Genomic DNA, 72,089 nt, shown 5'->3' with positions numbered 1-72,089 from the left:
ATTATATCTGCCCTTGAGACCAGAGAGCAAATTAGGGGTAGGATATCTCAGTGAAAGCTTATGCAATCTTGAGAATTGGTTGAATGCAAATTGACTGCATTTGAATGTGAGACTGAGACCGTGTGGATCAGTAAAGACGGGCCAAACATACTGGACTTTCTTCCGTTACCTGTCTACTGAAAGCTCTCCGTTTATTCTCAGTTTAAGAATCTGGGCATATTATTCAATAATACATTATCCATGGTATAATACATTTGCAAGACTTGCCACACGTTTTATGAGGCCGTGCCTTATAAGACAAGCTTGTTCATTTTTTACCACTGACCAACTGAGAAGAGCAATTGTGCAATTGCTTTTATCTATGTGCTTAGACTATTGTAACAGCCTTCTCAAAGGTAACCCTATAAAGTATTTACATGACCGTCAACTGGTACAAAATTCTTCAGCCAGAATTTCTGTGGCCCAAGTTTGTCTTTGCTCCCAGGTGTTAAAGGAAGTCATTCCTCCCAAAAATGCCAAGTATACAGGGGCCTGGTTTTTCCTACAAAGCAAACAGCTTGTTCTTCCAAAATCTTCTTCACACTGGATCAAGACCTGACTTCACCACTCAGGGAGTGTCACCACTCTTCTTTTGTCTAGCAGTAAATTAACTGAATACTTGTGTTAACTCTTTGGGTTACAGATACAGCCTTAATCCCAGAGATTCAAATGACCCACAGGTAATATCTCACCTCTGTTTGTAGATGAGTAACCCAAATTATAGCTACACCATGCAAGGTGTAGCTATAATATGTTGATAATACGTTGAAACCTTCTGCTCAGTGTGCAGCAACAGCCAAGAAAGCAAACAGAATACTAAGCATTATTAGGAAAGGAATGGAGAATAAAACAGAGAATATCATAATGCCTTGTTATCGATCCATGGTGCAACTTCATCTTGAGTACTGTGTGCAGTTCTGGTCACCACATCTCAAAAAAGATACTGCAGAATTAGAAAAGGTATAAAGAAGGGCAACCAAAGTGATAAAGGGGATGGAATGATTCTGCTATGAGGAAAGGTTAGGAGTCTTCAGCTTGGAGAAGAGATAGCTGAAGGGAGATATGATAGAGGTCTTAAAATAATGGAGTAGAATAAATAAACATGAATCTGTTGTTTACTTTTCTAAAAATTACAAAGACTAGGGAATACACAATTAAGTTACAAAGTTATATATTTTAAAACTAATAAGAGAAAATATTTTTTTACTCACCGCATAATTAGATTCTGGAATTTGTTGCCAGAGGATGTGGTGAAAGCTGTTAGTGTAGCTGCATTTAAAAAAAGGTTTGGACAAGTTCCTAGAGAAAAAGTTCATAAACAATTATTAAGGTGGAATTACACAAATCCACTACATATCCCTGGGTGTGCAGCATGGAATCTATCTATCCCTTGGGATCCTGCCAGGTGCTTGTGACCTGGAATGGCCATGGCCATTGTTAGAAACCAGATACTGGGCTTGATTGGTCTTTAATATGACCCAGGATGGCAATCTGATGTTCTTATGATTCGAAGCTTTAAAGTTTTACTGATCCTGATAGAAAGGATTGCATACAGCTTTCCAGGAACTCTGGGCTGGTTTTACTAGAAAATTGATATATACATCATTAAAAGAATCTCTCTTACTCAGCTCTGTGTAGGCAGCTACCCTTTCACACTGCTTCACACTCCAAACTCCAGCTTCACACCCTCTAAATAGAATGCACGCCGTCTGAAATATATGCACAGCATTTCTGTGGGATACTACCACAAGGGCTCAAAACGCAGGGTTTATTCTGTCTTGGCTATAACATAAAGCACAGGTACTACATAAGGAGGACATTTTCAACAGGATTTACACACTTAAAATTGGGTTTTGCAAGTGTAAATGCATTTTACCTGTGTAAGTGGACTTTTGAAAAATTGCTACAAAACATATGCCTTTGAATTGTCAATAGGTGACAATGTTCTCCAAATTGTTTTAAATGTTCTACTTGTGTTGCGTGTCCCGGCCACGGCAGGCCCACGACCAGCCCTACTCACACCCAACGCCCGGGTCCCAGACCTGTTCCTTCCTCTTTGGCAGTGTAAATGGATTTTGAAAATTGCTATGACAGCATGTCACATTTACATGTGCAACTCTTTCGAAAATTACTCTCCTATGGACCAAATTTTAAAAGCCCATATACGTGAATATCTGGGCAGTGCGTGAGAGATACATATTTTAAAAGCTGGAAATTAGGCATGCATATACTCTTGCCCGAGTAAAACAAAATAAAAAAGAGGCAGAGTTGGGGGCAGGGCATGGACATTAGAGGTTGTGGCCGACAGTAACGCACATCATTCTGTATTTTGAAACTGGAGGCTGCAGTACGCTATGACAGCATGTCACATTTACATGTGCAACTCTTTCGAAAATTACTCTCCTATGGACCAAATTTTAAAAGCCCATATACGTGAATATCTGGGCAGTGCGTGAGAGACACATATTTTAAAAGCTGGAAATTAGGCATGCATATACTCTTGCCCGAGTAAAACAAAAAAAAAAGAGGCAGAGTTGGGGGCAGGGCATGAACATTAGAGGTTGTGGCCGACAGTAACGCACATCATTCTGTATTTTGAAACTGGAGGCTGCAGTACGCGGCGGCTTGTTACCCTGATGAGGAGCGAGTCTGAAGAAATTGCGTATTAGGGCTTACATGGCAGGGAGAAGGGTCCGGATCAACTGGATGGGCGTGCAGGATGAAGAACCAGAGGGGTCTGGATGATCTCCAGATTGGCTGGGCAAACTGGTAGACTAATTAGAAAAACTGGGACTGCCCCTCAGGTGAGCATGTTTTAAAATCAACTTGAGAGTAAATTGGTGTCTCCATGGCATTTGCGGTTTTTGCCACACACTAACAGAGCGTTTTTTACCCATCCAAGCACAATGTAGTGCTATAATATTTCCTATTTGGAAGACATGGAGGTGGTTTTGTTCTAAACTTTGCCTCAGCTGGAGGATTTCTCATTATTTACCCATATGGGGAAACAGGGATTTTTGCCCCGGGGTTCCAGAGTACTGAATTTAGAGACTGGAGTGCTAAAGGCATTCGAATTTTAGCACATTTATTGAATGATGACGCTGATTTTTTTCCTTTCAGCAACTTAAAAATAATTATGAGTTAGATAATAAGCATTTTTTTTGCTTATCCGTGGGCTGCGTGCATAAGCTCTCTGGATTTTATAATCGGCGTGCACATGTGCGGGCGGCTCGCACGGGGTGGGAGGGCTAATTTTGTAAAAGTATGCATGGTGACACAATTGGGCCTCCCCGAGTTCCCTACCCCCTACCTAAATTCCCTCCCTCTTCCCCTCTCTTCCCCATCCTCTAAACCCTACCTTTTATTTTTTTTCTTTGTTTTACAACTTACTTCAGGTCCCCAGGGGGCCGGCCTGTGTGCAAATCTTCAGGACAGGGACCTCTGGTGCTGTCCCGGCCTGCCCAGTCCCCGACCCCCAACTCACCCCTTTGAAGAGGCTTGGCAGTTGTGCGTGTACCGGGGTTTACACGCATGGCCGGGCCTCTTTGAAAATTTGCCCGGCGCATGCACAGCCACGCGCGTAAACCCCGGGATTTATGCACGCGGGCCTTTTAAAATCTACCCTTAAATGATGACATTAGATCTACAGGATCTTATGGGTGAGAAACATGAGGAGTTATTTGAGGTTTTCGATTGGGAAGATGCCTTTGGGCATAAGATTTCTTATTTTTAAAAGACTTTATTGAAAAAAAGAGTATGGTGACATAGTGCATGGGTGGAACTAAGAATTAACATTTTCTTGTGGTGATTATGCAAACATTTTTCCTAAAGTTATCTCGCTTACAACTAATGTAGAGGCTTCATGAAATTCAATGTAAGTTTTCGATGCGAGTGCATATATCGGTCACCCGTGCGTATATGATGAAAATTTCCCAATCTGGCATCTCCTTTAAGTACCATACAGCTAGAGGTACTTTGGAGGCATTTATTTAGGTTATGTCCTCACATACAGGCATTCTGGGGTGCAGCTCAGAGATATGTTCAGGAGGTGACAGGGACTACAGTCCCATTAGAAGCGAAAGTCTTTCTGTTTGATGAAATGCAAAATCTCACTTTTGTAAATTTATATATTAAAATATGGGTGCGGAAGACACTATCATTAGCAAGCAAAGCTAATTTACTATGGTTAATGACAGAAGTTCCTACACGTACTCAGCTGAGAACAGCTTTACACCATCTACGAGCTAAGGAATGCCATGTTGAAAGAAGTGATATGACTATTAAGCATAAGTCTTTTCTGAAAATCGGGTACTGAAGTTACAGAAATTGCCTCATAAAGCCCGCAGTCTCTTTTTTGAATGCTCTTCCATGAAAACCTTTGCTTCCCCTGGATTACTTGGATACAGGACATGTTGTAATTGTTTTTTCTGATCACCTATATTTAATTTGAGGGGGGAGTGGAGGTTTTTTTTAGTTGCTGTTAATGCGGCTGAATTTTTGTTGATAATATGGAGCATAATATATAAGTGCTTGGAGGTGAGCAGATACACCACTTTTGACCACGTCCTTTGTTATTGTACATCATGTTTAAATTTTAATTGATAACGAGATTTGAAATATAAAATCTGCTTACATTCAGCATGTGCATTAAAACCAACAATTTCTTAAGGAAAATATGCAAAGTACGTTTGCTCGAGCAAAGGCTTAAAATGAGAAGCACACATACGTGCGCTAGGCATATTTTAAAGTTTACAGGTGTAAATGCACGCACGATTTAAAATTCCAGCATATCTTCACTCGCACGCCCATCTCTGTGTGTATGGGTGCCCACGTGCTTATTTTAAAATTAGCCTGTATGTGCACCCTAGTGAAACATTTGATTTAGTTCAGAGGGAAATCAATGGTTAAAATTAATGAATTACATTACCATAATTTAATATACAGACCTCTATCACAAACAGAGGAAATGGACAGAGATTTAATTGAGGATATAAAAACATAAGAGTTGCCATACTGGGCAGACTGAGAGTCCATCAGGCCGAGCATCCTGATTCCAACAGTGGGCAATCCAAGTCACAAGTATCTGGCAAGTACCCAAACATTAAATAGATCCCATGCTACTAATACCGGTACGTAGTGGTATTCCCTAAATTAACTTGATTATTAGTAGTTTATAGAATTCTCCTCCAGGAACTTGTCCAAATCTTTTTTAAACCCAGCCACACTAATTGCTTTAACCACATTCACTGGCAAAGAATTCCAAAGCTTAATTGTGCAGTGAGTGAAAAAAAATGTTCTCCAAATTGTTTTAAATGTTCTACTTGTGTTGCGTGTCCCGGCCACGGCAGGCCCACGACCAGCCCTACTCACACCCAACGCCCGGGTCCCAGACCTGTTCCTTCCTCTTTGGCAGTGGTAGGCAGTTGCCTACACACTCATGCTCCTACCATATTTCCCGGTACCTCTGGCAGCTCCGCAGCCTCCTCCAGTCCTGTCGAGTCTCCCCACATGCGCGGAGGGGAGACTCGACAGACTGCCACCACGTAGTTCTAGTAATTCTGCCTTATGCGCGCATACGGGTGCGCCTTCCCCAACTTTAGAGGGGCCGTGGCAGGAAACCTTCCCGTGGCCCCGGATGATGATGTCGCTGGGCCCTGATACTTAAGGCAAGCCCTGCCATCCAGTCTTTCCCTTGGCAACAGGTCTCCACGCTTCCTGTCATGTGCTTATTTGCTACTCCTTCATGTTCCTGTTCCTGTGCTTGTTCTGTTCCAGTCCTACGTTCCTGTTCCAGTTCCTGTTCTAGTTTCCTGTTCCTGACCTTTGCTTGTTCCTGACCACACTTTGGACGGATTCCTGGCTTATACCCTCGCTTGTTCCTGTCAATGCTTTGGACAGATTCCTGGCTTCACCCTCGCTTGTTTCTGACCATGCCTTGGATGGATTCTCTGGCTCTGACCCTTCCTTGCACCTGACCTTGTCTTCAGCCGCCTGCCCTGATTCCAGCTTGAACCTGACTGCCTCCAGTGGACTACTTGGACTTGGCCTTTCTTAGGCTCTTGCCTACTTACAAGACCAGAATTTATCTGTTCTTGTTCTCTAGCCTGCTTCAGCCTGTCCAGGCTTCTGGATGCAGGCCCTGTTTTGAGCTCTGCTCCTTTGGACCCTCTGTCTCTGTTGCTTCCTGGCTTCCTACCTTGAACATCCTTCACGGGATCAACCATGCGGAGGCCCGCCTAAGACCAGCCGGCCCCGGTACCCAAGGGTTCAACCTGCGGGGAACAAGGGCTGGTATTGGCGAAGTTCCAGTCAGCCTCCGCTTCCCATTCTGCTCTGCCTCCTGATGGTGGAGATCCATGGGGGCTTCCCCATGGGTAGCGTGAATTCCACCTCATGCCAAGGGTCCACCTCTGCAACAGATTGCCAATGCCATGGACTCTTCAGAGCCATCCGCTCTCCAGGCCATTCTGGGTCTGGCCTTGAAAATCCAGGAACAGCAGCGGTTCTTGGAGGCATTGGCTACCTCCATTGAATGCCTCAATGCCCGTTTGGACTCTCATGCTGGTCCCATGGCTTCTATGACCGCACCACTCAGTTCTCAGGCACTGGCTACTCCAGCCAGAGCTCTGCTCACCCTGCCCATTCCACCTCGTTTCAAAGGGGACCCAAAGCTCTGAAGAGGCTTCATCAATCAATGCTACATGCAGTTTTCTCTGCAGCCCTCCGTCATCCAGGACAACCTTACGAGAGTAACTTTTATCCTTTCATGCCTAGAGGGCAAGGCATTAGCATGGGCATCTCCTTTGTGTAGCATGCAGACTCTCTTCTCCAGGAACTATCATGCTTTGTGACTACCTTTTGTCACACCTTTGATGATCCAGGGAGGCAGGCTATGGCTAGTTCGAATCTTCTACATTTACAGCAAGGTCATCGAGCACTCAATGAATATACCATACAATTACGGACTATCGCTATGGAGTTAGGTTGGCAGGACTGCCTCCGAGCCATTTACTTAGATGGCCTGTCACCTCAACTCAAAGATGAACTTACAGCCCGTGAACTACCCTCCTCTCTCGAGGACCTCATCGACCTTGCGGGTCCCAAAGACCATCGCCTCCAGGAGCACCACCAGGAGGTCCGGGTACCCTGGCGCCCCACTGCCGAATCTTCTCGTTCTCCACCTGCTGCGAGTCCCGCATACAGCGGAGTTCCGTCATCCACCAAGTTGGAAGAACCCATGCAGCGGGGGCATGGATGCCGTACCCCTGAGGAGTGCCTTAAGCAGAGGCATTCGAGTCTGTGCTTGTATTGTGGAGCTGCAGGACACCGCCTGTCATTTTGTCCCATCCATCCGGGAAACTCTCTGGCCTAAGTTCAGTAGGAGTCTTGAACTTGGGCGCTACTACCCCGGCCCCTCTGTTAATGTTACCAGTTACCTTGACCTGGAATTCCTGTTCCTTCCCCACCTTGGCTTTGGTTGATTCAGGAGCCAGCGAGAACTTCCTTGTGTTATGACTTTGTGAATCCTTGATGGTCAACAGTCTTACATTAGGCCACAAGGAACGATTCAGGGTAGTAGGTAAAGGTGGTGTCCGCAGTGGCGAGCTAGTGTAAGCAGGGTAGGTCCAAGTCCGGTCCGGGTCGAGGCAGATAGCAAGGCAAAGCTAATCAAAGTCTGGTCCGGGTCCAGGCAGGTAGCAAGGCAAAGGTAATCCAAGTCTGGTCCGGGTTGAGGCAGATAGCAAGGCAAAGGTAATCCAAGTCCGGTCCGGGTCGAGGCAGGTAGCAAGGCAAAGGTAATCCAAGTCCGGTCCGGGTTGTGGCAGGTAGCAAGGCAAGGGCAAATCCAAATCTGGTCTGGGTCGTGGCAGGTAGCAAGGCAACGAATACAGAGGAAAACCAGGTCAGGCAGGAAGGCAACAGAATCCGAGCAGAGCACCAGCAGAAGCGAGCCTGTAGCTGAGGCAAAGCTGTGCTGGACTCAATTTTTTAAATAGTGAAAGTTTTCCCGCATGATTTGCAGGACTTCCAGGAGTGACGCGCTTAAATGGGGCGGAGCTTAAGCCCAAAGCGCATAGAGTGATGCCGCTGTCTGCCACCGGCGCTGCGCGATGGATAAGCCGAGAACCCGGAACCCTGCCGACCCCGAACGGTAACACCTTGTGAAGGATTTGGTCCAACTCCTAGGCATTTCTATCCATCCCATTAAGAATCCACTACTCATAGCCCCCATCCACGGTGACCCTCTACCAGGAAGAATCTCCCAAGTCACTCTTCCTGTCCAACTCCTCACTGGAATTACGCATGAGGAGGAGGTAGAATTCTTCATCCTGGATAAATCCATCCATCCAGTAGTGTTAGGGTTACCATGGCTTCAGTGCCACTCACCCCACTTCGATTGGGAGACCCTACAACTCGCTGAATGGAGCCCTGCCTGTCATCGCACTTGCCTCAAGAGAGTAGAACCGCATTCAGTGATCTCGCTAGCGGTTACTGTCTCAGGTCTTCCTGCGCCATCTGCTGACTTTGTGGATGTGTTTTCGAAATAGAAGGCTGATATTCTTCTGCCTCATCGTGAGTATGACTGCCCCATTGATCTACTACCGGGTATTACAACCCGTAGGGGCAGAACCTACCCTTTGTCTGTACCAAAGACCTGAGCTATGTCGGACTACATCTGTGAAAACTTGGCTAAAGGTTTAATCCGTCCCTCCCCTCGCTTGCTGGTGCAGGCTTCTTCTATGTCACCCACAAGGATAAGTACCATCTGCCCTTGATTAATGAATTGTTTGATCACCTCCAAGGGGGCAACCATCTTTACTAAGCTGGACTTGCAAGATGCCTACAACCTGGTTCGTATCCATCCCGAGGATTTCTGGCAGACTGCGTTTAATACCAAGGATGGACATTACGAATACCTTGTCATACCATTTTGGCCTTTGCAATCCCCCTGTGGTGTTCCAACGCATGACCAACGAAATCTTTCACGACCTCCTCTATGTGAAGGTTGTCGCCTACCTAGACAACATCCTTATTTTTTCAAAGGATCTTGCCACTCATCATTAGGATGTCCGTACAGTGCTGCAGTGCCTGCAGGAGAATCACTTATTTGCCAAGCTCGACAAGTGCTTGTTTGAGAAGCAGAGCTTATCCTTCCTGGGCTACATCGTTTCCCAACATGGCTTCTCCATGGATCCCAGTAAGCTATGGAGTATCCAACACTGGCCCCAACCCACAGGCCTCTGAGCACTCCAGCTGTTCCTTGGTTTTACCAACTACTACAGCCACTTCATAGCTAATTATTCCCTGGTTGCCACACCTCTCATGGCTCTTACCTGTTAGGGTAGCGACATGAAGAATTGGATTCCAGAGGCAATTACTGCCTTCCAAGTGCTGAAAGATGCCTTCTTGTTGGGGCCCTGCCTACGTCACCCGGAGCTGAATCGCCCCCTTCATTGTGGAAGTGGACGCCTCTGCCATTGGAGCTGGGGCAGTGCTGAGTTAGCACTCCCAAAAGAGGTTCTGCGTCCTTGCTCCTTCTACTCTCACAAGTTCTCCCCCACAGAGTGAAATTATAGCAACAGTGATCGAGAACTCCTTGAAATTAAGCTTGCTCTTGAAGAATGATGCCCTTGACTAAAGGGTGCCCAACATCGGTTTACAATCTTCACCGACCACAGGAACCTTGAGCATCTCCGGCATGCCCAGTGTTTAATGTTCTCCAGGCCCGCTGGGTGCTATTCTTCACTCGATTTGACTTCAACCTTCGATACCGTCCTGTCAAAAAGAACCTCTGGGCTGATGCCCTGTCTCGTTCATTCGAACCCAAAGACTCCCAAGAAGAGCCTCATCACATAATCAATCCTGCCTGTATTTCTCTGTCCGCCACCATGACTGTACCTGCAGAGAAAACGGTGGTGCCCCGCAGCCTTCATGAAAAGGTGCTACAGTGGGTACATGATTCCAGAGTAGCTGGTCATCCTGGATGTGCTTGGACTTTGTCCCTCTTACAGCGCTACTATTGGTGGCCCACCATGTCCTCTGGTACGCGTGCGTACTTAGACTCCTGTCCTATGTGTGCCCAATAAAAGCCTTCAGTGGGTCAACAGTGGGGCCTGCTACAACCTCTAGCTGCTCCTGAAGAACCCTGGACTCACTTGTCCACCAATTTTGTGGTGGACCTTCTGGTGTCAAACGGGAACACAGTCATCTGGGTGATCATGGACAAGTTCTCCAAGATGGCTCACTTTGTTCCACTTCCCTCCTTACCTTCAATGCCTGAACTTGCACTTCTGTTCTTCCTCCATGTCTTCTGCCTCTATGGATTACCCGTAGACATTGCCTTCGATAGGGGGCCTCAGTTTGTTGCCCACTACTGGAGCTCTTTGTGCAGGAAATTTGGCATTTCCATCAGCCTGACCACTGCTTATCATCCCCAGGCTAACAGCCAAGCTGAGTGAATGAACTGCTCCCTCAAGTGCTTTCTCCATGCTTACTCCAATGACCAGCAAGACAACTGGGCTCAACTACTCGCATGGGCCGAATTTTCTCATAATTCGCAAATCGCTGCAGCCACAGAAGTCTCCCCTTTCACTCTGGTGTATGGCAGGCAGCCTGCTTTGCCAATTCCTCTCTCAGTGCCTTCTGAATCTCCAGCAGCTCAGGCAACTGCAGATGCCCTTCAGGCCTTATGGATCAAGGGGTTAAAGGGGCACTTAGAGAAGATAAGGCCATCACGGAAAGATTAAATGATTTCTTTGCTTCGGTGTTTACTGAAGAGGATGTTGGGGAGGTACCCGTAATGGAGAGGGTTTTCATGGGTAATGATTCAGATGGACTGAATCAAATCACGGTGAACCTAGAAGATGTGGTAGGCCTGATTGACAAACTGAAGAGTAGTAAATCACCCGGACCGGATGGTATACACCCCAGAGTTCTGAAGGAACTAAAAAATGAAATTTCAGACCTATTAGTAAAAATTTGAAACTTATCATTAAAATCATCCATTGTACCTGAAGACTGGAGGATAGCAAATGTAACCCTAATATTTAAAAAGGGCGCCAGGGGCGATCCGGTAAACTACAGACCGGTTAGCCTGACTTCAGTGCCAGGAAAAATAGTGGAAAGTGTTCTAAACATCAAAATCACAGAACATATAGAAAGATATGGTTTAATGGAACAAAGTCAGCATGGCTTTACCCAAGGCAAGTCTTGCCTCACAAATCTGCTTCACTTTTTTGAAGGAGTTAATAAACATGTGGATAAAGGTGAACCGGTAGATATAGTATACTTGGATTTTCAGAAGGCGTTTGACAAAGTTCCTCATGAGAGGCTTCTAGGAAAAGTAAAAAGTCATGGGATAGGTGGCGATATCCTTTCGTGGATTGCAAACTGGCTAAAAGACAGGAAACAGAGAGTAGGATTAAATGGACAATTTTCTCAGTGGAAAGGAATGGACAGTGGAGTGCCTCAGGGATCTGTATTGGGACCCTTACTATTCAATATAATTTATAAATGATCTGGAAAGAAATACGACGAGTGAGATAATCAAATTTGCAGATGACACAAAATTGTTCAGAGTAGTTAAATCACAAGCAGATTGTGATAAATTGCAGGAAGACCTTGTGAGACTGGAAAATTGGGCATCCAAATGGCAGATGAAATTTAATGTGGATAAGTGCAAGGTGATGCATATAGGGAAAAATAACCCATGCTATAATTACACAATGTTGGGTTCCATATTAGGTGCTACAACCCAAGAAAGAGATCTAGGTGTCATAGTGGATAACACATTGAAATCGTCGGTTCAGTGTGCTGCGGCAGTCAAAAAAGCAAACAGAATGTTGGGAATTATTAGAAAGGGAATGGTGAATAAAACGGAAAATGTCATAATGCCTCTGAATTGCTCCATGGTGAGACCGCACCTTGAATACTGTGTACAATTTTGGTTGCCGCATCTCAAAAAAGATATAATTGCGATGGAGAAGGTACAGAGAAGGGCTACCAAATAGAGATGTGGTTCGTTTTTCGCCCGACTTAGGAAATTCAACGAAATTTCCTAACTCGTGGTTTCGGAGGCCCCAAAACCCGAAAAGAATTTTCCCCGACTTTCGGGGAAATTTCGTTTTTCGGGTTTGCATGGGGAGAGGGACACTTTTTTTTTTTTTAATTAAAACCCACCCCAAACATTTAAATAAACTATAATACAACACCCCCCCCCCCATCCCGATCCCTCCCCAAGACTTACTAAGTACATCCCTGGTGATCCAGCGGGGTCCCGGGTTCCATTTGCCCTCCGTGCCCATGCTACTTGCAAGCCGTGCTCTTTAAAATGGTGCCGAATAGCCTCTGAACTACCATGTCACAGGGGCTACCGGCGCCAATGGTCAGCCCCTGTCACATGGCCGTCGGCGCCATCTTGTGCTCCTGTCATGTGATTGGAGCTGACCAATGGCGCCGAAAGCCCCTGTGACATAGTATGGGCAAAGGCTATCGGCGCCATTTTGATTACTGGCAGCCGACAACGAAATCGCTTTCGGACCCCCGCTGGACCCCCAGGGATTATTGGCAAGCCTTGGGGGGGGTCAGGAGGGGACTCTTGACCTTCCCAAGGCTTGCCAATAATCCCTGGGGGTCCAGCGGGGGTCCGAAAGTGATTTCGTTGTCGGCTGCCAGTAATCAAAATGGCACCGATAGCCTTTGCCCATACTATGTCACAGAGGCTTTCGGCGCCGTTGGTCAGCTCCAGTCACATGACAGGAGCACAAGATGGCGCCGATGGCCATGTGACAGGGGCTGACCAATGGCGCCGGTAGCCCCTGTGACATGGTATTTCAGAGGCTATTCGGCACCATTTTAAAGAGCACGGCTTGCAAGTAGCACGGGCACGGAGGGCAAATGGAACCCAGGACCTCGCTGGATCACCAGGGATGTACTTAGTAAGTCTTGGGGAGGGATCGGGATGGGGGGGGGTGGTTTGTAAACTTTGTATTTATGTAGAAAACTGATTTTAAATGCTTGGGGTGGGTTTTCTTTAAGCTTCCTTTGCCGTTTCGTTTTTTGGCCCGGTTTCGGGTTTCCTCGTTTCGTTTTTCAAAAAAACGAAATGAGAAAACCTGAAATTTACCACGAGGTATCCGAGTCAAAAAACGACCCGGCAGAAAAAAACGAAGCACATCTCTACTACCAAAATGATAAGGGGAATGGAACAACTCCCCTATGAGGAAAGACTAAAGAGGTTAGGACTTATCAGCTTGGAAAAGAGACGACTGAGGGGGGATATGATAGAGGTGTTTAAAATCATGAGAGGTCTAGAACGGGTAGATGTGAATCGGTTATTTACTCTTTCAGATAGTAGAAAGACTAGGGGGCACTCCATGAAGTTAGCATGGGGCACATTTAAAACTAATCGGAGAAAGTTCTTTTTTACTCAACGCACAATTAAACTCTGGAATTTGTTGCCAGAGGATGTGGTTAGTGCAGTTACTATAGCTGTGTTTAAAAAAGGATTGGATAAGTTCTTGGAGGAGAAGTCTATTACCTGCTATTAAGTTCACTTAGGGGTAGATTTTCAAAAAGCGCGATTTGGCGTACTTTTGTTGGCGCATCAGGCGCCAACAAAAGTACGCTGGATTTTAGTAGATACGCGCGTAGCCACGCGTATCCACTAAAATCCTGGATCGGCGCACGCAAGGCTACCGATTCCGTATAGCCGGCGCATGCCGAGCCGAGCAGCCAACCTCCGTTCCCTCCGAGGTCGCTCCGAAATCGGAGCGGCCTCGGAGGGAACTTTCTTTTGCCCTCCCCTCACCTTCCCCTCCCTTCCCCTACCTAACCCACCCCCCCGGCCCTGTCTAAACCCCCCCTTACCTTTGTCGGGGGATTTACGCCTCCCGGAGGGAGACGTAAATCCCCGCACGCCAGCGGGCCGCTAGCGCGCCGGGACGCGACCTGGGGCGTGGCCATGCCCCCGGACCGCCCCAGGCCGTAACCACGCCCCTGGGCCCGTCCCCGAAACGCTACGTCCCGCCCTGAAAACACTGCGCGGATCGGGCCCGCCCCCCTACACGCCCCCCTCGGAAAACCCCGGGACTTACGTGAGTCCCGGGGCTCTGCGCGCGCCGGTAGGCCTATGTAAAATAGGCGCACCGGCGCGCAGGGCCCTGCTCGCGTAAATGCGGGCGGATTTACGCGAGCAGGGCTCTTAAAATCCGCCCCTTAGAGAATAGCCACTGCCATTAGCAATGGTAACATGGACTAGACTTAGTTTTTCGGTACTTGCCAGGTTCTTATGGCCTGGATTCGCCACTGTTGGAAACAGGATGCTGGGCTTGATGGATCCTTGGTCTGACCCAGTATGGCATTTTCTTATGTTCTTATGATGCACACTAACCAACGTTTGCGCCAAGCGGCCGCACGTGCCAAGAAATCCTCAGTTGCCCTTGGCAGACCTGACCCAGAATTTCAATCTGGTGACAAGGTATGGCTGAGCACCTGCCATATTCGATTGAAGCTTTCCTCCCAGCAGTTCACTCCCAGGTATAACGGGCCTTTACCGATCACTCGACGAATTGGCCCAGTGACCTACGCTGCCACCTATGCTGGGAGTACACAGCTCCTTCCACATCTCGCTACTCAAGCCTCTAGTGCTCTCTTGGCCTTCTCACAAGGCTCCTGAACTTTCTCAAGTCATCTCGGAGACTGACACAAAATACCGAGTTCAAGATGTTCTAGACATCCAGAGGAGAGGCCGCCGTTGGGAATACCTCCCCTCTTGGGAGGGGTACAGTCCCGAAGAAAATTCCTGGGAACCAGTTTGTAACATCTTGGATCAAGGGCTTCTTCAGCAGTTCCACCAAGCCCATCCGGGCAAACCCAGACCTTCAAGAGGGGAGTGCAAAAGGGGGGGGGGGGTGTTACTGTTGCATGTCTCGGCTGTGGCAGGCCCGCAACTGGCCCTATTCACCCCTGACACCTGGGTCCCAGACCTGGCCCTTCCTCTTTGGCAGCAGTAGGCAGTTGCCTACGTGCTCGTGCTCCTACCATATTCCCCGGCAGCTCTGCAGTCTCCTCCAGTCCCAGTCGGGTCTCCCAAGTGCGCGGAGGGGAGGCCTCCATGTAGTTCCAGACACTCTGCCTTAGGCGCATGTACGCCTTCCCCAACTTTAAAGGAGCCACGGCGAGAAACCTTCCCGCAGCCCCGGATGATGATGTCGCTGGGCCCTGCTACTTAAGGCAGCCCCACCATTCAGTCTTTGCCTTGGCAACAGGTCTCCACACTTCCTGTCATGTGCTAGTTCTTACTCTTTCATGTCCCTGTTCCTGCTACTGTGCTTTTCTGTTCCAGTCCTGCGTTCCTGTTCCAGTTCCTGAGTTCCAGTTCCAGTTTCCTGTTCCTGACCTTCGCTTGTTCCTGACCACACTTTGGATGGATTCCTGGCTTTGACCCTCACTTTTTTCAGGCCATGCCTTAGACATATTCTCTGGCTCTGACCCTTGCTTGCACCTGACCTTGTATTCAGCCACCTGCCCTGACTTCAGTTGGCACCTGACCTTGTCTACAGCCGCCTGCCCTGATTCCAGCTTGAACCTGACTTTGCCACCAGTGGACTACTTGGACTTTGCCTTTCTTTGGCTCTTGCCTACTTATAAGCCCAGACTTAATCTGTTCCTGTTCTCTAGCCTGCTTCAGCCTCTCTGGGCTTCGGGATCCGGGCCCTGTCTTGAGCTCCGCTCCTTTGGACCCTGTGTCTCCATTGCTTCCTGGCTCCCTGCCTTGAACATCCTTCACAGGATCAACCACGTGAAGGTCCGACTAAGACCAGCCAGCCCTGGTACCCAAGGGCTCAGCCTGTAGGGAATGAGGGCTGGTATTGGCGAAGCTCCAGTCGGTCTCCTCTTTCCATTCTGTTCCGCTTCCTGATGGTGGGGACCCATGGGGGCTTCCCCATGGGTAGCGTCAACTCCACCTCGGGCCAAGGGTCCACCTCCGCAGCAACTTGCTAATTTTGTGGAATGCTTCCTAATCCTTGTATTATCGGAATGAGTAAATAACTGATTCACAGTTACCAGTTCAAGTCCTTTCATGATTTTATAGACCTGTATCATGTTCACCTTCAGCCATTTTTTCTTCAAGTTGAACAGCTCAAATATCTTTAGCCTTTCTTCATCGAGGAACTATTCCATTCCCTTTACCATTTTGTTCGACCTTCTCTGCATCATCTCCAATACAACTATATCTATTTTGAGATGTGGTGGCCAGAATGGCACACAGTACTCAACATAGAGAGAAAGAGAGACATTATGACATTTTCCATTTTATTCACCATTCCCATCCTAATAATTCCTAACATTCTTTTGCTTTTTTGACCATGGCAGCACATGAAAGGGCCAATGCAATATTTATGCGCAGAAAGCAGGCACTGAACAGTCAGCACCCACTTTCCTATCGCGCCCACAGGTGCCCCTCCTGGGTGTGCCATGCAATATTTACATTAGGGATCGCATTAGCAAGGAGGCGCTACGGTCACTTGCTGGCATGGTTAAAATATGAAGTGAAACAGGCCATTTTAGGCAAAAAAAACATCCTTCAAAAATTGGAAGAAAGATCCATTTGAAAAAAATAGGAAAAAGCATAAGCATTGTCAAGTTAAGGGTACAACATTGATAAGGCACGCTAAGAGAGAATATGAAAAGAAGTTGGCCATGGAGGCAAAAACTACTAATAAAATATTTTAAAAATATATCCAAAGCAAGAAACCTGTGAGGGAGTCGGTTGGACTAATAGATGACTGAGGGGTTAAAGGGGCTCTTAGGGAAGATAAGGCCATTGCAGAATGACTAAATGAATTCTTTGCTTCTGTGTTTACTAATTAATTAATTAATTAAATTTATTTTTTATACCGACGTTCATGGCACAAGTCATATCGCATCGGTTTACATCAAACGAAGGTTTACATCGAACGGGATAGATTACATCAAACAGAGATGGATTAACCAAAAACTAATCAGTTAATGAAGAGGAACGAAGAACGAGGAGGTTATAACTAGGAATTAGAAATACAGAAATTGAGAAACATATCAACACGGTACATTAGCATTCGTTATAGTGTCTGCCGAGTAACATAACATAACATGGTAGAGTAACAATTGACATATGCGGGGTATCGAATTAGCTATGATTAGGTTGGGTATCTAAATATTTTTGTGATGTTAGGGAAAGGCTCAAGTGAACAGTCAGGTCTTAAGTTTTTTCTTGAAGGACAGTGGGCAGCTTTCCTGGCGGAAGTCAGGGGGCATGTCATTCCAATGGGCTGGTCCAGCTATGGAGAAGGCCCGTTTGTTAGTGTGGGAGTGCATGGGGGATTTGGTGGGGGGGGGGGGGGTGAGGAGGGTTTCTTTATAGGCCTTTCTAACCGATCTATTTGAGGTGTGGAATCGGAGAGAGAATTTTAGTGTGAGTGATGCAAAGTTGGAGAGATATTGGTTCCGGAGAAAGTTTGCAAGGGTGATGATTCAGATGAACTGAACCAAATCAAACTGAACTTGGAAGATGTAGTAGGTCAGATTGACAAACTAAAGAGTAGCAAATCACCTGGACCTGATGGCATGCACCCCAGGGTTCTGAAGGAACTAAAAAATGAAATTTCAAATCCATTATTTAAAAGTTTTAACCTATCACAGAAAAGGACCAAATGGTCCATCCAGTCTGCCCAGAAAGCTTATGGTAGCATCTGCTGAGCCATACAAGTCACTCCCTTCCTTAGTTTCCCAAATTGTCAAAGTCAGTTTGAGAAACTAATCATTAAAATTGTTCATTGTCCCTGGAGACTGTAGGGTGGCCAATGTACACCCAATATTTATAAAGGGCTCTAGGGGTGATCCAGGAAACTATAGGCCAGTGAGCCTGACTTGAGTGCTGGTAAAAATAGTAGAAACTATTCTGAAGATCAAAATCACAGAGCAAATAAAAAGACATGGTTTAATGGAACACAGTCAGCATGGATTTACCCAAGTGAAGTCTTTCCTCACAAATCTGCTTCATTTTTTGAAGAGGTAAATAAACCTGTGGATAAAGGTGAACTGGTAGATGTAATGTATTTGGATTTTCAGAAGGTGTTTGACAAAGTCCTTCATGAGATGCTTCTATGGAAACTAAACAGTCAAGGGATAGGAGGTGGTGTCCTTTCATGGATTACAAACTGGTTAAAAGACAGGGAACAGAGAGTAGAATTAAATGGTTACTTTTCTCAGTGGAGTGCCTCAGGGATCTGTGCTTGGATCAGTGCTTTTCAATCTAACTAGATAAACGACGCTTGACCGACGTGCCGCAAATGCGCAGTAGAGAGCAGCTCTACTGCGCATGTGCGGGCGAGCACGTCGGTCTTAGGCAGCGTAAAAAAAAAAAAAAAACGTGGCGGCAGCATGGTAGCAGTGGCAGCGGGGCGGGCGGGTATTTAGCGGGCGGCAGCGGAGGCGGTTGTTCGGGCCGGTAGAGGATGAAGTGAGCGGGCGGAGGGAGGGAGGAGATTAGGGAGGCAGGGGCGGCACGGTAGCGGGCGGAAGCGGAGAGAGGTTTAGCGTAGGAGGTTAGCCAGCGGCAGCGGGCTGGGGGTAGGCGGTGGGGGGGGATGAAGCAGACGGCGGTAGCGGCAGCGGCCGGCGGCGGTGGTCTTAGCGGCCAGTAGCGAGGGAGGGAGGAGAGTAGAGAGAGAGAGAGAGAAGGAGAGGGAGGGAGGGATTGGAATTAGGGGGAGGGACGGGAGAGAGGAGGAGTGGGGGGGAGTGGACTGAGTGAAGAGTGAAGGGGGATGGGATTGAGTGAGGGGAGGGAGTGAGGGGGAGGGGATGAGTGAGGGGGAGGGACTGAGTGCGAGGGGAGTGAGTGGGACTGAGGGAGAGGGAGGGAGGGAGTGGGACTGAGGGAGAGTGAGTGGGACTGAGTGTGAGTGAGAGGGAGGGAGAGAGGGGGAGAGAGTGAGTGAGACTGAGTGGGAGGGAGGGTGAGACTGAGTGGGAGGGAGGGAGGGACTGAGTGAGAGGAGAGGGAGGGTGGGGAGGAGTGGGTGAGTGGGTGGGAGGGAGGTAGGGGGTGGTGAAGAGTGAGGGGAGAGAGAATGAGGGGGAGGTGAGAGACAGAGGGATGTAGCCCGTTTTAACGGGCTTAACGGCTTGTATATTTATAAATGATCTGGAAAGGAATATGATGAGTGAGGTAATCAAATTTGCAAATGATTCAAAAGTATTCAGAGTAGTTAAGATAAATTGCAGGAGGACCTTACAAAACTGGAAGATTGGGCATCCAAATGGCAGATGAAATTTAATGTGGAGAAGTGCAAGGTGATGCATGTTATAATCTGTTATGTTTGTAGACCCTGGATCGGGGTAAAAGCTGACTCCACCCACAGGGAGGAGCCCTGTTGGGACTCACCCCAATAGGCGTGGCCTCAGTGAGTCGGACACAACAGCAAAGAGACTTTATAGTACTGGAATGTAGAAAAACCCACCAAGTGGGAAGACAGAGGCACAGTCCAGAGGAATGGGTAGCTCAATTATAATATCTCCGGTAGTGGTCCGTGGAGCGGGGTACGCCAGGGAATCCCTCCTTAGATGGAACTTCTTTGTATTGATCCGGTAGTGGCCCACAGCGCGGGGTACACCGAGAATCACTGGAGAATGTTAAGAGTCAGCTGAAGGTAGCGAAGTCACAAGGCTGAACCAGACAAAGCCCAGAGTAGATGAAGAGAGACTCCAGGCAGGCCCTCCAAGGAGTAGATAGCCAGAACGTGACAAGGCCCCCGAGGAGCGGGTATCTAAAGCGTTCGAGTCTCTGGGTCAGGAAAGAGTTCAGCGTAGCGAAGTAAAGCATCTCCGAAGGAGTGGAATTTAGCAGGAAGGAAGTCCTTGCTAACTCGTAGATAGCTCAGACCGGCTGACTCAAATACACGCAGACAGATGACATCATACAGAGGGAATGCCCCCGAGGTTCCCGCCATGACGTATATAAGATGGGGCCTGGCATGCGCGCATGCTTTAGGTAATCCCCGATTCAAGATGGCAGACGGGATTGCCCACGCCGTCCCAGGAACGCTGAGGAAAGCGGCATGCAGAGGTCGCCAATTGTCCGAGAATTACTGGTGCAGGAAAAATGTAGGTGAGCAACAGAGGTCGCAGCCATCTGTGACCGATGGGTGCAACAGCACCCCCCTTCTTAGGGTCCCTCCCAGGGGGTTTCGGCTTCCTTGGATGAGTTAGATTAAATTGATGAATCAAATCTTTGTTGAGGATATTTTTAGCAGGCTCCCAGGTATTTTCTTCTGGCCCATATCCTTCCTAGGATATGAGGTACTCCCAGTGCTTCCCATGTTTGCGACTATGTCCTCCACTTGGTATGTGATGTCCTCTTTGGCATCAAGAGGTTGAGGATACGGAGTCTTGGTAGAAAACTCAGAGAGGATGAGCAGCTTCAAGAGAGATATGTAGAAGGCATTATGTATTTTCATGGAAGTGGGTAACTGCAGGCTGTAAGTTACTGGTCCCAGACAGCGTAATATGGAGTAAGGCCCAATATAGCGTGGAGCGAATCGACAAAAAATAATCCTGCACCAGCAGGTGACTTGGAAGGTCTGATGAATCCTTTTTGCAAGTTTACTTGGATATAGGCTGACATGGCCTCAATCTCTGATAGAGAAAGTGGGTATACCCTTCCTCTAGGGGATTCCGAGCCTGGTTTTATATTAATAGCACAGTCGAAAGACCGTGTGGTGGAAATACATCAGCTGCTTTCTTTGAAAACACATCGTGAAAGGACGCGTATTGTGGCGGCAAACCTGGGAGAGAAACGGTGGTAGACATGCAGGGTATAGGTATTACACTCTTCAGGCACTTGTCGTGACAAGCTGTACCCCATTGCAAAAGTTCCATGGTGCTCCAGTCAAACTGGGGTGTGTGATCTTGCAGCCATGGGAGGCGAAGTACTATAGGATGAATGGCCTTGTCAAGAACCAAAAATGAGATGGTCTCAGTATGAAGGGCACCAGTGCACAGGCAAATTGGTTGTGTGGTCTGGGATACCTCTCCTGGTAATGGTTCACTGTGTATAGAAGAGAAGAGCAGCAAAGTGGGTGTCAGAATGGTAGGAATCCTTAGATGTTCTACCAGTCTTTTGAGTATAAAATTGCCACTGGCTCCGGAATCGACAATCGCAAGAGTCTGGAATTCAAGGGTTCTGGAGATGATCGAGACTGGGAGTGTTAGTGGAGGAGATGGTGTAGTAAGACCTAGGAAGAGTCCTCTAGTGGATCCTAAGTCTGCATGTTTCCCGGACAGATGGGACATGATTGAACCACATGGCCGGGTTGACTGCAGTACATACAAAGACCCATTCTCTTACAGTAGCACCTCTCCTTGGCGGTTAGATGGCTGCGGCCTAATTGCATGGGTTCATTTTCTTCAGGGATCAGTGTAGGCTGGGTCTGTCCTGCAGGTGTGGCTCGTGGACGTATACTCACTGAGAGGTGTCTTTTAAGACTCTTAACCTCTTGTGATCATTCCCGGGGTGACGATCAATTCTCCCAGCAAGATCAATAAGTGAGTCCAAGGTGGCAGATAATTCACATGCTGCCAATTCATCCTTGATATGGGAGTTAAGGCCTTCTAGGAAAATCACACGTAAACATTCTAGGTCCCAGTGAAGCTCTGAAGATAGGGTCTTAAATTCAATCACATAGACCGGGAGTGGCTTGGCTCCTTGTTGGAGATGTAATAGAGTGGATCCAGCAACTGTCTTGCATGCAGGGTCATCAAATACTGACTTAAAGAGAGCAAGAAAACCTAGCAAGTCGCTAAGGATCGGGTCATTGCGTTCCCAGAGAGGCGAAGCCCAAGCCAGGGCTTTTCCATCTAAAAGAGACAGGATATACGTAATCTTGGATACTGCAGTAGGAAAGTATGTTGGTTGTAATGAAAAGTGCATACAGCACTGATTGAGGAAGCCTCTACATAACAGGGAATCTCCTGAGAAGCGAGTAGGGGCTGGTAGTGGTACTGCAGTTCATCCTGAAACCACAGATGATGAGGCATCTTTGTCAGATGTAGTTGGAGTTTTCAGTCATGAATTCAACTGATTAAATGCATTAGCCAAAGTCTCTAAAGTCCTCTGTTGTTCAGCAATACGTTGGGCCAGGCTAGGAATGGCCTGAAGGACTGATACCTGAGCCGGGTCAATGGAGTTAGCAATCTGTTATAATCTGTTATGTTTGTAGACCCTGGATCGGGGTAAGAGCTGACTCCACCCACAGGGAGGAGCCCTGTGGGGACTCACCTCGATAGGTGTGGCTTCAGCTGAGATGGACATAACAGCAAAGAGACTTTATTGTACTGGAATGTAGAAAAACCCACCAAGTGGGAAGAGAGAGGCACAGTCCAGAGGAATGGGTAGCTCAATGATGATATCCCCGGTAGTGGTCCGCGGAGCGGAGTACACCGGGGAATCCCTCCTTAGATGAAACATCTCTGTATTGATCCGGTAGTAACCCGCAGCGTGGGGTACACCGAGAATCACAGGAGAATGTTGAGAGTAGAGCAGGAGGTCAGCAGAGCTGAATAGCAGATGGAACTCAATCTGAAGTGTGCAAGGAAGGTCGCTGAGATGAACACGGTAGTGGCCCGAGGCATGGGTACACCGGAGGTTCCGTCAGCTGAATGTAGCAAAGTCACAAGGCTGAACCAGACAAAGCCCAGAGTAGATGAAGAAAAACTCCAGGCAGGAAGGCCCTCCGAGTAGTGGATAGCAGCCAGAACATGACAAGGCCCCCGAGGAGCAGGTACCTAAAGCGTTCGAGTCTCTGGGTCAGGAACGAGTTCAACGTAGCGAAGTAAAGCATCTCCAAAGGAGTGGAATTCAGCAGGAAGGAAGTCCTTGCTAAATCGTAGGTAGCTCAGACCAGCTGGCTCAAATACATGCATCTGCCTGCGTGCAGGAGATCGCTCCCAGACCCCCGCTGGACCCCCAGGGACTTTTGGCCAGCTTGGGGGGGCTTCCTGACCCCACAAGACTTGCCAAAAGTCCAGCGGGGGTCCGGGAGCGACCTCCTGCACTCGGGCCGTATTGCCAATATTCAAAATTGCGCCGGCGCTACTTTTGAATATTGGCAATACGGCCCGAGTGCAGGAGGAAAATGGCGCCGGCAGGAGATCGACTGCAGGAGGTCGTTCAGCGAGGGTTCCGGCGCCTCGCTGAACGACCTCCTGCAGTCGATCTCCTGCCGGCGCCATTTTCCGTACGGAAAATGGCGCCGGCCATACGCGTATGGCCGGCGCCATTTTCCGTACGAAAATGATTCGCGGCGGGAAATCGCTCCCTGACCCCCGCTGGACCTCCAGGAACTTTTGGCCAGCTTGTGGGGGGCCTCCTGACCCCCACGAGACTTGCCAAAAGTCCAGCGGGGGTCCGGAAGGACCTCCTGCCGTCCAATCTTTTTCGTCTATGGCCGCCGCCATTTTTCGGCGCCATTTTGGAAAATGGCGCCGGCTGAAGACGACAAGATTCAGAGCAGGAGCCCGTTCCGGACCGCTGCCGTTCCGGACCGCCGCTGGACCCGCAGGTTATTTAAGTTATTTGGGGGGGGGTTCGGGGGGGGTGGGGGGATTTAATTTAAAGGGTCGGGGTGGGTTTTTAGGGGGTTTTAGTGTGCCGGCTCACGATTCTAACGATTTATAACGATAAATCGTTAGAATCTGTATTGTATTGTGTTCCATAACGGTTTAAGACGATATTAAAATTATCGGACGATAATTTTAATCGTCCTAAAACGATTCACATCCCTATGGAACAGTTCCCTTATGAGGAAAGGCTAAAGAGGTTAGGACTGTTCAGCTTGGAGAAGAGACAGCTGAGGGAGGATATGAAAGAGGTCTTTAAAATCATGAGAGGTCTACAACGGGTAAATGTGAATCGGTTATCTACTCTTTTGGATAATAGAAGGACTAGAGAGCACTCCATGAGGTTAGCAAGTAGCACATTTAAAACTAATCAGAAAAAATTATTTTTCACTCAATGCACAATTAAACTGTGGAATTTGTTGACAGAGGATGTGGTTATTGCAGTTTGTGTAGCTGGGTTTAAAAAAAGGTTTGGATAAGTTCTTGGATGAGAAGTCCATTAACTGCTATTAATCATAGTTGTCTTGGAGAATAGCCACTGCTAATACTGGCATCAGTAGTATGGGATCTATTTAGTGTTTTGGTAGTTGCCAGGTACTTGTAGCCTGGATTGGCCACTGTTGGAAACAGGATGCTGGGCTTGATGGACCCTTGGTCTGTCACAGTATGGCAAATTCTTATGTTCTCAATTCAGTATTTTCCTTGTCTAGCTCTTGCCCTAGTCTGCCTTGTTTGATCTTGTCCTTGGTTAGTTTTGTTGTGCCCTGCCAGTCCTGTCTCTTCCAGTATCCTGTCCTGTCCTATCCTGCTTGTACCCAAGTCCTGTCATTACCTTGCCTTGCAGTCTGTGTCTTGTCTAGTTCTAGGTGCTATTTACTATCCAGCCTAGCCATGCCTTGTCTAGTCTGCCAAGCCCTGCCTGCCTTGTTCAAGCCTTGTCTTCAGCCCTGCCTTCAGCTATGGCTGCCCAGCCTTGCCTACCAGCCTTGTCTGTTCAGCTGTGCCTCTTTGGCCTTGCCTAGTCTAGTTCCAGCCTTTACAGACTCACCGTAATATTCTGTCACCACAGAGACCTAATGGCTTCCAGAACCCAAGGGTTTAACCTGCGGGGGAGAGGGCTGGCTAGGCGGAAGACCAGAAGTTGTCTTGTCCAGAGTCCTGCCTTGCAGTCCCATGCTGCTCTCTGGATGGGTTCCCCAAATGCCAGAAACTCTGACAGAATGCAAAGACCAACACCTTCTTATGGGAGTGATTATGGGACCCTTAGTCCTGCCAGTGAGTCCCAACCAGATTTTCCTGCTATTAGTAAGAGCAGTGATATTCTTTCCTCTGACTTTATGCACTATTTTGCCTGTACCTTCTGTCAAATATTGACCCTCTCACACTACCAAAAATGTATTGCATGCCATTTTTCCAACCATAAATGTTGGGAATGTTCTAATTGTTTGGCTACTAACCTTGCATTTGCAATTACCTGTATAAGCTGTGTTACAACACAGTCTGACCCCAAATTGAGACTTCCACTTTTTAATAGTAGCACTTCACCACAGATCCCAGCTTCTTTGATGTATAGCAAATGCCCAGCAAAAGATTCTCCAATATTTCCAGAGTGTTTGAAGTGTAGCTCTCCTAACCCAACCTGGTAGAAATGTTAGTGTTTCCCTAGCTATATGTCTCCAGATAGAACCTATCCAATTTGTGGTGCAACTAATCCAGCTCCCATAGATGATAGAGCACATTCAGGCATCACAGCTAGGCAGAAGTTAAAATGCACCATCAGTGCCAGCACTGCTTCCCTAGTTAGTACAACCTTCTTGCCTGTAAAAGCAAATCCTGTTCTATTCCTCTCATGGGAAAGCGCAGCCAAGACACTGAGAAAACTAAGACGTGCACTGGCCCTTTGAAACCCCTAGCCTGCCCTGACTAAATTAAATTCTTCTCCCCTTAAGGCAAACTCAGCATCAGTTGCAGCACTGAAAGTCATAGCCTGCCCAAACAATTCCAGGGACACACTTACTGTAAAGGAGTTAGAACATAAGAACATAAAAACATGCCATACTGGGTCAGACCAAGGGTCCATCAAGCCCAGCATCCTGTTTCCAACAGTGGCCAATCCAGGCCATAAGAACCTGGCAAGTACCCCAAAACCTAAGTCTTTTCCATGTTACCATTGCTAGTAATAGCAGTGGCTATTTTCTAAGTCAACTTAATTAATAGCAGGTAATGGACTTCTCCTCCAAGAACTTATCCAATCCTTTTTTAAACACACCTATACTAACTGCACTAACCACATCCTCTGGCAACAAATTCCAGAGTTTAATTGTGCGTTGAGTAAAAAAGAACTTTCTCCGATTAGTTTTAAATGTGCCACATGCTAACTTCATGGAGTGCCCCCTAGTCTTTCTATTATCTGAAAGAGTAAATAACCGATTCACATCTACCCGTTCTAGACCTCTCATGATTTTAAACACCTTATGAGCCACAGCAAATATTGTTCCCCAGTCTAGCCATAACAATCTGGAATTTAAAAATTTCTCACATCATTTTGTTTCAAAATCATTGTCTCAGCCCATAGTGATTTTCCCATAGAAGCTGATAGAATCTGTCTGCATGATGGGTCCTGAAGAATCTCCCAGCACAGGCATATAAACAAACAGAGATTTTCTAAAAGTCCCAGGTAACATAATTGGCTCTAACAGCATAGCTCAAACAACAGCAATTTGTCAAGCCAAGTCAAATCTTTTACCTGGAAAAGTAAAAATTTCTTCTGATTCCAGCTTAGAAAACCTAGAGCAAGGGAAAATACTGTTTATCCAGCTCTGTCTCTGTGAGGAACTCTGACCCAAGCAAAACTAATTAATTCTGTTTCTCATGCTCAGAAAACCACAGCTAATTCAGCAGCTCATTAATGAGGCTAATGCTGACAGCCTCCCCTTGCCTTTGCCTAGGCATAAATAGGGCAAAGGCTGACAACCAAGAAGGTAGCTTGCATTATTTTTCTGTATGCCTTTTCAGAATTCAGTCAGAGACCAAACCTCTTCATGTACCACAGAGTCCACGCCAGGTGGTTGTTCTATTTCCAGGAAACCTAAATATCTTTTGTCAATCAGTGAGTGAAGTGTGAACACTGTTAAAGTCTTTGTTTCAAGAAAAGCTTGGTCCAGCAAACGTAGTTCTACTTCAGTCTTTGGAGGATTCCAGCCCAGATGATCCACGCTGGGAGGAATAGTTCAATGCAATGTATTAATCTCCTCAAGTGCATTCCATTCCACCTGAGCCTTTCCAGGAAGAACCTGTGGTCACAGTCTTGTTCCAGTGGAAGCCTAACTTGCCTAGACCTCTGCCACGCTGGGAAGAGCCCAACTCCCAAATTGGCTATGCTGCTCCAGGAGGAGCCCGTCCAATCATGTCGCTTGGGGTGGAGCTCAAATCAACCTTGCCACTCTGGGAGGAGCTGAGTTCAGTCATGCTCTTCTAGGAGTACAACTTGCCCATGCTGCTCCAGGAGGAGCTCATTTCAGTCATGTCACTCTGGAAAGAGCTCAAGTCAACCTTGCAACTCCAGGAGGGGCCAAGTTCAGTCATACCTCTCCAGCAGGAGCCCAACTCAGCCATGCCGCTTTTGGGAGGACCCAGTTCAACTGTGCTGCTTTGGGAGGAGCCATGTTTAGCTGTGCCACTCTGGGAGGAGCCACAACCAGACATGCCATGCCAGGAGGAGCTTCAGCTAGCCATGCCAGGAGGAGCCCAGTCCAGCTGTGCCACTCCGGGAGGAATCCCAATCTACTATGCTAGTGGTTCAACTCTCCACTCACCATATGCCGGTGGTTCAGTCATCAATGGATCCAGATCCAGAGGCCTTACATTCCACTTACCCTATGCCAGCAGTTCAATTCTCCACTCACCCTATGTCGGTGGTCCAGTTGTCCAAGAATTCTAAGCCAGTGGCACTACACTCCCATCATCCTGTGCAAGTGGTTCTGCTTTTTAGACACCCTGAGTCAGCAGCCTTTTACCCAGGCAATCTGACCAACCTGAAGAGGGTGCTCTTTCAGAGCCTGACCACCCAGCAGAGGGCACTCTTCTTGATTCCATATGCCTAGAAAGGGAGGTAATTCAGCTAATACATGCTCAGAAGAGGGTGCTGTTCCATCACTGAAGCATGCAGACGAGGGTGCTGTTTTAGTCCTGAAGTATCCAGAAGAGGGTGCTAGCTTTGAAGGGCCCAGAAAGGGGTACTGTTCCAGTTGTCTAGCCCTCCAGTCAAGCTTTGTCTTGTCCCTCCAGCCAAGCCAAGCCTTGTTCATCCAATCAAGCCTCATCATATCTGCCTAGCTATAGCTCCCATGGAAAATGGGAACCAGGAGGAGGGGTCTTAAAGGAGGGTACTGTTAGGATTTTGCTTGCTATGCAGCTTCATCCTACCCTGCTGCCACCTGCAATGGCACCTCCCCACAAGAAGAGGCCAACAGTGAGTTTAGCTTCCAGCCTTCCTAAGCTCCTCTTCTCTACCTGTTCTACACCCAATTCTCAGCCCTGTGTAAACCTGCTTTACTATTGTATCCTTGAATTCACATGCTGCCACTCTTGCCTCCGTGTCCTGGCCCCTGTTTCTTGTCTTGCCTTGTGGCCTTTGGGCATTTGTACTCTGCCTTGTATCCTGCCTTTAGGCCTTCAGGTCTACTCTGTCTAGTACCCTGCTTTGTAGCTTCACGAGGCCTTCCTATTGTTTAGTGGCCTATGATCCTCCTGCCTTGTTGCCTTTGGGCTTCAATGTTCTCTGTTCAGTGATTTCCCTGTCTGAATTGTATAACTCCTGCCCTAGTCTGCCTTGTTCGGTGAGACATAACTTGGAATACTGTGTACAGTTCTGCTTCAAAAGGATATAAACAGGATGGAGTTGGTCCAGAGGGTGGCTACTAAATGGTCAGTGGTGTTCATTCTAAAGCATATGGGAACAGACTTGAAGATCTAAGCATGTATATGTTAGAGGAAAGGTGAGACAGGGGAGATAATGATAGAGACATTCAAATATCTCAGAGGTTTCCATGCACAGGAGGTGAGCCTCTTTCAATGGAAAGATGATTCTAGAATGAGAGGTCATACAATGAGGTTGAAAGGAGGTATACTCTGGAGTAATCTTAGGAAATATTTCTTTTTAGAGAGGATAGTGGATGCATGCAAAAGCCTTCCAGTGGAGGGGGAGGAGACAATTCAAGAAAACATGGGATAAATAGAGGGGATCTCTGAGGGTGTGATGAGAATTATAATGCTAAATTAATTGAATGGATGGGCAGGCTAGATAGGCATACAGTCTTTGACTGCTGTCATGTTTCTATGTTTCTTTTAAACGTTCAGATATATTCAATATAGTTAGGTAAGAGTGAAGCAATATTTTTGTATCTTGCAAATGACAAAATTGCACAGATGTACATCCTTTAACCCCTTTCTCAATATTTGTTGACATCAATGGCAACCCTGAGTTCACATATTTACAGTATATAGCTTAGTCAGGATCTGCCAGCCACAGTACATGACTTTCTGTTTTGTTTTGTTTTTAACCTGTCCCAGCAGTAAGGAAATAAAAAAGATTGGTTGGGGCATTGAACAGCTGAAGGAGTTATTCTATCACCACATCAATGAGCATTCAAAACTGTGTAATTCTCAACTCTGTTTAAGCAACTGCTTGAAATGCCCTCAGAGGCTGCCACCAAAAAGGCTTTCTATCACTCTTATTGAGTTCTTCAAGCATCAATTAGGCTTGAGAAAGCAGAAAAGTATGAGTGCCATGTTTGGTGCATTTCTGGTTGACCGAATTGATTTTAGGTTAGTGGATAAATTCAATTACATATTGCATTCAAAGCTTTCGGTAATTGCCATTGTGCTTCCCTCTCCCTAGTCAATAACCTTCAACTCTTGCAATGTGATGTTGGGTCAAAGGGTGCAAACAGCATGGGCTAAATTCTGTTCAGGAGGTAAATGAATGCAAGTCAGTTAAAAACAATGGTGCTCATACCTAAAGGGAGCCTGACACGCTTTCCGTTTTCTCGCAGTTCTGCTTGTACTATATTGTAACCCTTTTCTTGGAAGTGGCATTTTTTCCAAGGGCACACGAAAGCAATCTGTGTCTCTGGGGCTGCCTGCAATGATATCTTCTTTCCCCTCCTTTATCCCCAAGGTGTGGCGGGTCCTTTCTTTGGGGGGGGGGGAAGGAAAGCTGATGCTTATGGCCCAGTTGGTGGTGTGCTGTTTCCTGTAACGTGCATTTTATTCCCTCAGTGTTCTGTGATGCCGTAGTGCTGCAGGGACACATTCACTGGACACGCAGCTGGGCGTTGAAATAATATTTTACTGATTCCTCCAAAAGTTAAGTCAATCTCCAGTTATGAAGCCATAAAATTACAGCTGACAGTCTTTCTGCTGTGTAAGTGTCCCTCGGCTCAGGTTCTTTATGACAGTCTTACCACTCCTTCTCTGAGTGTATAAGAGGTCCAGAGCTTGGAGAAAATATTTAATTTGCATGGGGTCCCCATAGAAGATGGGAAAAATGTTACCTGAGTCCAAACTTGTTTTTTCCTTTTTCTGCAGCCTGTACCTTTGCCTTGGGATGAAGATCCTGAGGAGGGTTTCCAAACTGCTTCACCTTCCATCTTATGGTTATTGGACCTCTCTGAAGGAGAGGGTCTGATGGTAAATATCAGAACTGTGCTCTTCCAGCCCAGTACCAGGAAAGGAGAGGACAAAAAAAAACTTCCTGCCAACCAAAAATAGTCTCGGTCTCTAACAGCCAAAAATCCTCTCTGAAGGGAATTACTGTCACTGCAGATCTGTCTTTCTCCTAGGCAGGGTTTTGCCAGGTCTTCTGTGTCCTGGCATCCAGACCATCAGCAAAATGACAGGCCTCCACTCCAGTGAGCTTCTCCAAAATTAGCAGGACACTAATCAAAACCTCTTTTCTAAACTGAGACCTATCTTTCAGACAGGCAGGGTTTTCCTAGGAAGGAACAGCCTCCAAAATCAGTGAAGGGATTAGGCCTCACTCTCAAATAAACACATCAGGAGCTCCTCACTCCTCAAAAGCCATTCCTATATTTCTCTTAGCCCTTCCTTATAGGCAAAAGGTCCACCTCTGCAGGAGGTGCTGACAGTGCTATTCCTTTCCCTAAATAACTACTTCCTAAATGATGGGGTACTAGGTCCATCTACTGGCTGACCAGTGAATCGCCACAGCTGCAATGTGGGGATGACAAGCTCTCAAGAATGTGCCACTTAAAGTATTTTCAGAGTATACTGCTCATCAAACATATATATCTTATGTGTCCAGGTGGAATAATATTACATAGACTATCTTTGCTATAATATGGACTAGCTTCCCTCTCGCCCTCTGACAATCCATTTATAGTAGCATCTGGTCTTTCATTCTTCTTCATCACCCCCTCTTCCTCCTCACTCCCTCTCTTCATCCTCCATCATGTCTCCATCCTTCAACTCTCATCTTGATCAAAATCTTTGCACAGTCAGTGCAACTGTTGACTGCTCTTATTCTTTTCAAACTCTTTTGGCATTCATTAAGTTACTTTATTTTGCTTTCAACAGTCACTGCAATATGTTCCTTGAGATATTTGTAGGGGGAAGAAAACATAATAGAGCTATGTGCAGTTACATGCAGATAAAATGCCAAAAAGAAAAAATATGTATAGTAGCTAACTAGGTAAAATTTCACAGCTACCTTGACTGAAACCACCGTGTAAAAGAACAGTGAAAAAAAAAATCTGGTTTTCAATTATGCTTTTGGGGAGAAATTTTCAAACTGTTTGATATTTTGCACGGTTCACAGGTATTTTTTACGCACTGATTTTGTAACTCCATCATTGCTTTCTGCTTCAACGGCAGTGAGAAAAGGGGAATTGGATTCAGACAGCAATCAACGAGGGCCCCGAATTTTATGGTTTGGGGAACAAATAAACATGGGGGTAACTAGCCGATACGGAGCTTACCACCCAAAAAGCTAAATTTTCAAAGGCCTACACGTGTCAAAAACGGGGTTTACGCGTGTGGCTGGGCCTTGCGCGCAGCTCACATTTTATAACGGGCCCAGCCACGCATGTAAATCCTGGTACGCGCACAAGTGCCAGGCCCTAAAAAAAGGGGCAGGCCTAGGCCCTGGTCTGAGCAGGGAGGGGTAGGGCAGGGCGGCACGGAGGCCGGCTGGGACAGTGGCCATTAGCCGTTGTTCCGGAGAAGCATGTGCTGGCAGCTGCTGGAGCGCTTAACTTGCTTCTGCTCCGGAGGAGCAGTAAGTAATAAAATAAAAATTTAGGGAAAGGTGGGTTAGGTTTAGGGAGTGGGGAGGATGGGGAAGAGGGAGGAAGTATAGGTAGGGGGGGTAGGGATGTTCCTTCCCAGTCCGCTCCTTAATTGAAGCGGACTGGGAGGGTATCTTGGGAAGGCCCGATTGTGTCACTTTTTGAAAATTTGCCCCCTCTGCACGCGCCGCCTGCTCATGCGCGCGTGGCCATCCGATTTTATAACATGCACGCACCGGCACTTGCATCTTATAAAATCGGCGCGTCCATGTGCGCGTGCCAGGAACTGCACGCCCATGGACATGTGCGCACCGCTTTGAAAATCTACCCATTAATCACTAAACCTGATACTTTTGATACAACTCAAAGATTACTCTCTGCTTTCATGGCAATGGTTACGGCTGCAGGAGAGGCTGCTGGCAGCTAAAGGAGAGAGGCCACTAATAGAGCTCAACCCGCTATGGCTGAAAATGAGAAGCCCATGTTCCCTTTATTTCCGTACATGCACACACACCCGCATACAATTTTTCCTGTGAACGCGCAGTTTCCACGCCCTCCCCCCACCAAGCAGGAAGGCCAATGGGCCGTGATGGAGGTCATCCCACTATGGCCCAATATCAACTGGATGCTTGCAGGGCCATGGTGGAGCTCATCCCACCATGGCCTGATAGCAACAGGAGGCCGTGTGTGTATGTGTCTGAACTTGTATGTGTGTGTGTGAGTGAGAGCCTGTGTGTGCCTGTAAGAGCCTGTGTGCGTGTGTGTGTGTCTGTTTGAGAGACTGTGTGTGTGTGTGTGTGTGTGTGTGTCTGTATGAGAGCTTATATGTGCAGATGTGTGTCTGTGTGAGTGCATGTGTATGCATCTGTGTGACAGCCTATGTGTATGTGTGACTATGTGAGAACCTATGTGTGTGTGTATGTGTGCGCATGTGTTTGTGTTGGTGTGAGCTCCTGTGTGCCTGTCAATGTGTCTGTGTGAGAGCCTGTGTGCTTGTATGTGTGTTTGTTTTGTATGTTTGTGTGCCTGTGAGAGCCTATGTGTCGCATATAGGCTCTCTCAGGGATGCACACACACACACACACATAATATATCTGTGAGGTAGAGAGAGAGCCTGTATATGTGAGAAAGAGGGAGTGTGTGTGTGTGAGAGAGAAAATTAAATTTGTGCGGCCTTCTTTCCCTCAATCCATGACAATCTCAGGGTAACTGGAAATCTGAAGATCCCTGGTATGGATAGCAGAAAATATTTTAATCCTTATTAGTTTTAATTATTGGATGTAATTTGATATTTCTGCTCTTTCAAAATATTTAAATTTTTAGGGGGGATAAAACATTTTTTAATTATTGAATTTTTTATTCATCAGATGTTTTGAAATATTTTATTGGTGATTGGGAAATTTTGCATATTCTATTCATTAACTGGTTTGAAATATTTATTCTTCTTATGAATATGATTTTACTATTATGATTGATGTTTTATATTTCTTGATTTTACTATTTAATGTTTTTATGAGGAATGGTAATGTTTCTGTTTTCCATTGTTGTTCTGCATGTAGAGGCTGGCTTGTTGTGGGTTCCAGTTCAGTTCTTCTCAGCACGTTTCTGTTTATACTTTCTGATCTCTTTATCTGTATTTGCTTAGGGTCTCTCTGTACTGCATATGTGTCTGAGGTGAGGTATTTTGCTAGCATGTAATTTATGTGTAGGGATCTATAGCAGCTTGGTTTCCTTATAGCCGATATACTTAAAGTAGACATGACTTATCACACCCATTAAGTAATATTTAATATGAAACTATGTTACAGTATTTGATGGCACCTGTTTAGTTAATATAATTCAACACATTTAAGTTTGAAATTATGTGCCTTATTGTGAACCGTTGTGAAGGCAAGTAGCTTAACGACGGTATAGAAAAGATTTTAAATAAATAAATACATAAATAGATAAGAGTTTTATTGGTGTTCTAGGGCACAGTGTAATATCTGCACTGTTGCCTTTTCAGAGATAAGGTTGTTAGGTTGTTTTGATATGAGAAGTTTACTATATTGTATTAGTAATTCTGTTTGTTCATAGCTTTCTGAGGGCCAAGACCACACCAAACACACATTACAAAAAGTCTAATTCCACAGGAGTTCCAAGTGTCTTTTTTGCAGAGTTTTCTGGTTCGCATCATAGGAGTGCATGTAAATATAATATGCATGTTGTAAGTGTTATTATTCCCTCAGAAGTCTGTACTTTTGAATGTTCTTTTTCATGTAAAATTTGTTATAAATGCATAATTTAATTGTGTTTGTGTCTATAAAGGGTGTGGAAGTGTAGGTGTGTTGGGTGGGGGGGGGGGGGGCTGTAAGATTTGCCTAGAGTATCTAATGGTCTACCTATCCATGGGTTCTGTGGGGCAGGAGTGTATCAGTTTTAAAAAATATAGAATGCAGGAGGGAGATGGGGAGATGGGCTTTATTGGAAGAAGCTTGACCATCTGTAGGATATCACGCCTTAGCTCCATCTTTTAGATTTATTATTCTCCCTCTTTGGTCATCTACCATTCTGGGTAGAATGATAATACAAGATCCCGTTCATAGATTGAGATCTTATCCAACATGCCCAATTCCTGTGTTGGTACATTCAGTACTGAGGAACCCCACAGTATACAGGTTGGGCTGGAGAGCAGTACCTGGGCAGAGACCTCCAAGAGAGTAGCGCTAGGCAGACCCGAGGAGCGGGAAGCACAAGGCTGGAAGTGCAGGAGGTATACTGCTGAGGCAACCCTGAGGGGTGGAGCTGTGTAGCGAGGAAGGTACTGATGCAATGACATAGGTGGAGCGGGGAAGCCCGAGTCGGGTTTCCAGGTAATGATGTAAGCAACCCCGAGAAGCGGGGGAGGTGAGAGTACAGTCACTGATGCAATGAAGGCACAGCCCCGAGGAGCGGGGAAGCACAGTCAATCACCGGTGTGGCACATAGGCACTGCCCCGAGGTGCAGGGAAGCACAGGCAGTCGCTGACGTTGAATGTAGGCACTGCCCCGAGAAGCAGGGAAGCACAGAGATGAGTCTCCCAAGTGGTGAGGCAGTTCCCAGAGCCCCCGCCGCAAGCAGGCCCGGAGAGGAGAGAAGAGTAGCACAAGACGTGAGTAGATGCGGTCGCAGCTGTCTACGACCGACAGTCATAACACTAACTGTATTCATTTGTTTAGTTTTAAACTAATGATTCAGCCCTAGGTCTAAGCCTGAAGCTAGGGACTCACCTAGGGCATAGGTCAATGCCCAAAGCAGGGGCAGTGGCCTATGCCCGAGCATGACACCAGCACCTTGGCATAGGCCCGAAGCTGGGGCCTCAGTAGGGCACAGACTGAGGCCCAAAGCAGGGGCCATGTCCGATCCTCAAGCAGAAAGCCGGTGTCTCGGTGGTGGTACAGGCTGACACTGGGGCCTCGGCTGAGACCCTCGAAAATTAAACAAAAAGAACAAAAACTTACCTGATCCATCGTGTATCCGATGAAGCCCGGGCCCGATACTGTGAGCTGACCCGAAGGCTGGATCACGATGCCGGAGCCTAGGAATAAGCCAGGGTCTGGACCCAGGCCCGATGCTGTGACCCAACGCGGAGACCGGTCCTGTTGCCAGGGCCTCAGCACTAGAGATGTGCATCGTTTTTTGTGTTCATGTCGTTGTTCGTTTTTCGGCCGCCATGGAAAATGTCGTTTTTTTTCGGTTCGGGTCTTATTTTTTGCGAAAAATCGATTTTTAGTTAGTGCGCGCTAACTCCCCGTTAGCGCGCGCTAACTCCCGTTAGTGCGCACTAACAAAAAAACGTTAGATTTTGTTATTTTTTGTTACTTTTTGTTAGTTTTTGTCAGTGCGCACTAACGGGAGTTAGAGTGCACTAACGGGGAGTTAGCACGCACTGACTCCCGTTAGTGCGCACTAATCGGAAAAACGAATTTTTGCGAAAAAATGGGAAAATCCTGATTTTTTTCGGGCTCCCTGAAACATGCCGAATTGGACAATTTCGTTGCAATTTTCCTATTCGGCAAAAATGAATGCACATCTCTACTCAGCACAGACCCTGGCCCAATGCCGCAACCCAACTTGGAGGTCACATCCTGATGCTGGGGCCTAGGCTCAGACCCAGGCCCGACATCAGGGCCTCAGCCAGGAGGCTGGGTTCCGATGCCAGAGTTTCTGCTCAGGATCAGTCCCAGGCATTAGAGCCCAAGCCTGGGAACCTCTTCTTGATCCTCTTCGTTCTTCGGCACAGGCAAGCCAAATGGTGCCGTCCGCTGGAGTAATGCCAGAGCTGAGGCCCAGGCATCGGTACTCGGCCTTTGGGTCAGGTTGAAGCCTTGGGCTTGAGTAGGCTCAGATTGCAGGTCCCCACCAGACTAGGAAAGTGGGGGCCGGGGGGATTCTCGCCTCAGCATTTTTTTGGGCAGGTGGGAGGCCCCAGGAGGCCTTATTTTCGTTTTTTTTTGGTCATTTTGGGTTTTTTTCTTAAATTGTTTGATTTGTTTTTTTCTCATGAATGAAAATGAATCAAACAAGCCACAAACCAAAATTCATGGGAAAAAACCCCTCCCAAAAACAAACCAAAAATAAAAACATTTTTTTTTTCTCCTGCACATCCCTACCATGAGGGGCAGCTGTACCCACATAGAGCCAGTGGTTTCCAAGTGTGCCTGCCAGTGCCTGCGTGTTGTGGAGCAGCCATAAGTAGCTTGACTGAGCCAGAATCCACAAGGATGTGGGGAAGTGCAGCATTTAGAAACTAAAGTGTCATGTGTTTTGGAGAAAGGGAGAGAGGGAGAGAGGGAGAACCAAGACTATGATTAGCAGGCACTTCATGTAGCATCCCTAATTGTTGTAAACTGTGTATATGAAATAAAGTGTGTTGGACCCTTTTTGCGTGAATCCTCCTTTGTTACAAACCACCACCAAACCCAGGGCCTCAGGGTCATTAGAAACATAGAAACAATGGCATAAGAAGGACATATGGTTCATCAAGACTGCCCATCCACCCAATTAATTTAGCTTTATAATTCCCATCACTTCCTTAGAGATCCCCTGTATTTATCGCATGCTTTCTTGAATTCATATAGTGTTTTTGTCTCCACCGTCTCCACTGGGAGGCTGCTCCATGCATCCACCACCCTCTCTTTAAAGGAATATTTCCTAAGATTACTCCTGAATCTGACCCTTTTCAATCTCATTGTATGACCCCCTTGTTCTAGAGCCTCCTTTTCGCTGAAAGAGGCTCGCCTCTTGTTCATTGAAACCTTTGAGATATTTAAATGGCTCTAATATATCATCCTTATCTCACCTGTCCTCCAAGGTGTACATGTTTAGATTTCTAAGTCTATCCCCATTTGCTTTACAATGAAGATCACTGACCATTGTAGTCCCTACCCTCTGGACCGACTCCATCCTGTTTATATCTTTTTGAAGATGCAGTCTCCAGAAATGTACACAGTATTCCAAGTGAGGGCTCACCAGAGACCTAAACAGGGGCAAAACAAGGTCAGGAAGGGGAGAAGAACCTAAACATGTAAAAATATAACAATAATACAATAAACCAGATCTTTCTACCCTGGGTTATTGGCTTTTCTGAATCCAGAGCACTGGATAACATCAATTTGATATTCAATGGGATTTGTCTGGCTGGGTTTAGCCAGACAATTCCAGTGTTTTAACAAAATAACCCGCCCCGCTGACCAAGTACATTTTAACAGTCATTATGTGGCTAAACCAGATGAAAAAGAAGCAGGGTGTGGCATTTCTAGGTTTCTAAGTCATTTCTAAGTTTACCCAGCTAAAGCTAACATTCAGCGTTAGCTGAGTAAAATTATCTGGCTAACTCTAGTCAGAAAAAAATCGAGGACTAAAGTTAGTAGGAAAACATTAAAAAAAAAAAGTGACTGCCGAGCAGTGGTTGATCCCATTTCTCCACTCCCAATCTGCATAGGAGGAGCAGTGAAGCTCCACCACGGCCACCAGTACCACACCAGTTTTTCCCATCCATCTCAAACCTCTCAAAGAATAGCAGTGAAGCAGTCGACAACCCCCCCCATCTCCTCCCCAAGCTCTTAAAAAATGTAGCAGCTTAAGCTGGGGTTGGTCCCACCATCCTCTCCTAACATAAACAAAATATTTGAGAAAATTCCCTGCAATCCACCCTGGACCCCATATAGAGTGAGAGGAGTGGAGTCTTTTACTTAATACAGAAATGCCACAATCTCTCTGACTGCTTCCAACAATTATGAATTCATGTATTCATTTCACTCCTTCACTGACTGACCGCTCACCAACAGCTGAAGTTCCTAATGGGGGGTGGTATTTGGGGGAGGGTCATCTGACGGGGAGAGGGAAGACTAGGGGGTTTATAGGGTACCTGCTAAAGGGGAGATCAGCACGGAGTTTTTTTTTTTGAGATCCGGGTCCTTTGGCCCACCTTAGATTTTCATCTTGGAATGTTTTGGGTGTGGAAGGTGGAGCAGCGCAAGTCGCATAGGTTATCATAACACAAAAAAATGAAATTTTGTGCACTAAACCTCAGTTGTAGCATGAGATTCAGTAAAACGACCACTTTCGCTGATGTTAACGCCCACATTAAATCTGCCTTATTAACCCACAGCATTGCCTGGTTTTAATGCTGTTTAATACTTCATAGTATTATAAAATAATGTATTATTTAATGTTGTATAATACCTCACAGTATTATAAAATTATTTCATTTACTTCAATTTTAAAAAGCACTGAAAAACATATGGCCTATACTGAATGATTGTTTAGTAACACAAGCAGTCTGGTTGAACCTACAACATTTAAAGTGCCTTCTATAACAGAAAAATAATGGCTAAAGATTTCATATTAAATTAAGTAACATTTGGAGATACATAAATCTTCCATTTTAGGTTTAATTGGTTATTAAAATGAAATTGAAGACTTTAGGCACAAATGATCTTAGTCAAAGATTATAGCATATTAGCAAACTTAGTAGCTAATTAAGAATGAATCTGAAATAGCACAGAGTTTATTGTTCCATGCATAACTGCAAAATGAGTAAAACAATGTTTTTAACAAATAGCTAAATGCTCTTAAATATTTCAGCTTCTGATTCCATACCAAAGAGCCCTGGATTCCACTGCATTTATAACCAGATATATGAGGTAATTTCTCATAGCTTTTAAAAATTGCTACTTTTATACCCATAACTCCTTTCAAAATTCACTTCATTGGGCTGAATTTTCAAAAGATTTTATGTGCTTAAATGGACTTTTAAGCGTGTAAACGAGCTTTTGAAAATTGCTATGATATATGCTACTTTTACACGCGTAGTCGCGTACATCCTTTGAAAACTCATTCCTTAGGATATAGGTGTACAATTGGGTGGGGAGGGAGGAGGTCACAGTTTTAGAAGAAATGTGTTTATGTTATGTGTAGTATGAGAATGAACAACAGACACCAATAAAATAGTGTCCAGCAAATAATGTAATGTCATTAAGAAAATGATCATGTACTGTGAAGGTTAGGAGTCAGATTTTACAGCTGCAGTGCATAATTGACTTGGCAATTTAAATGGCATGTTCACTAAAGTGTCACTTGATCCAGATGCCAGCTATAGGCTAATTTAAAAACAAACAAAAAAAAAGCTTCACCTTGACTGGTCCTCTTGCCTGTCTAATTGCCTACCTCTCCCACCTCTACTCCAGCTAGATTGCTTACCTCACACAGGTAATGGCTGGATGCTAGAGTTACCAGTCTCACCTCAGCCTTCTCCGTGCAGCACTTTTCAATGTGCTGTAGACTTGAATGGGAAATATAAATGAATGAAACAATTTGTTTAAATTTTTGGACGTGTTTCAGGGTCTTTGAATGAAACAAAAATGATCTCATTTATTGCATTTTATCCATTCGTTTCAAACTAATGCACATCTCCTGCACATCCTTGATCCCCTTTCTCCCTTGTACATATGTTCTGAGTAGTACTATATCTCAGTTATATTTTAGCCTTTTATGTATCTTTAAGTTATTTATTGTTATTATGTTTCAATGTATTCCGCCCCCGAGGCGACAGTTTTAGTTCCTTGTAAACCGGTGTGATATGTATATTATACAGGAACATCGGTATATAAAAATAAAAAATAAATACATAAATAAAGTGCAGTAAAACCCATGCCAGCAGGCTGCGCTAACTTTGATGTGGGTTAGCAAGGTTGGTGGATCAACCCCAAGGAAAATAACGAGCCTTTAACGATTACCATAGCACGTTAATCCTTGTTCATATTAGCAAAGCCTGCGTTAACATCGGCATGGGTTATCGCATAATAGTAAAGAGTCCTGTAAGTGAACACAGAAACTAACGTTCTTCCTTTTTTTGTTTTGTGTTCTATTCCTGAAGACATAGCGCTGAAACTCTTTGAAATCTTCTTTCAGAAATAGTTGGCCACACTAATAGGCATATAAGCGACTAAGGGGAAAGCTGTGCATTCCCTATAGGAACTCCATGTAGGCATCACACTGATATGTCTAAAGCAGTGGTATTCAACTTTAGTCCCTCAAGAGTCGCAAATGGCTCCAGTTTTCAGGATATCCCTAAAGAATATAGAAACATAGATATGATGGCAGAAAAGGACTAAATGGTCCATCCAGTCTGCCCAGCAAGCTCATGGCAGCATCTGTCATGCCATACAATTCCCCCCCATACCTAACAGCCTTCCAGACCATCCAGTCATGGGTCTTTTTGGTTGATTTTTGAGTGCAACTTCCCATCACCTCTTGCCATTGAAGCAAAGAGAGTGATGGAGTTGCATCAACAGTATGAAGGCTTATTGGTTAAGGGTAGTAGCCATCATACCAGCAAGTTACCTCCACGCACTCTTTTCTTCGTTTCCATCTTCTAATTCCCCTTTTCCTCTTTCCTCCCTGCCATTGAAGCAGAAAACAATGTTGGAGTTGCATCAGAAGTATGCGGCTTATTGGTTAAGGGTAGTAATCACCACATCAGCAAGTTACCCCATGCACTCTTTTCTTCATTTCTATCCTCTAACCTTTAGGGATCCACAGTGTTTATCCCATGCCCCTTTGAAATCTTTCACTGATTTAGTCTCTGGAAGGGCATTCCAGGCATCCACCACCCTCTCCATGAAGAAATATTTTCTGACGTTGGTTCTGAGTTGTCCTCCCTGGAGTTTCATTACATGCCCCCTAGTTCTATTGATTTCTTTCCAATAGAAAAGGTTTGTTGATTGTACAACAATATTAAAACCTTTCAAGTATCTGAAGGTCTGTATCATATCCCCCCTGCACCTCCTCTTTTCCAGGGTATAAATATTTAAGATATTCAATCTTTCCTCATAAGTCAATTAATGGAGACCTCCCACCATTTCTGTCACTCTTCTCTGGACCATCTCCATCCTTTTCTGTCCCTTTTGAGATATGGTCTCCAGAACTAAACACAATTCTCCAGGCGAGGCCTCACCTGTTCAAGGAGTTTATCACCTCAATTTTCTTACTGGTTATTCCTCTCTATATACAGTCCAGCATTTTTCTGTCTTTAGCTATCGCCTTGTCACATTGCTTCACCATCTTCATATCGCTAGCCACCATAACCCCAAGGTGTTGCAGATCTGAGTATCATCCGCAAATAGACAAACTTTACCTTCAATCCCTTCTGCAATGTCACTCATACAGTCCCAACACCAATCCTTGCAGCTCTGCTTAACACTGTTTTCTCTTCAGAGTAAGTTCCATTCTTCATCACTCAAAACTGCTATAGAATTGACCTGGACATGATAGTGTTCACACTCATTTAACAACTAACATTGATTAAAAACTATGTTACCGAACCTTATGGCACCTGTGTAAACTGACAGATTTTAATAGCATTACTTTTTGTGCCTTACTGTAAACCGTTGTGACGGTACCTACCTTAACGACGGTATAGAAAAAGAATTAAATAAATAAATAAATAAATAAATAAATAAACATGCTGTCATCAATCCATCAACCAGTTTGTAATCCACATCACCACCTTGGTGCACACTCCCAAGCTTCTCAGTTTATTCAAAAGCTTCCTATGTGGGACCTTATCAAAAGCTTTGTTGAAATCCAAGTAGATTACATCCTTGATCTAATTCTTTAGTAACCCAATCAAAAAAATCAATCAGATTTGTCTGACAGGACCTTCCCCTGATGAATTCATTCTGCCTCGGGTCTAGCAATCCTCCTGATGGTAGATAGTTCACTATCCTTTCCTTCAGTAGATTCTCCATTCATTTTCCCACCATGGAGGTGAGGCTAACTGGCCTGTAGTTTCCAGCCTCCTCTCTGCTCCCACTCTTGTGAAGCAGGACCACCACCACTCTTCTCCAATCATTCAGCACCACTCCCATTTCCAAGGATCTATTGAACAGGTCATGCAGTGGACCCGTCAACACATCTCTGAGTTCCCTCAGTATTCTTGGATGAACCTCATCAGACTCCATGGCTTTGTCCACTTTCAGTTTTTCTAGCTTTTCCCATACATGGAGTTTCGTGTACTCCACCCCCATCCACAGTCTTGTTAACTGTGCCGGTGCCATATTGTGCTCCTACCATGTGACAGGGGTCGACCAATGGCACCGGTAGCCCCTGTGACATAGTAAGGGCAAAGGCTATTGGCACCATTTTAAATACCGGCAGCCAATGGCCCGAGTGCAGGAGATCGCTCCAGGACCCCCGCTGGACCACCAGGAACTTTTGTCAAGTATTGGGGAGGTCAGGAGTTGCATTTGTGGGGTTCCAAAACGTACGGTGAACCCCCACGAATGCAACGTATCACTAACGAATAAAAACCCCCACCCTCCTGACCCCCCAAGACTTGCCAAAAGTCCCTGGTGGTCCAGCTGCTGACAGCCCGAGTGCAGGAGAATGCTCCAGGACCCCCGCTGGACCACCAGGGACTTTTGGCAAGTCTTGGGAGGGTCAGGAGGGTGGGGGTCGTAGTTAATTAAATTTAAAGGGTTGGGATGGGGGTCTTTTTATCTTTAATGGGAAACGAATACCATACATAATTAATGGACGAATCGGGGGTCCCCCGAAAACGGATGTAACAGATTTGGGTCACGACGAATACGAATTCCGAATTGAACGTATCCGTCTCTGCTGCACATCCCTAGTGAACACTGAACTGAGGTATTTGTTTAATAATTCCACCATTTATTCATCTCTCTCCACACATTGATTCTTGTCACCTTTCAATTTCACTATACCACTTCAGACCTTTCTCCTTTCTCTGATGTATCTGAAAAATGTTTTTGTCATCTCACATTTCCTCTTTGGCTATCCTTTCTTCCATCTGACTTTTTGCTTTCTTGATTACTTTCTTTGTCTCACTCAGTTTCACTAGATATTCTTCCCTGTGTTCCACCTTTTGGGATCCTTTATAATTATTGAATATTGCTCTTTTTGCTTTTATTATGTCAGCTACCTCACTTGAGAACTAGAGGCATGAGACAGATTTGCATACTGTTCACAGCCATCAATATCACTGGTCTAAAGCAGGAGTATATAACTTGAAGAACTGAAAAGTCACTCTGTGGAAGAAGAGTTTTATACCTACAATAAATAAAGTAGTATGCCTATAATAAAAGATTTTAAAAAAGAGTTCTGCCCAGTTATTTTCCAGGTGCACATTATTTCGGATCAGTAAAATGTGGACCAGATCATAGGATTTCAGTCACAGTATTGGTCTTGGAGAGAACACAGTTGTCTGTAGGTTACAATACTTTTTATGGGAACAACTTAGGAGTTGTCCACAGATGCTGTGATTCAATTGTGTGAAGAAGGGGCCTATGATATGGATAGTTCAAGCTGTGCTAGAGCTGATAAGGTCTTACATTCCACTGGATCAGTAAGTGAAATAATGGCTTCTGATACCATATATAATATCAAAACCTTTGTGGGAAATATGGCACCTCTTCTTACCAGCAGAAATGAAAACGATGTAGGACTCTTCATGATATACCTATGAATACTGTTACTTCCATTACCTCATGTTTCATTTTAACTATGATTTTAATTAATGCACAATTTACCACTAAGAAAATACCCATTATTAATGATATCCTAGATGATTGCTTGCCTTCTATTGTTACAATATCTTTCGACACTGCCCCTATTGACCATCAATATAGTGATTTATTATTTTCTGTATGAAAACCCATAAAGCCAGATGATTTCATTGAATCTCTGCCACTAGCCCTTGGAAATGTGACTTATAAAAATTCAGAAATAGCCGCCTCATCCTGGTCTGATGCAATGTCTCTCCTGGCTAATAAACTTAGTCCTGTCTTTATCAAAACTATTTCAGGAAAAAAAATAAGTTCACCCTGGTACACTAAGGACCTAAGGGAACTAAAAACACTACTCAGAAAAAAAGAAAGGCTGTGGTGGAAGAGGTCCTCTGATCAAACACTTGGATCTTATAAAATTCTTCTTTCAAAATATAGAAAGGCTATTAACAAAGCTAAATGCGATTATTATACTAAAAAATCTATGATTCAAAATTGAATCCTAAAATTCTTTTTAACATGGTCTGAAGCTTAATTCTGCCTAACTGTTACGGCCCCGGGCCGTGCCCCAGGTCCTTCACTCACCTCGAGGCCGGCCCGGGCCACTGTAGCCCCGATTCGGCCTTCCCAGGCCTCGGTCGTGGCGCTCCTTCCTCGAGGGAGACACCGGCGTCCCGTCGCGTCTGCTCCCGCCCCCTAGGCACGAGCACGTGCAGGGGCTCGGACTTTATATGGGCCAGCGTGGGAAAACTCAGAGGACGCCTTCGGATGACGTCAGACGCTGCAGGGTAGGCCTAAACCTCGCCTTGCAATGAGGTTCACTCTTAGGAGTTATTAGTTGCTGCTTTGGACTTCTGCTTGTCTTCAGGTTCTGACGTCTGACCTTGCTTCGTCCTTCGACTTTGGCTTTGACTCCTGTTCCTGGTTTTGGCTTCTGGCTTCTGACTTCTGACTTCTGGCTCCTGACCCTGCTTCGTCCATTGACTCCGGTTTCATCTTCCGTTCCTGGTTTGACTCTGACTTCTGACTTCTGGCTTCTGACCCTGCTTCATCCATTGACTCCGGTTCCAGTTTCCACTCCTGGTTTGTCGTCGGCATCTGACCTCTGGCTTCCGACCTTGGCTTGTCCCCAGACTCCGTCTTCAGACCTCACCGCTTCCACAGGTATCCGGTTCGGCACTCGCCTGGAGGGTTCGCCTAAGTCCCAGTGGCTCGGGTCCTCATGGGTTCCTCCCGGGGGGACCACGGGCTTCCAAGGGTGAAGTCTCTTCTGACCTCCTGGGCTCTGCCTCTTCATTGGACCACCTCCTCAGGCTGCTCTTCTGGTCATTGGTCACAGAGAATCACACCTAAAGCCAAGAGGCCCGGGTCCCTACAGCTCCTCATGGGGGGACCTCAGCTTCCAGTGGTGAAGCCTCCTCCGGACTACCTCTTCAGCGCCGCCTCCCAGCTGTGATGTTCCATGTGGATCCTCCACCGTACACCATCTTCAGTTGCAGCCAGCCCAAGAGTCCACAACCCATAACACTAACTCAGATAACCAATGTTCCAAATCTGAGATTTCAAAAAAGAAATGTAATGAGTTTGCTAATTTCTTTAATCAAAAAATCATAAATTTAATGAATAGCCTCCGTATATCCTCGACACAAAAGATACTTTTGCCAGTGGATGACTCTATCTCCTGGACTTCCTTTGAACCTACCTGTTCCTTAAAAATTCAGTCAATCTTGCTAAAGATGAATAATCACCCACTAGATTCAATCTCTCTTAAATACCTAAAACCAATAGTAGAATTACTCCTTCTATTACCAGGATTGTGATCTTATCTCTTTCTGAAGTCATATGCCGAATTCCTTAAAATGTGCTGTTGTTAAACCTATTCTAAAAAACTAAAAAGTCTGACACTACTGACTTAAATAATTTTAGACCGATATCAAACTAACCACTCCTTGCTAAAGTTATCGAAAAAATAGTGCAGAAACAATTAACTGATTACTTAGATACCAATAATATTCTCTATCCTTCTCAGTTTGGTTTTAAAAAATGTTTTAATACAGTCCAATACTGTTTTAAGAGGATTTCACAATCCTATTTCTTGATTTTATTAGATCTATCAGCAGCATATTCCTGAAAGGAACCTGAGATCAGCTAATAAAGGCCTATTAATGGAGCCATCTGTCAGAACTGCTCATCTATCCAAAGTGAGAGAAAGAGCAATCTCAATTGCAGCTCCGAAATTGTGCTGAGACTACAAAAGGATTTTGTGATTTAAAGAAGAGCTTAAAAACATGGCTGCTCAAGCAAGCATTTGAATGTTGAGTATTCATTTGGAAAAAGGCATGGTTGAAATTTATAAGAAATACTGGCAAAATATTTTGTTAATGGATTATTTTATTATTTTATCTTTATTTTATAATCTTATTATCTTATTATTTCAAGTTTGACATTTTAATCTTATCTGTTTTATGTTTTTATTTATTGTATAACTGTACACCGTATGATTGAATACAGATTGATGGTATAGAAATGCAATAAATAAATAAATAAATAAATACATGCATAGATAAATGATATCTCAAAAACTCTTGCATACTGCCATTTATTTACATATTTATTTATTTTTATTTATTTACTTCAATATTGTATGCATCCCATTGAAAATGCTCAGAACAGATTACATCATAGCATTCATAATAAAACACAAAACTAGACGAGACTCATGCCCAATCTACAGATCTCCCAATCCACCACCGAGCCATGGTTCATACTAGGGGTGTGCATTCATTTTCGCCGTATTGGCGATCCGCAACGTATATTGCACTATTCGTAGTATTCGTGGGGAAGCGAAACGTATCGCGATTCCACACGAATACACGAATCTTCCCCGAATTATATGGCCACCTAAATAAAAATTTAAAAAACCCCCCACACTCCTGAACCCCCCCCCCCCCCACAGGACTTACCAAAACTCCCTGGTGGTCCAGCGGGGGGTCCAGGAGCCATCCCCTGCACTCATACCCTCGGTGCCGGTTTCATCATGGCGCCGATAGCCTTTGTCACAGGGGCAACCAGTGCCATTGGTCAGCCCCTGTCACATGGCCATCGGTGCCATCTTGTGCTCCTACCATGTGACAGGGACTGACCAATGGCACCGGTAGTCCCTGTGACATTGTATGGGCAAAGGCTATCGGCGCCATTTTGAGTACTGGCATCGGACGGCTGGAGTGCAGGAGGTCACTCCGGGACCCCCGTTGGACCCTCAGGGACTTTTGGCCAGCTTGGGGGGGCCTCCTGACCCCCACAAGACTTGCCAAAAGTCCAGCGGGGGTCTGGGAGCGACTCCTGCACGCCGGCCATTCGATGCCAGTACTCAAAATGGTGCCGATCGCCTTTGCCCTCACTATGTCACATGGGCCGGCCGAGAATTTCAGGTTAGTGTGCACTAACCCAAAAACTGAATTTTCCCAAAATTTCGGGAAAATTTGGTTTGGTTTTTGGGTTCTCCGAACCAGGACGAATTAGGCAATTTCGTTGAAATTGCCTAATTCATCCTAAACGTTTGCACATCCCTAGCAATTACTACCCTTAACATAGAGGTGAGGTGACCAGCCCACACAAATGAGGCTACAAATTCCTGGCTAGATTGTGGAATAGAGCAATTATTTTGCTTTTGATGCAATTGCAACATCGCTTTCTGCTTCAACAGTGGGGGTAAAAGAGGAATAGTTTTCAGATGGCAGTCAACACTGGGCCCCGACTTTACAGACTGAGCTACTGATATGCAGACATTAGGGAGAAAACACAGGACTACTTCTACAGCCAAATCCCAAAGCAAACACATATACGAAGCACTGTCTGAATTATCAAGAAGGCTGCTCATCCTATAAAAATGTTGCTTGCAGTAATTTTGTTATGGGTTTGACAGTTGCTTGGTTTTGATTGTAAATATTATTACCCTTATCAAGAGGCTTGGGGATAACTGCACGGAGTGGCAGTTACTACCATAAGAAATTTGCTGGGCAGACTGGATAGACCATTTGGTCTTTTTCTACTGTCATTAATATGTTCCTATAAATAGGTCGGGTTTTCTGGATATCAACAATGAGTATGCATGAGACAGATTTGCATGCACTGCCTCTAGAGTATGCAAATATATTTTATGCATTTTCATTATTGATAGCCTGAAAATGGGCCTGTTTGTGGCTGTTAAGGATTGAAGTTGGCCACCCTTGATATATAGGAATAAGATAAGTGACCAATGTACAAAAGTGCAAATATTTGCACAAAATGGATAATACGTGTATAAAACACCAGTGTGTTGGCCTTTTGTGCATTTTTATGTGTGTAATGCCCACTTTGTACTAACATTCACAACAATCAGCCTAGAATTAAAGGTTTTCATGCAAGGTTTTTCTATACATGAGTCACAATTATGATTTTCAGTGTTAGCCAGTTAAGTTACCAGTTTACCCTGGACAGAAAAATAGTGAGCTTAAATCTATCTTGGCAAATTTTGTCCAACTAGATTTAGGGAAATTTTCAGCTATAACACAGGCTAGTTTTTGTTAACTTCAGCTGAAAATCCTGCTAAAGATAATCATGCAACATTACTACCTACTTACCATTCCTGCTCAGCATTCTGAAAATGGACCCATTTGTTTCAATGCACTTCAAAAAAGTATGCAAATTTGATTAGATATTCTTAAAACTAATTATTTCATTGCTTCATGTTAAAATTAAGCTGGTTGCTGGTTGATGTTAACCTACAAAAAAAAAAAAAAACACCAATCAATATTAATATTTTAGCCAAAAGATGCGTCAGAGTTCATTATAATTTACCATCATTCCAAAAGAGCAAAAGCTCTCTATTATCACTTCTTTTCAAATAGCATATTTTATCTATGGCAAAGCAAAATTATTCTTACCGTCTATTCAAGTGGTACCCAAACTTATCCTCATCCTCTTTTCCCCTCCCCCCGACAACCACCACCACCATCAGGTACCCAGGTTTTGGGTTATTCCTGATGAATATACATGAGATATGTTTGCATGTACTTCCTACAATGTATGCAGATATATCTCATTCATACTTATTAAGGATAACCTGAAAACCCGACTGGCAGGGGAGAGGGGACCTGAGAACTGGTTTGAGACCATTAACAGTTCTGTACAAGGGGTATGTCAACTTTTGTTTTTATTTAGAATGCAAGGCCTGCGCTGTAGCATTCTGCTTCTCAGTGGTCTTTTGGTTTCTCTTACATATATCTCATTATGAGGGCACAGGGTAATGTAAACCCCAGACGTTATGGTGCATAGAAACGTAGAAATGTGACAGCAGAAAAAGACCAAACAGCCCATCTTGTCTGCCCACCCAAATAGCAAAGCATCTTAAATAAAAACATCAATTGGCAACTTGACATTGGAACATCTTCATCTCCTGCATAGCCATACAAACAGAACAATGTTGACAACCAAAATAACTTAAACACTTGTAGATTGTCCAAATGTCAATGAAGTGATAGATGGTAATTTGTAGCATTTTGCAGCAATCTTAGATTCTCCGGTAACAGAAAAATGAGCTATATCACCAGGAACAGAATGATGTTTAAGGAAGGGTCACAATTTCTTCATGAAGGTAGTAATTCTTAATGATAACTTAAAGTATTGCAGTGCACACATAAACCTGGATTCACTTGCTGAAATTTGAGATTTATTTTGTAGTAACAGAGTTCGACTAGAAAAGTACATAATTTTAGATGTTTGTTAAATACAACTGTATAAATAACCTTTACTCAAACATTTTTCAAATAATAATTTAGTTTCATACTTCAAACCAAAGCCATCCCTTCTTCCCTCGCCCCCGAAACATAAAAAAACAATCAGGCCTTTAGGGATATCTGTCTTCGCTCCCTCTCCTCTTCCCCAAAAATCAGGCTTTCCGGGTCTTCTTCTCTACTCTTAACCTCCTACAATAGATCAAGTGTTTTGGGTCTACCCCCCTTAAACAGGTCATAAAATTATTCCCCACCTCCTAAAAAATCAGATTGAATCTTCCAAGCCTATCCTTTTCAGCTCACCCCTCCACATTTTTGCCAGTCAAAGAGAACCAGGTTCACTCCTTCCAATGGCATCATCAAAATCAAAATTGGGCTGCTTTCTCTCTGGTCCATATTCTGCCTTACCTCTGGCAGCCCACATGAACTGGCCTTGAGAAAGGTGGCTTGTTGTTAATGTGGGCTGCAAGGGATCTGGTACAGGCTCTCAATCCCTCTCTCCCTCCCCCAAAAAAAGATTAGTCCTGAACCCACTAGCGTTTTTCCTACCTCGTAATCTGTTTCTGAATGGGAGAGGTTAGATGTTTTGGATGTTGTTAAGCCTGGAAGGTTTGGTTTGCTTTGGGTTGCTGTGGAATAAGGCCAGGAAGGCCTCATTTGTTTTGTGAGCATAGAAGGCTTAAAATACCTGGGATAATGTTAGCCTGCTTAGGTCTAAAAGTTAACTATATCACCTGATATGCAGTAAAATTTGAAACATTAGGTGGGCCACATTAGGCCTCATAAGTAGTACCTGAATATAAAACTCTTCAAAGTGCTTGAAAAGTGTTATTTAATATCAAATGAGGCCAGTGTATTTTTTTTTTTAATTCATGTTTATGCAGATTTCTGTTATCAACAGGGAACTGACAGAAATGACAATGTGTATGCAAATGGTGCACATGCTTTTTTAATGTGGGTGTTAACACTAATAACCTTGAAGAGAGGAAGAAGGGGGGGCATATAACACAGACATTCAAATACATTGAAGATTGTAAATAATAAGATGAATTATTTTTTCAATGGAAAGGAAATTCCAGAACACGGGATCTAGATATGAAGCTCAATGCTGGCAAACCCAGGAGCATAAGGAAATATTATTTCACAGAAAGAGTGGTGGCTATGTGGAATAGGATCCCAGTGGAAAAAAAAGTAGAAACCTGAGACCAACCTAGAGGTAATAGTGGCATGTATCAATATAGCCAGATCCATGCTATAAAACCAGGGCATCAGCTGTTTAAGTAAATGCAGATAGGAAAATACACTGCTGGGGAGACCTTGACAATGTGTGAACAGAACATGAATTTTTTTTCACTGGACAAAATTAGAACACAGCTTTATGGCACATCTGTGCTCTCCATGCACCAACCTTTTGCAGTCCTCACAATGTCTTCATGATTTGCGGTCTGTTGTGGCATAATGTACTTGTTTTTCCTCAGTAAATGTAGTGACAGATACTGAGATTTTGTAGTAGAACACAATCAATGCAGTTCAAATTGACTTGGTCAGATTATCGGCATTTTGTAGTATTCATTTGATCAATCCATCAATCAACTGCTTTCCCAGCTAGGAAAGAAATAGGTACCATCTATTCAAGGTACTCTGCTGTTCCAAGCAGGATGATTTCTCACACAAGCAACAAAGCAGCAATTGCACTAACAATAATCAAATGGCATTTGCAAGTGGTCATATGTACTAAGTAATCTAGGTTGCCTATCTTACCCTGAGTTTTGTTATAGTTAATAAGAGGGAAGTGCATTCAGGTGATCTCAATGTGAATAATGCAACAAACAAGTTGATTTTGAGTTTGGTTTGGTTCAACTGAACTGAGTGGGGAAAAGTTCCATGAAAAACCTTATTCCTCTTCTGCTCATTTGGTTCAGCCCCATTAAAGAATATGGGAAAGGCAAAGCAATGCACTTTTCAGACTGGAAGTTAGACAAAGTGGAGTTAGTCATGGATAGGACAAGGAAGGAGCAGGTTTAATCATGTTTTACAACTTTTTCATCCAGCTTATCCCAGGTGGCAGCTGCATGACATGGCTTTCATCATTTTTTTAGGTGGAAGTCAAAATTTTGTTCAGTCATTCCTCTAATATCCTCCCATGCTAACTCCTCTCCTTCTGTGACCTACTGCTAAAAATCTCTTTACTTCATGTCAGGCCTTCCAAATTCCCCTGTTTTTTTCCCCCCTAAAAAGAATCAGCAATTTCAATGAATGTATTTTTTGAACCCTGTACATAGCCCCTCTTCTTGTTATTTTGTTTATCCCCCTCTCCTAACTTATGCTACCCCCAGTTGAATTTATCAACTAAATTATTTGGTTTATTGTTGTATACTTGTTGACTGTTCTTTGTTAAGGCCATGCCTATTTTATACTTATTGTTCCAAGTTATCTGTAAACTGATACGATGTGCAAACGGTTGTCGGTATATAAAATCTTTAAAATAAATAAATAAATAAAATAATGGATCTTAGAAACAAAAGACAGAGATTCAGAAGTTCCTTGCTAAAAAACATAGAATGTAAAAACATTAGAAAAAAAATATAGCTTGCAGGTGAAAGCAATGTGCTGTTAGAACCACACACTGTCACTGTGCAAAGCTATGGTTTGGTGTGCTACCTAGTGGCAGGAGGGTTGCAAGTATGTATCATTGACAGTAGGACTAGCACTACAATTGACACTGTGCTGTTAGCTGCAGAAGAGATAAAGACAGAAAGATTGTCTGCTTCGTGTAGCCTGTGGACAGCTATTACCCTGCAGTGTCTTAGAGGGAACTTCCTGTTTTGTATGTGTAAAAGAGTCAGTGTGACAGTTTACTGATTCTTGCACAGGTGACTCCTGCACCAAGTTTGACTTATTTTCTTAGAGGAAGCTTTCAAAACTGTTTGTGCGCACCCATTTGTGTGCATATGGGCACACACAAAGTTGCTACTGTATTTTATAAGCTGCGCAGAAACGATATGCCCAGTTTATAAAATATGAGTACATAATGTGCACTCAAATGCTCGTGCACGTAAAAACCATGAGCCATGCAAGTTCAGATTTATCCGGCTAAGTAACAGCACTTACCCAGATAAATTTGAAAAGCGTTACTTAGATGGACAAGCAGTGCTTTTCAGACTTATCTGGCTAAGTACCGCCTGCTGCTACTTAGCTGGATAAAACAGAATATAGCCAGATAAGTGTTGCTACTTCTCTGGATAAGCTGAAATTTGTCCATCTAAGTAGCGGCAAAGGTGCTACTTAGCTGGCTAGGTTGGAATTCAGCCGGATAGATGTTTGCAAATGATATACCCACATATTTGTACCTCAAATTTTAAAGGGGTATGCAAGTAGAATTTACTTGAATTAATTAGATGCTTTTACCTCCCTTACACGTGTAAATCGGGGATTTTCTAACATACACTCGGCAATGAACTAACCAATTTTAATTAATGAGTCTACCAGTTCTCCCAGTCAATCTGCAGATCTTAAAGACTCTCCTAGCTCTTCAGCCTGAAGTCCCCCCATGTCACCCAGACCCCTACCCAGTCACTTTTTCACTTTTAAGATGTTTCCGATCACTCATACCAGATACTGAGCAGGAGTAAATATACGCAAGTTAAAGACTTCCGCACGTCACTTTGGCAGGTTATAAAATAGCAACCTGCACGCGTAAATGTTGGCCCCCTCCTCAGAGCACCCCTGGTACGCCCTTTTTTTTACACACACAAATTTGTTCACGGACCCTGATTTACATGTGTATGTAGTGCTTTTTAAAATAGCACGCACTCGCATACATGCAATTTTATGTGCACTGGTGCAAATTTTTATGCAGGCGACATGTAAAATTCATCATCGTCACTCAACAAGCAACATTTGTTCACTCACTGTGCTCGGTTTATGACATAAAATGACTGACTGGTCAGCTGTCTGTATATGTCCATGCTAGGGTGTGCAAACAATGTTACACTAAAAGTCCCTCTCTACCAGTGACCTGCTCTAATAAATTCCATCATGTCAATGGCATGGAGAGGTTACCATGGGAATGAGAGAGGAAGTGACACCTGGGGGCCAGCAGAAATAGCAGTGGTGATGGAGAGAGGAATAGGACGAGGACCAGAAACCTTCCAGTAAAAATTAGAAGGATTTTTTTTTAAAGATCCACCTTTGCAGCAAGGTTGGCTGCAAAGGTGGAACAGAAGCCACCTGTTCCCATCTTCACTGTTAGTGTGGTGGAAAGGGGGAAGAAAAAGCTAAGTAAACAGCAAGCAGCAGCAGAAGGAGTTGGGGATGTGCTAGAAGAAGGGGGAGCATCAGCCAAAACCAGCACTGTGATCTCTGTTCTGTTCTGTTCTGACCCGTGTCAGCAGCAGATCTTTGCTGAGCCCTGCTGATTCACATGAATCATCTGAGAGAAAGTCAGAGAATTAGAAGGAGACATTAAAAGTCTAGTAACTAGGAGGAGTTTGGAGATCCTAATTACTAGTGTGAAACCAGGTGAGCAGCCACAGGCAATAAGTGATCCTGTTGGGGGTCCAAGATCACCCCATAAGGGCAGCAGGAATTTGAGAGTGTAAGACAAGCCTCAGGCCTTTTGCCTCCTGGTCTGCCCTCGAGGATCCAGAGACAGGATCCCACAAAACACCAGAGGTGTGGAGGCACTTCTGCTTTGTGGAGCATCAGGGTTTTGCGGAATGCACTTCCCATCAGAAATCCATTCGTAGAAGGAAGGCACTCTCTCACTTACAAGAACAATACTCCTTAGAGTCAGTTTCACAGAAGGCTGATACTGGTCTTGGGACCCCCATCCTCCACTCAAAGTAGCAGCAGCAGCAGCAGGAGAAGGAAGGCCATAGCAAAGGGGATCTCTAGCTCCCAAGCTGGCGTCCCCCTTGGCCTTTAACCCAGCGATGCAGCATGCCAGCAGTATCCATCCACCCCTGCATCAAGGTGGTGACACAGACCATTGGGGAAATGATTGCCCTGGATGACCAATCCTTGCAGGTGGTTGAGATTGTAAGATTTAACTGGCTGCTGTATGTTTTATCCCCAAATTACAAAGTTCTCTCCAGTACAAAGTTTAGTTGGTGAGTGTTCCCTACACTCTACACTAGGAGCCATGCCCAGATGCAGACACAGCTGGGCAAGGCAGGGCGGAGTAGCAGCATCCATTTCACAAATGATATTTGGACCAGCCAGAATGCTATTCATGCCTTTGAATCCCTGATGGCACACTGATGGCAGTTGGGCAAGGCTGGGGCAAGCTTTAGTGTAGGTACAACAGCAAAGTTCAGGTGGGTTGTATTGCATACTCCAGTAATGAACTATAGTCATACTTTGGCCTATATCTTAGCAGTGATAGTGGGATAATAGAGGGCTAGTGGCTAGGCAGGAAGTACATGACCATTCCTATTTTCTTTATTGTAGACAGTGAAGGTAACATGTATTTATTAATTCATTTAATAGAATTTGTAGCCCACTAATCCACCAAATTTAGAGGGTAACAGTTGAACATACATTAGGGAAGTGATTTTGTTTAAAATTAAACTGCAAAATGTGATGAATAAGGCTAATTTGTTTCATTCAAGTTAGGGTCGAGTCATGGCATCGAGCCTGGATTCCGGGCTGAGGTCCCAGCGTAGGGAACCGACCTCCAGGCTGGGTCGCAGTATCAAGCCTGGATTTGAGCCTAGGCCCTGGCCTCCGGATCAGGTCACAGCATTTGGGCCTGAGACCAGGCCTCGGCCAAGGGTGAGGCTCCAGTATCAGGACCCAACCTCCGGGTTGGGTCATGGCATTGGGTTTGGATCTGGACCAAGGCCCTTGTGTAGGTAACCGACCTCTGGGTGGTGTCACAATATTGGGCACGGGTCTCGGCCGAGGCCTCGGCCTTGGGGCCCAGCCTCCAAACCAAGTTGTAGCATCGGGCCTGAGTCAGGGCCCTGGCCTAGGCTGAGGCCCAGGCGTTGGGACCTGGCCTCTGGGTCAGGCTGAAACTTCAGCTTTGAACAAGCCAAGGTCATGGCAACCTTTGCTTATGCAAGGCCAAAGCTTCAGCCTGGGCCTAGGCTAAAACTGGCATATCCCCACCGGACCTGGTAAGTGGGGGCCGGGGGGGGGGGGGGGGGGGATCCTGGCCCTAGCATTATTTCAGACAGGTGAGAAGCCTCGTTTTTTTTTTTTGGCCATTTTTTTAAATTGTTTGATCTGTTTTTTTCTCACAAACAAAAACAAATCAAACTATCCACAAACCAAAATTAATGGAAAAATCCCCTCTGAAAAATGAAATGAAAACAATTTTTTTCCTGCACATCCTTACAAAATAAAGCTACCATATAAGTAATAGCCAATACAATAAAATGAACACAATACCCCACCAAACCCCCCCACCCCCCCCCCCACCTAATAAACAACACACTACAGATAGTAGAGTCAAAGTTTGTTTGTACAGGTGTTTTAGTGCTAGTGCTGTGAGCAAAGGGAGACTATTAGAGGATCTGATGCTCTGTACACTTGCTGCATCTAGCAGTAAGGGACTCCCTGGCACTGGGGACCAAGGAAGATGGCAACTTAGTCCTGTGAGAACTGATAGATAGGCACAGGAAAATGGTGGGGTATTTTAACCAGAGATTGAAGGGAAGACAACAGCTCTGCAAGAAGCAGGAAGCACTCATGGCAACTGTGTACCAGCTTATTAAGGATGAAGGCACCAGGTTACAATACACAGCAATGTCAAAAGAGCATAGGAACATAAGATATGCCATACTGGATCAGACCAAGGGTTCGTCAATCCCAGCATCCTTTTTCCAACAGTGGCCAATCCAAGTCACAAGTACCTGGCAAGTACCCAAACATTAAATAAATCTCAAGCTACTATTGCTTATGGATTTTTCCTCTAGGAAAATAGGCCCTAGCATGTTCCTGGATTCCATCTAGCAGCCAGTTTACCAAGCAATGGAACTTTCCAGGGGCATTTATCATTCCAAAAGGCATTACAATGAATTCAGAAAGGCCAAATGATGTAGTAAATGCAGATCATTCCTGAGCAGCAGGAATGTTAGAAGAATCTGCCAATACCACTTCTAAAATCCATAGTGGTTAGACACTCAGCTAAGTGTTCTAGCAATTCATCCATGTGGGGCATTGGATATGAATCAGATACAAAACATTCATTAACGGGCTGATTTTAAACCCCACCCCCGCGGCCAAGCCTTGCACTCGCTGAATGCCTTTTAGAAGAGGCCCGGCCACGCGCGTAACCTCCGTTATGCACACAAGAGTCAGGTCTCTATGAAAAGGGGTGGTCCAGGGGGCCGAGCGGGCCAGGCCGGGGGGTGGGCCAGGATAGCACCATTCCTCGCTATCCCGGCATGCACAAGTTACTTCAGGTCAGGCCCTGAAGTAACTTGCCGAATGAAAGGTAACAAAAAAAAAAAAAAATGGGGGAGGAGAGGAGAAGTGGAAGGGAGGTTAGGGTAGGGGGTAGAAAAGCTCCCTTCCAGTCCACTCCTAAATTGGAGCGAACTGGGAGGAAACTGGGGGAGCCCTGATCTCGTAGCCACGCAAATTTGCTAAATTTTACCCCCACCTACACGCGCCGCCCACACATACACACGCAGATTATAAAATTCTGCACATGTGTGCATGTGGCCCACGTATTTTATAACATGTGTGTACCGGTACGCGCTTGTTATAAAATCCGTGTATCCATGTGCGCGCGCCGGGAAGAGTGTGCACATGGACGCGCGCACGTACGTTTTTAAATCAACACTGAAGTTTCCTGTAGTCCACATGCAAGTGGGTTGTACCATCTATCTTATTTATTTATTTATTTATTTATTTATTTATTTTTAATTTTTATATACCGATGTTCCTGTAAAGAATACATATCGCACCGGTTTACAAGGAAGTACGGGAGAAGCCCAGGGACCATGAGATTTCTTTATAACACATAGAGCTAGCATCTCGTCAGTCTGCTGCCTCATGTGCTTCTCAACTTCAGCAGATACTCGATAACCACTCTTCAGTGGCTTAGGGCTACCAGGGTCTACCTCGTGCATAGCAAAGTGTATAAGTCCAGGTTTAGTAGAAAAAATACATCATCATATGTTTGCAATATTGCTTTCAGCTGTTGTTTCTGGGTAGGGGTTAATTGCTCTCCCAACACAATTTGATGTATAGATCCTTCAGTTAATGCCTCTTCTAGGAGATCAGGCGAGGGCTCACTATCATGACACTCCTCTTGTGGGCTACATGCGATCAGACCATTGCTGTGTGACCAGCATATGCCTTTATCATATTTACATGAAAGGTACGCTGCTTTCTATCTTGAGAGTCCATGGATATATCATAGTTGATGTCATTCAGGGGAGGGACCCAAAACTAAGGTAAAGCGTCAGAATGCCTGGTTGAGTTGTGGCCATTGAAGGGGATTGCTGCAATTTCAGAGCTCAGCAGCTACTTTGGCTGCAAAATTAAAAAAAAAGGAGAGAGCTGCAATCATCCTGATTCCTGGCACAGTTTGGGGGGGGGGGGTGGGGTGGCAGTTTGGTAGATGCGAGAACCTCCGTGATTCAACCCCTTTCTACAGAGGCTTTCATGGGATGGTGCAGAGGTTGGGGGAAAGGATTGCTGCAGGTAATCCCTGAGAGAGGGTGCAGGGACTTCTTCCTGCAACCACATTTAATGCCGCCGATTAGAGCTGCTACCATTGGCTTCCCTGAATCCAATGGAAATGGAAAGAGGTCACAGAGAGTAACAGGGAGAACCAGCCAACCCGCACTGGTCAGCTGTGTCTCTGAGAGCTGCCATTGCTGGTGGCTAACTCTTCCCAGCAAATTAGCATCTTGGATACTGAAGAGAAATAAATAAATAAATAAATAAATAAATAAATAAATAGATAGATAGATAGATAGATAAACACATAAATAAATAAATAAATAAATAAATACATAAATAAACATATATAATGTATCGGAGGAACAAAAGAAGATCCCAGGCCAGGACAGTTGAGCCAGCCTTGCTGATGTCATCAATGACATCAGTAGGGTACCGGTATTCCTGGAGGGGGGGGGGCTCTGAAAATAACAAAAGATAAACAAAAATAAGTAAAATTTAAATAAAACAAAGATAGTGGCCAGGTTAGGAGAGCCTCAAAGGGCAGGTGGGCCTCTTGCATACTGTAATGTGGTGCCAGGCTCTCTCCCAGCATGTAACATGTGCCATTAAGGTCATGGTGGGGGGGCGGGGAGGGAGTTCTTGGATAGGACTGAGGACTAGTTGTGTCCGGTCCTCTTTTGGACAGTTATTATTCATATTTGAATCCTTTATTCTGGATAGCGTATCGCCTCCCTGGGGTTTAGTCAGCATGGGGGGGGGGGGTGGAGTAGGGAGGTTTTCAAGGATACAGAGTTTTACCTCACTCCGAAGCCTTGGTTCAGTCGCTCCCTCCCACCTGCCCTATTATGTTAACTGATGTATTGGGATGTTCTTTTGTTGCAGTTTGTTTGGGGCAGGTGGCCCGAAACTGTATAGGGTTTCAGCATTATGCTGATTGGTCGGACGACCTGGTGGGTTTCAGGTCCAAATACCTCAAGGGAGCAACTGGGAGCAGTTGTCCCTGTATGACTCCTTGCTGGGCGGAAGCAGGGGTCATGAAAATAATGTCTTTGCTGGAACATGTGGGTCAGATGACCTGGTTGTGATCATCTTACTGGGAGGTGGCAGATGGTTGCTGATGAGTTCCAAAGTGGAGGGGGGGGAGGGGAGAGGGGGTTATATGCATTCGGGCACTGTGGTGTTGTTCAATAAAACTGTGGCCTTTTGATTCCAATTGTAGTCCTGTATTCTTTGTGTGGTTATTTGTAAAGGACGATTGCGGAGGGAGGAGATAGTCCTCCTGGCTGCCTACAATATGGTCACCTGAAGTACAACTCTCCCACTCTGAAGGCATTTTAGTATAAAGAAACAGCACAGATAGGAAACAGCTGGTATAACAGTTACTAAAAAAGATGGAAAACATGACATTTTTAAAATGACCTGAAGCAGCAATTTTAATAATACTGAGACAGCCTTTAAATATTTATTGGAAAATTCTAAGTTTGAAATAAAGTTAAAATAAAGTTCCTGAGGGCTTAACGACTAATAGAAGTTTTAAATAAGTAAGAGAAAAATAGGAACATATAAGAAACATTTTTTTAATTATAGAAAGTACTTTTTATTTCAACAGCTTATTTAAAATAAAACATATTTATGCTATTGGTACATTCCGTTCATCCCTATGTACACTAGTTTAGTCCAGGAGGCAGCAAAAGAGTGGGAATCACCATGGTAATGGTCAAAGTTCTGAAGTCGTATCCAGGGATGACAATGTTGGCTTCCCTATCAGTGAAAGGATTAGCATAGCAATACTAATAAAAGCCAAAGTACTAAATCCAATTTAAAAATGAAACAGAGTTCAAAATAAAAACGTTAAGGAACAGGATCCTGGTAAACTCCATAATGGCAGGATGTTGAAAGAAAATTCATTAAATAAAGAATATAGGAAATAATAATGCCTATTGAAAAAAATAGTGCTGCTTATGGCATCACTGAGCATCGATTTAAAGACTCTAAGACACTCAATGACAGTTACAGATACTGGTCAGACCCCAACAGACCCCAATGGAGGAGGAAGCTCTATGCCAGTGCTCTTCAACTTTTTTAAAGAAATCTATTTGAATGAATAGAAAATGATTAGAAATGGGCAAGAATCATAGAAGTTGAATGATACATAACTAGGTAAGCAAATTAAAGTAAGATAAATATATATATTTTTTTAATTTATTGTTGTTTAGTTAACATTAAAAATGGCTGTTCCATGGAAATCGATTGACAGCTTTTATACAGAGAGTGTTATTGATTGTACAATAGTGATGTACTATGGTGATGGTTGTACTATGCAATAAAAAGATGAGTGTTCTAAGAGACAGATAAAGCTTTAAATAGAGCTATACATAGTCAACATATGAATAACACCTAACACTAGCAACACATGCTGAAGAGGGATGGTTGGACTCATACAGAAATACAAAAGATAAGTGTACACACAAAAGCAAAAATAAAACAAACTTGTTTATTAAAAGAAAGGAAAAACATTACAGTACGGAGAGAAGGAACACTAGAAATACAAAGAACAAAAAGGTAGAAAAGAAATATTGCTTACCTGAATATTACTTCACCAGTAAGAAGGAAGGAAGCATCAGACAGATATTTATGTATACCTAAAAAAAAACCAACCAAAACACAAAGAAAACACAAAGTATCAATTTTAAAAGGTTACATTAGAAAAGTAAAACAAAAAAAAGTTGATATGTATGAGTTATATTAATGACTATACAGTATACTTATCTGACAGGAATGTTAGAAGTATTTGATATTCTTGTAAAGTAGTATTTTCTGAAGAGATGTGTTATTAATTTGAAACCTGCAAAAGATAAAGAGGTTAACTGTTTTATATATATACTTTATATTAATAAAAAGAAGGCTTGTTAAAAGATAATTGGTAATCTTAAATTTGCCTTTATCTGTTTAATTACCTCTACTTCCCCTCCTAATGAGCAGGAGCAACATTGATTAGGCTTATTATTTTGTTGATATTATCAAAGGACCCAGTAGAGAAGGGATTTTTTCAAGTGTTCCTTTATATGTGACATCAGGGTTCCCAATATATCACACTTGGCCTTGAACAAATTAAAGTAGGAGGGTTACCCCTATAAAGGTGATTTACAAAATCTCTCTGCTAACCCATTAGTTTCAGGGTGATATATGGGGTGGTTCAGACAGACTTTACTCCACAGTGTGTTCAAAGATTTTGGATCAGCTCAGACAAACTGTGTTCCTTGATCTGAGAGTATTTCTCGTGGATTTCCTTCTCAGGAAATTATCTCTAGCAGGCCAATGGCAACCTTCTCTGCTTCAGTTAAGGACAAGGCTACTGCTTCAGGGTACCTGGTAGCAAAGTCCACTACTGTTAGTATTATCTTTTCCCAGTCCAGCTTGTGACAGCTAGAGATCCTACTATATCCACTGCTAGTCTCTCAAATGGTTCACTGAAAATTGGTAGGAGCTTCAGGGGTACACATGAATGATCTTGTGGCTTACCCACTCTCTGGCATGCATCACACATTTGATAGTAGTCAACTACAGCTTGAGATAATCCTGGCCAGTAAAAGTTCTGGAATATGTACGTGACTCTTCCTGGTGTCCTGCTGTGAAATGTCATATGCAATCTGAAGAAGTTGTTCCCATTGTGCTTTGAGTATTATAAGCTGTCTGCCAGCTGCCCAGGGTCTGTTAGAATCAAGAGGATCAATCTCCCTGTACATCAAGCCCCCTTTTCATAGGATACGGTCTTTCTGGATTTCTTCTGATGGTTGGCCAGCTCTCTGCCAGAGGTCCTCCAGGTCAGCGTCAGAATGTTATACTTCCTGGAAAGCATATCTCTGTCCTATGTCAGCTCCACAGCTGGAAGGGTCCCTGCTGGTGACTCTGCCAGATCATGATCAACAGTCCTGTTAATAGGTGTGTCAGATGTGTCAGGCTCTCCCATACTTATGACCCTGGTCACCTTGGGAATTGTTTCTACTGGAGTCACTGAAGAATCCTTCCTGTTGCACAGTCATCTGGTTCCACTTGGACTGGCTCAGAGTCTGGAACTGCAAGAATGATCTCCATTGGTTCCACTTGGGCTGCCCAAGTCTTAATTTGGGTTGCCATAGCAGAAACATTGAGTACATTGTCAAGGGTATTGTTCATTGGACCCATGTCAATCCCACACAACATTGGTACCGGCATATTTCTCATTACTCCTACTTCTCTATATCCAGGCCTGGTACCCCAATCCAAGTATACTCGAACAATGGATACAGTCTCTCAGGTTCCATTGGCCAACACTAGGGGTGTGCATTCGTTTTGAACTTAAATGGAAAACGCAACTTATTTTTGTTTTTTAACTTAAAAAAAAGATGAGGCTTAAACGATCAGATTTCCAACTTATTCAACATAGCTATGTTGAATACGTTGGAAATCGCGATTGTTGATCTAAATAAAAATTTAAACCCCTCACCCTCCTTAATCCTCCCCCCCCAAGACTAACCAAAGCTGGCCAAAAGTTCCGTGAGGGTCCGGGAGCGGACGCGTGGGGAATCACGTGACGTCCGCGTAACGTCGGAGTGACGCGGCGTCACGTGATTCCCCTCGGGTCTGATGTGGCGCCAACGTGACGCCGCATCACTCTGATGTGGCGCCAACGTCACGTGATTCCCCTCGGGTTCGCTCCCGGACCCCTCGTTGGGCTCAAAAGGCACTTTTGGCCAGCTTGGGGGGGCCTCCTGACCCCCCCAAGCTGGCCAAAAGTGCCTTTTGGGCCCAACGAGGGTTCCGGGAGCAAACCCGAGGGGAATCACGTGACGCCACGTCACTCCGACGTGACGCCGACGTCACGTGCTCCTTGCAAAGGAGTTCAGGAATGGCGTCCTGACCCCGCTGGACCACCAGGGAGTTTTGGTAAGTCTTGGGGGGGGGATTAAGGCGGGTGAGGGGTTTAAATTTTTATTTGCACATATGGACATAGACTCAACTTATGGAATTCTCCATATGTCCATATTGACCGCAAATGGGACCCCCTTTCGACTTATGGACTTATGAACTTAAACTTTTGGTCTGCACATCCCTAGCCAACACTACATCTACAGTGCGCCCCAGAAGAATAGCATCTTCCAGCACCAGCTTGGGTCACAGTAAAGTCATGCTAGAGTCAGTGTTCACAAGCCCAGTTACCTGGGTCTGATTCACAGCTACTGGGGCGATGTAGTGCTGTGAAAGCTCATCTGCCTCGTTGTTTTATGAATATCCAGTAACTCCTCATTGTGTTGCTACTGCATAGATTTCTTCACTAGAACTGGGACAAACCATGACATTTACCAGCTTTGGTGCAGGAGCTAGAGTGCTTCTCAGTGCAGGCTTGGGGTTGTCTGGGCAATCTGCCTTGTAATGTTCTGTGCAATCCCACACAAGGAAGTTCATGCTTAAAGTCTTTAGGTTTCTGAAGAAAGCTGTGAGGTTTACTGATTGTCTATTAGATTGCAGGAACATTAGACTTAGGGCCTTGACTTCCCTTAGTTCCTTGCTGTTGGGGATATGAACAGTTTCTCTTTGTTAACCAGCAATGGTTAGCCATGAAGATGTCATCCAGCTCAGTTGCCTTCTTTGGAGTATGGGACTAGTGATCTTGAACATGCTGTTTCACCTCTGGTTGCTATCATTGTAAAAACATCTTCAGGACCATCAGGTTTCAGCAGTCCTCCAGGATTTTAACTTCTGATCTAGTAAGCTACTGGTTGTGCTGGTATCTTAGCTGGATCACAAACTCATTGTGTATATTGTCTGCCCCCTTTTGCAAATTCCGGAACTTAATTCTATTGGTCTCAAGAGTAATAGCATAACAGTTCAATAAAGCAAACTAGGAGCACATCTCCATGAACAGTGCTTGGAATGCCTTGTGTGCTCTCCCAGTGAGCTTTCCTACCAAATACCATACACAGTCTTTCTCTGGAATCACATTTAGGTGGCAAATTATTTCAAAGGCAGTTAGATACCCATCATTGTCACCTTGAGTGTCAACAAACTGCACAAACAAATTGGGCCGTATCTGAGTTGCGGATCCAGTCTCTGTCTTTGGCACAGAGGACAGGTTGGAGCCTTGGATACAAGCCATTTTGATCTCCATCTTCATTTTCTGAAGCTGAAATTCCCACTCTTTCAGTTGCTGTCTGTCTTCCCGCTCCCCCTGCCACTGTAGGTCTTATTGCTGTTGCTACTGCCATCTGTCCTCCAGCACTTGCTCTTCCTGATGCATCTGCATGTAGATCTTGTTGAATTTCCTCTGGTATGGCATCAGGCCCTGCCAATTCTCAGGCCTCTGCCAGTAGGGAGATTAATCTTCCACCTGGAGTGGAACTCAGCACAAGTTGTTGCCCCCCTCCCCAGAAGGGGTGAGTCCAGCATCTCTCCTCATTGCTGTGAACATCTCGTTGCTCTTGTATTAGGACAGGCATGACCAGTATCTGATGGTCTTTGCAAGCCGCCACCCACCTGTGGTTGTCTGCCATGTATACACAGCTGATCTAGCGCTATAATAAAAAAACTAAATTGGGGAAGAAACCCTGCTGCTGTTGCAATAGCTCACTGTGCTCTGTATCTGGAGGTGGTAGAGCATAAACACTCTGAACTAGTCAGTGGGTGGTGACCCTCACCTCATGCACTGAACCTGACAATCCCACCAGTCTCACCAGAAAAGAACAGAGATCTGTTATGTAACCCTGCAGTGCCACCCCTAATATCCACATAGGGTAACCCTGTAGCCACTTGGAGGGTCCTACCAAGCACTGCCCAGGCCTGCCTGTACGTACCTGTGCACATGCTTCTATACTGGCAACCTCCCACCCACCAACTAGGTTTCTGGATGCCTCTGGACAAGTTCCCTCCCACAAGCTATCCCACAAGCTATGCCTCTGGACGAGACACTGAGACCCCTATAATCAAAGATCACACAGTTCTTAGAAATACAACCACAGGCCAAATATTTGCAATACCAGGATTGTTCATCAGTCCAAGACAGGCAGAGCTAACAAACTAATACGTTTATTAAGAAAAAGTAGGAATGTTGAATGGATAAAAGTTTTAAATTGCAAACAGAAACAAGTAAAACAACAAGGATTATACAGCAAAAGTTAACTGATACTTTTCACTACTTAATTAGTGCCTGGGAAGGTCAGGAAAAAGGCTGCCCACAGGAGCCTCAGTACATAAATCTGCTCACTCTGTACTCCCAACCGAGACTGGAGAGTCCCAGAACCCTCAGGGCAAATTCTCTGTCTCCAGGGACACAGTATTAACAGATAGCTTTCTGGCCAATGGCACTGCAGGGTATCATTGTTAGATACTGAGATGTATATGCTGATTAAGCCACCTACAGTCAAAGCAGCATCCAAAGCCTCTGCTTGAAATACAGAGCAGAAGTCAAACACCACTTGCAGTTCAGCACACAAGAAATGAACTTTCTGGTGAAAAGTGTGACAGGACAGAAAAATAACTACAAAGCATGCAAAAACCCTGTGTTGCCACATCCCCTTCTCCACTTCTGTCCTTCTCTGGATGCCTTGGGATCTCAGATCCTTGCTGCTGCTCCCAGACATCAGCCTGCTCCTCATGCCCTAGGTCTATCCTGATTCAGTGCCTTGAGGTGGTGTTGGGGGGGGGGGGGCTCTCTTCTTGCCTCCCCACTCTGAACTCTGCGCCTTCAGGTGTGATGCCACTCTACTTATTCCATACCTCTTACTTTTTATTTTGGGGTGTTAATGCCACTCTCCCAGCATATCCCTCTCTCTATACCATCGGATGTTCATTCTAATATGTTTTACCCCTTTGCCTTCTTTGACTGCCTTGGGGTCTTTAAGAACTGCTTATCCTGCATTTTCCCTTTCCTGATGCACTGAGGGTCCTCATGTTACTGTTTTGGTGACCTTTGCTCTTGGGGGTGACCTTTGTTGTCTTGGGGTGTTCATCTGCCACTTTTGCCCATTGTTTTGGTGCCTTAGGTTCTTCATGCCACTGTTGTTGGTGCTCTTCTCCCTTCTTTTGGTGCCTTGGCAAGTTCATTTGCCATTCTTGCCCCCTTTCTGTGACTTGGTGTCTTTATGCCACACTTTTGTTTATTTATCTATTTATTTATTTAGGCATTTTGCCATACGGTGTTCAAGACACTATCTGTACTGTTTTCTTATCTTTCTTAATTTCTTCAGATGTTTTTGCCACTCTTGGTGCTTTTTGCTCCTCTTTTGGTGCCTTGGCTGCTCGTGCCACTCTTGTTGGTACCCTTTCTGTCTCTTTTGGTGCTTTGAAATGTTCATACCCCTTTTTGTGTTACTTTGCCCATCTCATGGTGCCTTGGGTTGTTCATGCCATAGGTTGGTGTTCCTTTTTTCCACTCTAATTGTCTCTTTGCTTCTGATGCCTGCCTGAAAGTTTCATTAAACTTAGATAGAAAATCCCAGCGTTACGAGTCCAAAACAGGGTACATTGCTTCCCTCAATGACTTTCATGAAAATGAAGGAAACAACATAATGAAAGACATGAATGAATTTGAGTACCAAAATTAACAGAATGATTAAGAAATGGCACTACACTGAAATAAGGAACTGAAACAAAAAATGTTTCTCTGCATATCTCTAATATCTATAGTAATATTGTACAAGATGTATCATTTGTGGACAAAGTTGAATCCCTGATTGGTAATGTTGATGTTAGGTCCTGTCTGTGTCTGGGCACAGAACCTCTGTAGGTGCAATCTTCCATAATTTCTAACAACTAATAAACAGTTCATCCAGTCTCAGCATGAAATCAATTAGCAAAATCATTACTTTTCCTATCATGAATCATAAACTTTGAAATGAGATAATTGTGCACTGTTGTTTTGATATATATATAACATATATCATACCAAGGGATACATTTAGAAATCTTAATAAGACTAAGAGGTTCCATGCAGTGTTTATAGCCCTTGCGAGTCTCGCTGAAGACAATATTTTTTGTCTCATTGAACTAGAGTTGATCTGATTATGATTCACAAATTTTTAGAAACAACATTTGTTTTTATGGCTGTGGGCTGGTTAAAAAGTTGAAGTATGTGAGGAACATGCCATGAATATCATAAAGGTTTCCACAGGCATTCAATTATGTTCTTTTTTGATTGATGATGCTTCAAAAATTACAACGCTTGTAATTTAGTTGACCCCACATGATACCAGAAAGCTCCATTTTCACACAAACCATGGGCAAGATATACTAAGCCTTTTCCCCTATGGAAACAAAATGGGAAAACCCTTTAGTACAACAGGCCCTAGATAAGTATGAAACAGTAAAAGCATTCATAATAATGCTGTTTCTTTCTGGGTAAGAATCTGAAATAAGGAAAGGAGATCCCTTCATCAACGCATCTCTGTTAGGGAATGAGTTATTGCCAGGACTGATGGATTGCCGGGAAAAGCAGAAACCACTACCGTACTAGTGCTACATGTGGGTATGCATTTGAGTAAAGACCTGGTTCATCCTAAAAATGTTCATGCTATTTTCACACATATTTCTGCTTAGGTATCTCATAGGTTTGTAATGGCATGTTGCAGTTTTAAAGGTAAATCATAGAATCATATCGTCAGACCATTCCCTAAAAGAACAAATGTCTATCTTTTGTCTGTATTTTATGTGCATGCTTTAATCTATTTTTAATTCATGTTTTAGTGTGATCTGCAAAGATCTATTTTTAGTGGAATTTTGAGGAACATTAAGGGGCAGATTTTAAAACCTGCACGCGGGCGCAGATTTGTTCACGCAACCCGGCGCGAACAAATCTACGCCTGATTTTATAACATCAAATATTCACAGATGTGTGCTGTGCTGTTCACACCTCTAACTGTGCATGTAAAACTGCTCCCCAAAACTGAGACCACCACCAAACTCTCACATCGAATTACTAGGTGCCTCTCCTGCAGTGGTATAAAAAGTTGACTAATATGTGTGCATTCCTAGAGGCTCTTACTCTCTGTCTCCCTCTCCCTCCCTCTCTCCCCTGCCTGACACAGGATTTGTGATTTTTAATGCAAATCCTGTTTTGGGCATATCGCACAACATAATGCCAAGAAAAAGGTGTAGTTATTTCCAGCCTTAATACCCTTGATAACATGTGTTATGCTATCTCATGCAATGCTAAGCACCTCTCTTTTTAATTTACTCCACCCTAACTCCCCCAAACTCCTCCCATTCATGAAAAATTTTAAAATTTGCATACACATCTCGCAATGCGTTATTTATCACCGGCGTTATGGCGTTATCATGGGCGTCAGGGCCCTAACGCCTGTGATAGGGCCCTAACGCGATTTGATAAATGATCCTGATTGTTTGCAAACAATCCCAGGAAAACAATTGTCTCCACTTTGAAAGCAGGTTTGATTTACCCAAACCTTAATCCTTCTATTTTTTTGGCTTCTGTAAGATGTATATAATCACAAAAACTGGAATAACAACTCATATTCAGAAGCTACTTAGAGAAAGAAAAGAAAGTGCCCTGACTCAAAATACTTCCTCCTCCCAATGTATGAAAGGCTCCCTCCCCCCCCCCCCCCCTCCCTGCAAGGGTCTGCCAAAACCCCCACCCATTCCCCTGCAGCCTACAGACAGGGATTCTCCAGATGCAGAGCATCTTCATATGCAATTCCAGTCCTGTGGAACTTGTTACTAACAGAGCTGAGAGAGGAGAGGGATATTAAGGATTTTAGAAGGAGCTTAAAGACTCTACCTTTTAATGGAAGCTTTTACTATGTGATGTATCATGCGATACATTGAACTATTTGTCTATATGCACTGTATTAGTTATATTTTTAAAAATATGTTGTGATTACTTTTATGATTCTTTAGTTTGCTATGTATGCTGAATGAATTTGATTTGAAGACTGGGAAATAAGATGTTAAATAAATAAATCAATAAATCAAATATTATTCAAAGACTTGCAATTTGTCCTAGGGATTTGAAAATTGTCCTTTTGAAGCAGAGAGAATAAAAGGGTTATTTCCCAATCAGGCTCTGAACATCTGAACATCCCATGGGGACTGAGGAAAAAACCCACAAAAATGCAAACCCAACATGGACGATCTATGATAATCCACTGAAGTTGATTAAATGAATGGTGATGTGCAATACAATGTTGAAGAACTGGGGCTTGGATCTTAGTACTGATGGTCAATAGGGATGTGAATCGTTTTAGGACGATTAAAATTATCGTCCGATAATTTTAATATCGTCTTAAACCGTTATGGAACACAATACAATACAGATTCTAACGATTTATCGTTATAAATCGTTAGAATCGTGAGCCGGCACACTAAAACCCCCTAAAACCCACCCCCGACCCTTTAAATTAAATCCCCCACCCTCCCGAAACCCCCCCAAATAACTTAAATAACCTGCGGGTCCAGCGGCGGTCCGGAACGGCAGTGGTCCGGAACGGGCTCCTGCTCCTGCATCTTGTCGTCTTCGGCCGGCGCCATTTTCCAAAATGGCGCCGAAAAATGGCGGCGGCCATAGACGAAAAAGATGGGACGGCAGGAGGTCCTTCCGGACCCCCGCTGGACTTTTGGCAAGTCTCGTGGGGGTCAGGAGGCCCCCCACAAGCTGGCCAAAAGTTCCTGGAGGTCCAGCGGGGGTCAGGGAGCGATTTCCCGCCGCGAATCGTTTTCGTACGGAAAATGGCGCCGGCAGGAGATCGACTGCAGGAGGTCGTTCAGCGAGGGTTCCGGCGCCTCGCTGAACGACCTCCTGCAGTCGATCTCCTGCCGGCGCCATTTTCCGTACGAAAACGATTCGCGGCGGGAAATCGCTCCCTGACCCCCGCTGGACCTCCAGGAACTTTTGGCCAGCTTGTGGGGGGCCTCCTGACCCCCACGAGACTTGCCAAAAGTCCAGCGGGGGTCCGGAAGGACCTCCTGCCATCCAATCTTTTTCGTCTATGGCCGCCGCCATTTTTCGGCGCCATTTTGGAAAATGGCGCCGGCCGAAGACGACAAGATGCAGGAGCAGGAGCCCGTTCCGGACCGCTGCCGTTCCGGACCGCCGCTGGACCCGCAGGTTATTTAAGTTATTTGGGGGGGGGGGATTTAATTTAAAGGGTCGGGGGTGGGTTTTAGGGGGTTTTAATGTGCCGGTTTTTCGATTTTTTCGATTTTTTTAACGATTTTTCACGATTTTTCACGATATTTTACCCCCCCAAACGGCAACAATACGATTCCCTCCCCCTCCCAGCCGAAATCGATCGTTAAGACGATCGAGGACACGATTCACATCCCTAATGGTCAATTGGTCTTGTGTAAATCACTTGTTTACTCAGCCCAACATATATGGATAGATAATCACATTGTAACACATAATGGCATTGCGAGAGGTACAATTTTCATAATTTCTTAAGGTAATTGTAAAACCTATTTTTGGATGAATCCATTGCACCCTGGTAACATTGTAAAGCACAAATCATATTTACCACAAGAAAAATGGCCAAGAGTTACTGGAATGTGATATTGTCATAGATGGTGGCAAAGCTGCCAGCATAACTTGTTCTTTAATGTTATTCTTTCACATCTATGAGATTATGGGGAAGCAGAAGAGGACTGGAAGCATCATCTGCATATCCTACCCAGCAGCACCTGGGAGAAGACTCCAGAGGTCACCCGCAAGTGAATCCAGCCTTTAGGCTCCACAGACCCAGGTTCCAGAATCCCCACATCCCTTGCAAGAGAAGAGGACTGGAATACGTGTGCTTCACAACTCCTTACTATAAATTTACTACTGATTTGATGCAGAAGGAACTTAGTTCAAAACAAGAGTCAATAAGCTAGTTAGTAAGTAGCTATAAGCAGATTAATGGAAGTGTTTTGAGGGAAACTGATATAAATATAAAATAAATCAATAGGCAAAGTATTTTAGCTTAGCTTTACATCCCTACTTCCTTAGACATTTTATCTTGATAACAAATCAACTAAATTAAGATGCAGAAAGTAGTTCAGCAGTGAGAGGGAGGCTTTCCAGTCTTCTGCACTGAGTGCCACAGGTATAATATTTCCCAGTTGGTGAGAGGTTGTATGTGTGCACTAAGTGCAAAGAGCTCCAAGTCCTCAGAGAACAAGTCTGATCTGTGGCGACTAGATCTGAGGGACCTAAGAGAGACAGAGAGGTATATAGAGGAGACCTTCAGGGACATTGTAGAGCAATCGCAACTCCAATATGGCAGCCCATGTGCTACCTTGGAGGAGAAAGATCACCTGGAAAGTGACCATCACCTTGATGAGACAGGAAGCAATCTTGAAGCTACAACCTGCCCTCTTGGTGATACAGTATCCTCACACTGAGGATAGGTCTCCAGGGGCAGACACCCAGGAGGGAAGGGTTTGGATAACAGTTATAGTTGGTGATTCAATTCTTATGAAGGGTGATAGCTGGGTGGCTGGTGGACATTTGGAAAGCTTGATAACTTGCCTATTCGATGCAAAGGTGGCGACCTGAAGCATCACGGAGGATTTTAGATAGTACTGGGGAGGAGCCAGCTGTCTTGGCACATGTGGGTACTAATGATATACGAAAGTATAGGAGGAA

Source organism: Rhinatrema bivittatum, chromosome 3 (genome assembly GCF_901001135.1).
Source record: "Rhinatrema bivittatum chromosome 3, aRhiBiv1.1, whole genome shotgun sequence".
NCBI lineage: Eukaryota > Metazoa > Chordata > Amphibia > Gymnophiona > Rhinatrematidae > Rhinatrema > Rhinatrema bivittatum.
Note: the sequence above shows the minus strand (reverse complement) of the source record.